The following is a 72,089-nucleotide window of genomic DNA, read 5'->3' as shown; positions in this document are numbered from 1 at the left end:
CATTTTCCTTTCTGCCCTGCGTGGATATGCTATACACCTACACCGTGACAATGGAAATGCCTGACTGTGCGACTGGCGGAAGATTCAAGCGAAGGTCACCACTTGTGCATTTGCTTTATGCCCTTTTTGCAGACGGTCAAAAGGCACTCTAGCACACATCATTGCAGAGTGCACTAAGCTCAAGAACCCCCCACCATCCCTACCCCCCACCCTCCCCTGCCACAACCCCCCCGAGCGATGGGAGACCTTGTTGTCCAGCCCCGACCTACCGACCCAGCTCGCGCTGGCGGCTAGGGGCCAGGAACTGCTGGACGCATATGGGACCTGAGAATAAGGTTCCACCCCATCTGGTGCCAGCGAGCACCAACCGTCACTAAGCGCTCAGTTCAAAAGTTGATTCTCTCTCTCTCTCTTTGCTGCACAGAGTGGGTGTAAAGCGTAATTTTATCTTTTTCTCCCTCTGTTTGCCAGCTTTTCTTGCAAAATTTGGAGCCCTGAATAGCGCTTTTGCTTCCGTCCGTGGGTTGAACATTTTATTTCTTAAATGCAACACTTTTTTATGTAAAGCGATTCAGTGCTTGTCTAACCACAGCCTTCTGACCCGCCACAGTTGTTCAGTGGCCATGACGCTGTGCCCCTGAGCACGAGGTCTGGCGCTCGATCCCCGGCCACGCCGGCCGCATTTTGCAAGGGGCGAAATTCAGAAACGGTCGTGAACCATGCGCGTTAAAGAATTCCGGATGGTCCAAACTAATTCAGGGCGGTCTCCTACGGCATCTCAAATAACCCCAGAGTCGTCTTAGAAGGGTAAATGAATCCAATGAATAAATTATTAATGCCAGTTTTCGGCGTTTCACACGCCTTTGTATGGAGAAATCAAGTTCCCCGCGAGCTCAAAGTTTCATCTTAAATAGCTACGACGCTATCATCTGTGCTGAAATTCACGTAAGACGTTTGAGAAAATCAATTAAAGTAAGCGCAGAGAGTTCGGACTAATTTTCGCATAACTTTCCTTGCGCTACCTATAAGCAGTGTCTACTAATGTTATCCACGGAGTAGCCTTGCCCCACGACCTTTATGACGTCATCTATAGCGGTTCTTTATGCGTAGGTACGATAAATGTAAATTGCAATGAACGGTTTTGCAGCAAACCTCAGTTAGGCATCAAATGTCACGACGTGCGTCACAGCACGAGTTCCAGCAGCTGCCGAATTCTGGTGAACAGAGCACAAGCCGCGCGCTCCTCGTTTTTTCTTTCTTTGAATGCGCAAGCATTTCTATGGCGACTCATCGAGGAAAATCGTCGCTGACGTGTGACTCTCAGAGGCCGAGTATCTTACCAAACGGGAAAAAAACCCACGCTTGCAGAAGACGAATATATCCGAACCCTATCAATGTGTTGTACCGCGTTGTCGTGTTGCACAGACAGATAAGCGGAGGATAAGGAGGATAAGGAGTGATGAGGGGTTATATGAGTCTGATTGCGGTTGACAATCGTTAGACGCGGATGAATAAGGTGCTAAAGAGCGACAAGGGCTTATAACGGTGGGATCAATTCTGATCAGGTTAATAAGGACTGATAAGGGTTGAAAGGGCCGAATCTAGTACGGTAAGGTTGATAAGGACCGGTAAGGGTTCATAAGAGTCTGATAATATTCGATGACGTTGATAAGGACATATAACAAAGGTCGTATTGATTCCGATAAGGTTGATAAAGACGGATGAGCGTTGATAAAAGTCCGATCGAGTCCGACAAGGTTGATAATGAATAGAAGGGTTGATAAGGGTTGGATCATGTACGTTAAGGTTGATAAGAACAGATTATTGTACATAAGGGCCAGAGTGGCTCCGATAAGTTTGATTCCGACCGATAAGGGTTGATAAGCATTGAATCGAGTCCGATAAGGTTGATCATCATCAGTCTATATTTAAGTACATTGCAGGGCGAACGCCTCTTTTTTAGATCTCCAATTACGCCTACCTTGCGCTAGCTCATTCCAACTTGTGCCTGCAAGTTTTCTCATTTCATCATACCGCGTAGTTTTCTGTCGTCTTTCACTTCTCTTCCCTTCTCTTGGCCACCATAGTGTAACTCTAATGGTCCAAACAACGCATTGCATTACCTGCCCAGCTAAAGTTGATGACGACCGGCTAAGGTTGATAACGGCTATATCGAGTCCGATCAGGTTTATAACGACCGATAAGGATTAATAAGGGTTTATACTGGTCAGATCAAGAGTCAAAACAGATTACACAGCGAATAAACCGTAGATTTAACAAACCGTGTACTGCCTCGTCAATAGCGGTAAACAACACACGTCGCGTCGTATGCCTGGAGATGAGCAAGGCGCACAACGCTTACACAGACAACTCCAGTGGAGTTTCAGCGTAATTGCTTTCTTCTACGAAGCCAAACATGTGTTATCCTGGCGGAATACAGACAAGCTGCAACTGCATTGATAGGGATGCCATTTTTCTGGCGAAATGCACTATGTAAATATTTGTTAATAGAAGCCGAAATTATGACGTATTTTTGCTTGATATAACTCCGTAGAATATGTGTGCGTACTCAGCATAGAGCGCGCGGACGCCCCCGACTAAGACGACGATGAACTGATCCACCTGCTCGGCTGTCTGCTACACTGGTCAGCGCTACAATTGCTTCTGTAATCATGTTTTCAAAGTAGTACTCAATAAAATTAGTCCTTCATTCGCGTAACAGTATTTTCAGAGAATTTCTGTAAATATTATGACGTACAGTGTGCCAGAACGTTGTATTTACAGCTTAGCAATTTCGTAGGACAACTACGAGTTATGTTTCTAACACCTGAATATATTTCAAAGTGCGGCAAATAAGATTTATCGTGCTCTAAAAACTTCAATCAGTAAATTGCTAGATTATACCATTGCAAAACTGGCTACGTAAATGTATGATTCTTTTTATGAAGTATGTACTCTTCGAGCATATTCGAGCAGTAAACAGACCTAGTTTATTAAATTTGGATAATTATTCTCCATAGTGGCATGCGAATATTCAAAATTTTACAACAGAGTCGGATATGCCCTGCTATTCGAGTCGCATAATCGAATAGCGCGAACTATTCAATTCGTACTTGATTTGCGAATTTACTATTCGAAGTTGTCGACTATTCGTTTCTTTCAAATATATGGAAGGTAAGAACACTTATTGATGTCTCGAGGGAGACAAAACTATGGGCTTTACGACTGATCCGAATTATACTGCTGTAGGATGGCTGTGGTATATAGTGGCGCAGGGCCTCCAGTCCCTTAGCAAATGCACGGGACAGATAAATGCTGCTCAGTAATTCCCACTTATTCGATAAGAACAGGTCACTTCTAGGCAGCCTACATACGAATTTGTCCCGATTAATTATTTCACCAGTCTGACAATGTTTGCAACCATTTAAAACAGTTTGCGGTGTCCTAGTATCACACTTCTCTCCTTCAACGAACGCAACACGTTATGGGTCAAGATCTCAAACCGAGCTAATTGAAGCGTAAACGTCATTAAGAGACACAGTAAGGACGAGTTGCGAACACACACACGGAGGGCTCTCTTCCAACTGAATTTATTCACATGAGATGGCCTGTCTTTAAAGCTTTACAGCCAGCTGTTCAGTCACTGCACACGCGTACAATTGCTTCAATTATATATCTTTATTTGTGCCAGTCCACATGACAGTTCTACTCGGGCGGCTTTAATCAGAACAGGAAGGTCTTTAAATTAATCTAGGATGTTGTCAAAGTAGTAGCTTGAAATAAACAATGAGTAGCTGCAAAAATAGAGTTCGTGTAAAGGATCAAATGTAACAATGATTAAATAGTTCAAAGCAAGCTAACGCCAAAGTCGAGAACCCTCCTTTACGGAGCTCTTGCCAAGGAAGTTCAGGATGGCATCGGGGGTTACGCCACTATCCGTTTTCAGACCACGGCCAGCACCTTAGCTGTTAGGTTCATCGAACTTTTATTCTCCTATCTGGCATCTACGGTCAACAATAATAGTGAGAAGTTTGTACAGAAGTCTGGTATCTTCATTCGGACCTGCCTGGACAATTATCGACAATTATGTGACGACAATTATCTGATACTTTTCCATCAGACTGCCGACAAGGCTGCGAACAAAGTAGGATAAATTTTCGTCGCTTCCTGAAAGAAAGTTCGCTTCACTAACTTTTAGACTATGGAAGTTCCTGCTAACTGGCACACCCGCTTCCTCGAACTCCCTTCTCTTTGCTGTCATCACGGGCGGGCACGTAATTGCTATGGTGCCAAGCGCGGTGCACAATATCACAAATTCTATAGCATTTCATTAATCATTTATCGAAAGCTTCGCTTCTCACAGATTGCAACATGTGGAATAAATAAGCGTAATTCTTTTTCTTGTTTTCTTTTCTTTGTCTTTTTTCCCCAAGCTAGCTTTAAAATATTGTTCCCACGATAAACTCCTGCTTCCATCCGTGGTTTAAACCGAGTTTTGTTAAGTTTTACAATTCTCATGTCAATCACTTCAGTGGTTGTCGAAATGAGATAATTTCTGCGTTTCACATATCTTTGGATGGAGAAAACCGACTTCGCCCCAAAGTTTGCCTTCGTATTAAATGCTATCACAACGCCACAGTCTGGCACTACATTCAGATCAGACTTATTTTTCAGAGAACTTATTCAGAGAACTTATTTTTTAAACATCAAAATAACATCTACTTAATTTCAGCATAAAACTCCTTACGCTTCTTCTAGGGAGCCTGTACTAATGTCATCCAAGGGCTATAACCTCGTCCAGCGACGTGATGACGTCGCCTACAGCGATTCATTCTACGAACGCAAGCTGCAGTGCACATTTTCGCCGCAGCGCTCACTCAAGCGGTAAATGTCACGACGTCCGTCACAGCACGTGTTTCATGACGAGCAAAATTCAGGTGGACAGAGCACAAGCTGCTTCTCGCTTTTCTTCTTTTTTTATTGCTTTCTACAAGCCAAACCTGCCAAATTCTTTGTCAATGCAGCAAAACCTCCCTCAAGTGACAACCGTATTGATGTGGATGAAATTATTGTGGCAGTTGAACTAAAGTCTTAATCGTGAACAGAAAGGGCTAATACTCTCGATTAGATTTTTTAATGTATTTCTGTGCGTATGCGTGCGATGCACTGTGTCCCGAAACGTTAAATTTACAGCTTAGTAGTTCTCTAAAGCGATTGTACGTTAAGCTTTTGCTGGAATTATTTAGGTTTCAGGCCGAAGAAAAATCACAAAATGCTATGAAAAATGCTCCTTTCGTTAGAAGGGCCTAGTTGGTGCCTACTTGCGAAATTTTTAAAGCGCAAAAAACACACGGCACAAAGAAAGGTAAAAGAAAACTAAGTGCCCTTCAACTCTGTGAAGAAGGATGGGCAGCGAAGCTGTGTATGTGGGCCCCTTAATGGCAAACTGCAGTTCCGCCGTAGGTCGGCCCGGCATTGCACTAACTGCGGGATTGGCCCACGTATGGGGAGTGCTTAACACCTACTTCACATCCGCAGCGGGTCGGCCCGGCATTGCACCGTCTCTGGGATCGGCCCAGGTATGGCAGTTTCTTGCTTACCACGCCTACCACACGAAAATTTCCTTGCGCAGTAGAGGTATACAGCTTCGCCGTAATACAGAACAGTCCCTGTTGCGCCTGTCTTGTGTTGGACGTTCCTTTTATGCCATGTCTTTTCGCGCTTTAACAATATTTTCCTAAAATTGAAAGGTGATGCTCCTGTCAAAAAGCAGAGCAAAAGATAAATGGGGTGGGAAAAGCAGGGATGTTAACAGGAGAATATTCTGGAAAAATAACGTGGTATACTATAATAACGAGAAAAATAACATGGTATACTTGTCTGCCGGCACTTCGTCAAATTTTCTATTACCAGAACCGAGGGAAACCAAACTGTTTATTGCATGAGAGTGGCTTAGCATATGACCAAGGCGGGTTTTCCATCCAGAAACGCTCGCTTTGTGCACACTAGAACGCCTAGTGCACAATTCATGCTGATGAAGAAAAATTCCCGATATGACCAAGCCGCACGAGTAGACTGCGCCGTCTCGTCTTTTCTATGTCGTATCCAGTATGTGAGAGCTGGAGCATTGAGGCAGCTTTTAGAAAACTTTGGTCTTTCCGGGCACAGCACGTTCCAGTGCTGTCGGGCAGCAATTTGGTCCTGCAATTGTTACAGCAAAGACTTCCTCTTCTCAACCGCGCACAAAGTTCCTAACGCATGTTCAAAGAACAGCGCTGCACTGTATTTACTGTAAAGATTCAATGACTTCCTTCTGGGGTAGGCGTAGCGGCCAGTCAGTCCAGTGAGGGCCTTGTTCACGATGTTACAACTTAGACCAACAAAGTAGGTGCCTGGAGACCTTCAACGTCTTGTAAACCAAGGCGTTGACAGTCATTTTCAGTCTTTCTGGTTGCGACGTCACCATTCATGTGTGATGAAAATAGTGAGGAGGCCAGAAGCGTCAGTGCGCAACACCACCTAGACAAGAAAATGCCTGAGTGCTCGGCGAGTGACGTCATGGCGAAGAGGCCGGCGGCGTGCTCGGGGATACGGGTTAAATGAAGAGATCGCGCCCTTATTGGCAACGTTAAACAGAGTGCAGTTATTGTTCTTTTTTAGGCGTAGTTGAACAGATGGCCCGCAGAGATCAGAGGGTGTTCCAAGATTATTTTATTCATGCAAATCTATTTTCGCGCTGCATTATTAAAAAGCCCGTCCATAAAAAATGAAATGGTTCAACCTTAGGATTGAGAACGAATTTCGGGTATATGATGACAGGGAGCATGGCTTATATTGAAAAGTCACAGTACCGCCCTCTTCTTCAAAAATGCTTCTTTGGCTTGATTTATCGTCGGCCACAAAGAGTTTGCCTTTCATGCGACCACAAAACTCCTTCAACAAAATGTTAGCACTGCACCATAACACATCTCTCATGACAACTGCACTGGTGTGCGCTTCTTCCCATTCGGGACACATGTATTTATTCCTGTCTATATTAGGCTCTAAAGGTATCATTTCGCTTTCGAGGCATTAGTACATACAGCACCGCAGTCCGCATACTTACAATAAGTTCAGTTTAGCAATGGAGATGCAAAATATTCCTGCAACTATTCACAAAGAAACGACTGCCTTATTCTACAGAATTCCAGCTTTTCTCTTCTTTGCCTTAGCATTGGCGCCCAATATTCTGTCATTGGTCTTGTGGAAAAATGAACGCATGATTTTTTCGGCCCCGATTTGTGATTGTTCCTGCAATTGGGCGCGCAGCACTTATTACGCATATCCTGGCATGAACGTAATCCACATTCCGCGGCAATGAAGGCTTGCCGGACGCACAACCGCATCACAAACGCAGAGACGACATGCACGGGTCACGTCCAGAAAAAAGTGCACTCGGAAGCATGTCGCAGCATGCCAGGACTTTTCTAACCCCGAAGCTATCCAAGGAGCGGCAGGGTTCACGGAAATAATCGAATTGTTATCGCCGTCGTCGCCCACTCGGTCTTCCGTGTCTCATTTTAAACACAGGTGCGCCGCTCGTAGCTTCGTAGCACGCTGCACGGAACTTCCACGTGGGTCTATTTTGCTTGACGTAACTCAAGGGGAGAGGGTACAACCAGAAAGCCTTAAGTGCTCTAGAGAGCGTTGTCCTGCTGCATCACCTCCGCGCAGGGTCAGTGCATGCTTTGGCACATCAATAGCTGCGTGAGCTCATAGCGCGTAGGATCATCGAGGCATTCCCTATCAGGAGGAGGAAAAAGTGATGAGTTAGCTAACGTTTATTTATTCTTTCGCACAAGAAATACGATTATTTATGCTCCACATGCAACAAGAGAATGTGACTCACTCTGTTGCTCACGCTAACCTGTATCTTTGTGGCGCGATGGTAACAGGGCATCTGACTGTACCATATATGTATTTTTTAATAAACTCGCTTTACGTCCGTGCTCGTCTGTTCTCTTCCTTACCACAACTGTGTCCCTTCATACCGAGCAATTTGTATCAATGTATTCGCAATGGCTATGAATATTTTGGTACGCCACCTCATCGTTTTGTGTGACCTGTTGGACCCGCTATGGTGCTGAGTACTATATGTAGGAGTGTCCTGAACTCGCTACAGAGCGCAAACCTTTGTTTCAGGCTTTTCAGCGTCCAGGCGCTTCGCACGCTTAGTGTGGACGTCATCGTCCTTTAGCGAGGGCAGCGAGGGCAGGTAAGTATATACCGGCTTCCCGTGGTGTCATCTGATGTGGAATGGTAACCTTTAGCAATCTCATTTGAGACGTTGTATTGGTAGAGCGGGTAGAACGGCTCGGCATCGTGCGATGGATGTGGCCGACAAGCTGAGGACTTCCGTCCTATCTCGTCTCGCTGAGCACGTCGTTTGCTCATGCGCCTCGCGTTTCGCTTCTGGATGATGACGAAGGGAACGACATACGTATAAATTTCACCTTTTTTAACTGTTATAAGAGGGGCTATCCGATAGGACAAACGGCTTGAAAATCTCGCAAGTATATATCAGCCTGCAGCCAACACCATCCTCCTCCCCATCCTTCATCGCGATACGCCAATATACCATTTAAGTAGGACGCACTTTATCCCTGCTTTTAATGAGTGTCAGCCCGCTTGCCTTATTATACCCTTTTTATCGTACCCGAAAGGAGAAACCCTGAAGTAACGGGAATCTTATTTGCTCTACTGGAAGGGTAGTTAATGAGGGTTGCCAGATGGTCCCAAGAAAAAATAGCCAAATGATCTGAAAATGTAGCCCAAAAGTAGCAAGACCCAAATTTTTTGTGAGCGAAGAGTAGGCAAAAACATAGCCAAAATGTTTGACAATGTTCTGCAATTGTCCTAAAGATGGTTTATATGGTGTCGAAATCTCACCGTATATTTTCGCTACTCTAAAATTTATTCCGCCGCATGCAGCTAGCCCAATACTGGCCCTAAGATCTGTGTAAAGAATTCCAGTGAAAGCTGCCACTACGACGTGGATTTGGACACCACTTACTGCTATAGTGAATTGAAGGATACTTCTTGTCTGATTTAGTCATGACGTTATCGGTGTTTGCTGAGCGACGTTCTTAGCTAACTTTAGTTCACATCTCGCTGTACCCAAGGCATTTTTCTATAAGAGTCGGGAAAAATATTGCCACCAACCTCGAGGATCAGCTTCGGCTGGTCACGATCGAACTCAAGCCTGAACTCAAGGCATCAGAATAGGGATGCCTTTTCCATAGGCTTTATTTATAATATAAGCGTGTGATTTCTCTCCCGCTGTCTCTCTCTTTCGCTCTCTTACTCTCTATTCACTCAAAACAGCTCGGCGCTGAGTTAGCAAATGCTTCTGCTTGGAGACACCACGGACACTGGAGAAAACTTGAAACCTTCGCACATTGTACTCGTTCGTGCGAAAAAGCGGTAGTTGTACTGCAATTTATCTTTGAATGGGGAGCTAACAGAGCGACCTGCTGACCCATAGCAGAAGAGGTGAATTAAAGTTTATAGTTTTAATTGCCACGTGGATTACGGCGCTGGCGATAGTCCATGTGGTATTAGTACCGAGAAGAGTTGAACTGCGCAATATTTAAACAGAAATTCTCTGGCAAGATTGGTGCAAGTTGAAAATGTGTACGTAAGTTTCTGTGAATGCAGGGATGAATGCGCGTGTTGCCAAGTTTCCGAGGAGGTGCTGTGTGCCTTACTTTGAGTGCGATGTTAAAAAAAGGAAAAGACAAGAAATGTAATTCCACTAGGGAACACCCAAGATCTATTTTAGGGGCGCACGGCTGTCATGAAGTACAGCTTAAACCCTTTTGTCAAACAATTTCAAGCACTATACATCATAATAGGAAGTCAGAAAAACACTATATATACGTTTGCAAAGTGGCAAGAACTCTTTACGCAACCACCACTGAGATGTGGGCAAAAAATAATCAAATATGGAGGTAACAGAACCATAACCAGATATTATGCATATCGAACGCATTTATTTATTTTTCTCATCACCGCTAGAAAATGCGCGTGAGCGAAGTACAATGTAATAAATAACAAGACCAACAAAGAGGAATTACAATGGTCATAAACTACGCGCATAGAAAAAGTAAGCCATAATCGCAATTACTCGTACGCACATAATTTAAAGAAAAAAATTTACGCAGGAGTATGGTATTAAAATCGACGAGTTATCATCCTGACGTAGGCAAGGCAATCACTTGCTGACGTGGGGTGAAAAAAATTGCCTTTCCTTCTTCACTGTGGACGAACATCCTTTTTATATATTGTAAGGAAGATAACGAACGTGCGCACAGAGTCAGCAGTCAGATGAGACGGCAAAGTGCTGGCAGACTCCTTAGTGAGGAACACCAGAGATAGCTGTCGTGCGACTTCGCGAATGAAATCCTTGATTTGAGTTATCAGGGAGGCTTGTTCTGGGCTGGTGGTCAGGCTGCAGAGTGACGCCGCATTTGGTGTGGGATGTCGCCGTGTCAGAGCTCGCTGCTTACGTAATTCATCATAGCTCTGGCACAAGCTGATGAAGTCGGCAACAGTGCGCGGGACCTTGGCCAGAAGCGTCTGGAACGCGTCATCATCGATTCCCTTCATGACGTGCTTGATCTTTTCCGCTTCCGTCATGGCAGCGTTCACGCGCCTGCACAAATCTAGAACGTCTTCTATATAGCTGGTGAATGTCTCACCCGTGTCCTGTGCGCGTGTACGCAAGCGCTGCTCGGCGCGGAGTTTCCTAACGGCGGGTCGGTCAAATACTTCTGTGATCGACGCCTTGAACGCCAACCACGTTCGGATATCGCTCTCATGATTTCTGAACCAGAGACTGGCCACGCCCGCGAGGTAGAATGATACGTAAGCCAGCTTGTCCATTTGTTGTGAACGCTCGCCCGTTCGTAGGACGACAGCCACTCTTCAACGTCATTGTCGTCGGTTCCGCTGAAGATAGGAGGCTCCCGCTGGCGAACGGTGCCAGCGCAAGGGACGGATGGCGATGTAAGAGTCTGCTGGTCGGCGTCCGGCATGGCGGAGGGTAGCGTCCTAGAACTGAGTTCCAGGATGGTAGAATGGAACGTTACCCCGCACCTCCACCACTTATAAAAGAGATTTATTGGGGTTCGTAGCGACCGTCGGTTCTAGGAGGCACCCAGCAGTTCCCGAGCTCGAGCCTCTGCTGCGTGCTTGATGCTGCCGATGCTGCTGACTCTGTGCGCACGTTCGTTATCTTCCTTACAATATTTACATAGCATTTAACAGTAACAACATGCAACGTTCAAATAGTACCACGAAACAATCGCAACATTCACATAACGCAAAGGTGTTTGACAAAAACAAAGAATGAAAAAGAAAACTGCGTAGAATCCCACTTGATACTTTTCACCTTGGGGACTAAGGCGAATAGATTAAGTATACAAGCTTGCGAAATTTGAGTTAACTCCTACTGCCACTTGTAACTAAAAACTAAAAAAAACTAAAAAAGAGTTTAAACGCGACAGAAACTGTTCATCTGGCTCATAAATCATTGCAGCAGTCCCCGCTCTCTGCCAGACCAAACTAGACGCAGTGTCTCATTCGACATGCGGTTTCTCAGACCATTCTTTGCCAACGAAACCTGGCTGAACAATACGCATGCTCGCCCATAACTTGGTGATGCTTGGTGATCCTAGAGGTGAACATTTCGTTTTGATCGACAGTCGAGAGTACCTGCGCTTCGCTTAACGTGTGCAGTGCGCGTCACCCTTGTCGCGGGAACGGGGACCGTCGGGGCCACGCCACAGCGAGCCAGCGACGTCTAGCGGCAGTGGCTGTGTCCCAGATTAGACGCGTCGGCTGCTGTGTGCCCAGGCACTTCTATCTCGAGCCCAGCAGCTACCGTTAGACGTCGCTGGCTCGCTACGGCGTGCCCCAACGGCCGCCGTTCCCACGTTCTACACAAGGGTGACGCGCAGTGCACATAAACAATCAAACCACCGACATTATCCTTTAAAGTGACTCGCGGATTTTTTTGTAATGTTGCTGGGCAAATAACTAACGCAGTGGTTTGCGGGAAAACTAAGCAATAGGCTTCGAGGAATCCTTGATAAACATTGAAGGACCACGGGTGAAAATGACGCGCCGCGATAGGCGTACGTAAACTTGAGGTGTTGTGTACGTCCACACAATAGTTTGCTGTATAGCAGCCGGCACGGAACACGTACTCGACAGCTGTCAGCCCCACTGTTTTTCTTACTGAATCGTGCGTGAACCGGTAGCAGATGGCCCCGAATACAAAACAAAAAGAAGATAGTTTAGCGCTGGAATGACATATAAACATGGCAGCCGTGATTTAACGCCATCCTCCCACCGCCGAGATTTCCTAAAATAACACAGCATTCGAGATTGCTTGCACACCTTTGTAGCAGCAATGAGCTTTGAGTTTTCGTGAACCAATGTTCCCGAATTATGTCAGTGTTGACGTGGTCATCGGCAGTGGGAAGTTCTTAAGACAAAAAAAAAATATCCCAAATATAGCTAAGTATCAACTCGCAATTTTCGACGCCAACCCGCATAAAAAGTAGCCCAATTTGGCTAATAATAGCCCAATCTGGCAACCCTGTGGCTACTACCGACTCGGGTAGCAAAGCGCACATATTGCACTGTCGTCCGCATCAGGTGCCCACGCAGCGTGCCTGTGGAAACTTTTGCCTGCTCAGATATTTTCTTTTCTCTTGGCCCTTTGTCACCGTCTGCGCCGGTTTCGCGATGGCAGACGTCAAAGACCTACGTGTTTGTCAAAGCAGGTGTGAGCAACGCGTATTAAGCTACGTCTGACGTCAAAAAGCAAGGTGTCTTTGTTGACTTGATATTTTTGATATCGCTCAGTTCGTACGTTTTAAATTGTACTGCAAAATAAGAAAGTAAGCCCACCATTATTTTTCTTTTTTTTTGTTTGAATGGTCATGCAGTTGTGTGGTGCAGTTCGTATAGACGCTTTCACTGTTTCCAAACATACGCCCTGGACGGCTTCCCGTTTTTCTCATTGACGTAACCCGCTGATGTTAGCGAGCAAGAAAGACATCGGCTGCGATATGGAGCTGCAGGAGTGCGCTAAAATCTTAGCCCGCAGATTTTCAACACTTTTCATCTGTGCATAACGGCAATCTCACAAGTGAATGTTGCCGTAGATTATACGAAAATTTTATGCATTATTCATTGGAAGTCAGGCCAGCGGCTTGTGCACCAAGACATCGCTCTTGCCCGCACAACACTCAGCGTGTGGCACTTCCCGACGAATCTTTTATTAAAATAAATTCTGCGAGTTTACGTGCCGTAAGTGCAATTTCATTATGAGGTACGCCGCACCCGGATTTACCCTGGCCACCTGTGCTCTGTTAATCTACTACTAAATAAGTACACGAGTGATTCTGCATTTCGGCCCCATCGAAATGCAGCTGCCGCGGCCAGTAACGAACCCGCGACCTCGTGCTCAGCAACACAACACCGTGGCCGCAAAACCACCGTGGCGAGTCGACTGTTAGGCCAACACTGCATTCCCCTTGTTGTATTGTTGAGGTCAAACGCACCACAGGCGCCTGGGCTGTGCTTGATTTTCCTTTTGCATCGCGTCTTATTTGCGCTCTAAAAATCCTTTCCTTAGAGTTAAAGCTGACGCTGCCGTCAACTCGCAATGTAAGTGAATGAGTATAGGCTTGAATTCTGTCCCCTACTTGCACTGCAACAGACGTAGTTTACGAAACTTCCATCTACGAAGATCTGGAGTTAATACTTATCTCTACCAATATTTTGCTTCCGGCAATCACTATAGTTTGCTCTTTCTTATACGTAACAAATTTCTTTCAGATCAATAGAGTCGTTCTCTAATAAAAGCCTTTCTGCGTTTTCAATGGATTTAACAGGAAAAATTTGAGTTCTTTAAGGGGAGCACCAGCTGTGAACACTCTTGTTCAAACATTTATAACACGTGGAAAGCCTGAACCGATTTGAACTAAATCTGTTGCATTCAAAACAGACAGTCTAGTGTAGGCGAGTATAAAGTGTGAATATGATATTCAATTTCTATTCCATAAGATCCCATCAAAACAACGATTTCTTTTATCCTAGCATTAACCATTCCATCCAAAATGGCAAGAAAACATTCCTCGTGATTGACTGCATTTCTTTCAGCTGTAAAAGTAAGCTAACATGCCCTTCACGGAAAAATGCTGCCTCTATTTCATGAGCTCTGCAAAAATTGCTATTGAGGAAGTAGCAGAATGTCTTAGATCCCCATTATTATCTCCATTTTTTTAGCTCTTGATTAGGTTTCAGGTGCGCTTTACACAACAGTACTTGCTTGCTTGTGCAGCATTGCAGAGCTGTAGCTCCACGAAAACTTTGCGTTCATTTGCAGTTTTCGTTATTTTACACCTGCTAGAAACGTCTCCCTTAATGGTTGCAAAATATAGCTTTTTCTGTGTTCATATTGAGTAACATATGCTGCTAGCTATGCTAACCTTTGCTAATATCATTAAAATTTCTCTTTCTGTCTTTTGTGTATATGCTGTACACGTACACCACAATGACAGTGCCTTCGGTAGCCGCGATACTTGACTCAATACCTTGGAGAACCAACTTGAGATAGACAAGTCACCAGCCACAGTTTCAACATGGTACGCTCCTTAAGTGCCACGAAACGACTGAAGCGCATCAACAAAGCTGTATTAACTTGTCAGAAGGTACATAAGTTCCGCAGTAATTCAGGTGTACGTGTTCACGTTTACATAAGCTGCAGTTGCTGGGAAGAGAGAGACAGAGTTTGTATTGTCGGTGTATATCAACTGACAATACAATCGACAGAACAACACCTGTGAGTACATATGTTTCAACAGATGTCCTAACGAAGGTTTTCCTTGTCGGGACATCCACTGACCCAAGTAAATGTCACCAGGTTCTTCGAAAAGCGGCACATATCCTTTGACACATAACAATTGGCCGCAGTAGCACACACTCAGTCGCACATACCCAAGTTGGCGAAGAAGAGGTTCCTTGGAGACTGGCACATACCCACTGGCACACACACAAGTTGGGGTCAAAGAGGTTCTGAAGAGGGGCACATACCCAGTGACCTCGTTGGCACATATCTCTAGGCTGTTTTTTTACATATCCCGGATCGGCCCACGACAAGGCCGGAATACACCCCAAACACTCGCTTTATTCGAAGAAGAATGATTTGCACTAAAGAGCAGACGAGCATTTTCCTCTCTCCGTTTTAAACCTAGGATGGCTCCAAACCTCGCTGCTCTGGCCTGTGCTCTGGCCCAGTAGTGTTAGATAATCTGTGCAAGTTGCCTTGACAGTTTACTTAACTTTTGTTCCCCCCTTCCTTGCCCTCTTGCGCGACTATATCCTGAAACTATGCGGGTGATTATTCATCGGCAGATTGATGGTGCATTAGTACATCCAACGTGTCGTCGCTGCCTATGCTGGCCAGGCCGCTGTCCCGCTTTCTTGGGTGTGTGCCAAGTTGGACGCTGTCGCCTTTCACTTTCGCTGGTGTACTCAGGATGCGAAACGCCATTGCATATCGGCCTTACAATAATGGTGTTGAGCCGAAAAAAAAAAAATAAGCGGGTTTGGTTCGGGTTCAGTTTCAGTGTTTTGATATCGTTCTGGTTGAACTCTGGTTCGATGGAATAAGAAGTTCTTCCAACCTACCATGGTGTGTGCATTTGTGGACCCGACTTCTTTATTGCCATTTCTCTCCAATGGTAAATTATAAATAAATTTTGGGGTTTTACTTGCCAAGACCACAAACTGGTTACGAGGCCAGTGGGGACTACGGATTAATTTTGACCACCTGATATTCTTTAACGTGCACCCAATGCACGGTACACGGGTGTTTGTGCATTTTGATCCCATTGAAATGCGACCAACGCGGCCGGGATTTGATCCCGTGACCTCGTGCTTAGCAGTGCCACACAACGAAGCTAAGCCACCACCGCGGGTTCTGCCGAGTGGTGTCGAGGAAGAAACAAAGGGCCCTTACTGAGCTTCAGATAAGTATAAACTCTTCGGCGCACACAGTATGACTTAGCATGCTGGTGCAATTCGAACCAGCGTGCTATAGGAATATCTACACACGACTGCCTTGATAACATCATAGCCATATTTTACGAAGGCACTACCATGTGCCACATTGTGTAGGCAATGGCGAAATAATAGTTATTGTTTTCTCCCAAAATTCTTGCAGCCAACAGTTACCATGTGCTCGGGCTTTCAGCCGGTGAACCAACCCTTTTTATAAAAAGCTTCTCATGGGGTTGACGGTATGCTACACATCACAATTTATTTCCGTGATTACGCCGACTCATTCAAGAGTGCACAATGCATCATCCTAACACTTTTACCTTCGTTGATTGCAATCTTCAGAGCTTTCGAATAAAATTGCATGACTGTGACGTACTCTTTGGCTGTCCACCATATTTCTTGTCAGCAGGAGACCTATAGCTGTTCACGAATTGGTTCACAGTGCCGATTTAGTTAAGCCTTTTCTATGCACAGCACGCATAGATAAATAAAATCATTCGGAGTGGAATTATCACGAGAAAAGCTGAAGGCACCACCATTGAAAAATATCTGTATAACCTTTGAAGAATACCAAACTCCCGCGCTTCAGACTACACGTATTCCTTGCTGACGTGTGAGAGCCCATGATTACCTTCCCGATCATGTGAACAAAAAAAGAAAAGAACTAGTCCTGCTGAGTTTCTACTGGCTCAAACAACTACGTGCGATTTAAATATCACCGCAAAGGTCTGGCTCACTGGCCTGGCTTTCATATTTGAAGGTCGCGCTGACCACCGAAAAATATTCGGTTTAGTCGGGTCAAGGGATCGGTGATATCCAGTTTAGAGAGCAGATGTCTTCGGAGTTGGCTAGGGGCTTATCCGCTCTTCTAGAATGAAGGAGTCGATGACATTTAAGATACATTGTTCCTATGTAAATTTTTCTATCATTAATGCCGACATTTAAGTACGTCTGCAAATGTATGACTACGATCGTATGCATGCAGCCATGACTGCAAATGTTTAGATTTAGTTCTTTTTAAATTAATACAAGGGTTTTGCGTGCCTAAACCATGATATGATTATGAGGCGAACCGTACTGGGGACTTCGGATTGATTCTGACCACGTGGGGTTCATTATAGCGCACCTAAATGCACGGTATGGAGGCGTTCTTGCATTTCGCTTCGTTGAAGTGCAGCCGCCGTTTCCGGGATTTGATCCCGCGTCCTCGCGCGTTGTCGCGCAACGCCAAAGCCGCTGCACCACCACGGCGGGTACATTGAGGTATCGCTATGGGTGCGAGATGGCAATTCATACTGCAATGCAATCTGCTAGAAGACAAGGAGTCAGTGACGCACACACGATAACGCATCTTCGTTTTTGCGTCATTAAATGGTCTTCTCGCTCATCCCCGCACAGCATGAATTACCTGATACATAAGACGCCTTCGCTTTGCAAGCTCCGCAGCCGAAGCCTACTACTGTTAACAAGATGTTTGTAAAAAAAAAGTATCACATTTAAACTGTATTATCTTTTCTGAGCCATTCAGTACCAGGCATCATACAACGTTCCTGAGCAGACCATAAGAGTGATCTCTTTGGCTGCAAACGAGGAAGGACGGAAGAGAACAAGGGGAGCGCCAAGGAACAAGAACGCCTAGGGAACAAGGGTATTCGCCTTCCGTCCTTCCTTGTTTGCGCCAAAACGTTCATTTTTATTGCCTACTCAGCAATAAGAACTGACTAGCCTAGAAACATGTACTTCTGGATAATATAGCGTGTTTCTAAGGCTTATTCGTAAGAACGCAAAAAAGTAGGTACGTTAGACATCGAATGCCCGACTTGACCTCGTATACTGGCCACCTTCAAGACCCCACCTCACCCTCAATAATAAGGGTGAGATGAGATCAGCGTGAGTTCACTCTCGGCATCTTAAAGTCGAGATGTGTACTCTGAAAGCGCCTCATCGTCTTGGCATGAGGTTCCGGTTGACTAATATCGTCAAATGTAATCGAATTTTTACGAGGTCGTTTACCCACCTTTGGTGACATAAATTCATCAAAATCGGGTGACTACATGAGTTCAAGTGAATTTGCGCTAACAGAGCACGCAGCGCCCATAAGAATGCAAAGGCGACCCCTTGTGTCGCTGTCCAGTTTAGACAGAGATGGTGATGCCGGCATCGCGACGGCATGCAGGCTCCTCCAGGTTGGTCTCTGCTTACACAGTAGTGGCGACCGTAAAGTTTGTGAAGGAGTGATAAGAGCAGGAGGGGACACTTACCATGGAGGAAGGGAATAAAGTAGGAGGGAGCATAACGCCACACAGTCAACCTTGGCAAGCCGATTCTCCTGGAGCCATTCCTTTTGCATTTTCCCTCAACATTGCGACCAAGCACATGACCTCTGCGATCTGGCGTATTGGCCCAGAATTTTTCGTTCCTGGCAATTTTTAATCGATGCACGCTTGTTCGGCTGCTCTGTCTGCACAGCTGGAGCGCTAGAAGCTACCGCGCGCTCTGAGGTGAAGAGAACATGTTCGACCGACTCAATTCACTTCTCGCTTGCGCAATTCTGCCTGCTAATTATTTCTTTCCTGCAGGGCAGTGACAGGAGGCTTCAAAGCGAACTCCTTTGCCCAGTCCAGGAAGAGAGAGTTAAGGGAAAGGCAAAGTAATGGTGGTTAACTAGACCAGAAAAATTCAGTTTGCTACCCTACACTGGTAGATGGAGTAAGGGGAGGTACAAAAATAAGACGAAAGGAATGACAGTTAGAAGGCACATGCACACGACCGCAATCGGTAAAAATCATCCCACGAAACCACAGCACGTGATCACGTGCAGCACATAAGCGCCACAGCGAACGTCAATTAAGGCTAAAACCGTTTTTGCAGGTTTGTTGTTCCGAAGAATTGTGGCCGTGCTTTCGTCGCCCGCAGCTGCGGTGGCCTACGAGGTCGGCATAATTCATAGTGGTTTGTCCCGATAATTGTCTACAAGCAACCCCGAGCTAGCGTAGCGGCGAATGATTCTCGCTACAGGGAACAGAGCCATAGTCTCAAAATGTGCATCGCTGCAAAAAGGTTTAATGTCAAAAAAAGGAAAGTGATTATATCATATCGACAAGGGCAGCCGTAGTGCAAGTTGCCGCAGGAAGAGTCTATTTAAATCAACATGCGTGACCGAGTGGCTACAGAAGATTGAAGTGAATTTCACCAGTTGTAGATTTGCTGCACAAAGTGGGCGTCAATTTTATTTATCTTTGCTCGCTCTGTTTCCCAAATATTCTTGTAAAATTCGGAGTCCTGAATCACGATTTTGCTTCCATCCGTGAGTTGAACATTTTATTTCTTAGATGCAAGACTTTTTTATGTAAAACGATTGAGGGCTTGTCTAAGGACAGCCTTCTGAACCGGCGAAGTTGTTCAGTGGCCATGACGCAGTCCTTCTGAGCCCGCGGTCTCACGCTCGATTCCCGGCAGCGCCGGCGGCATCTTGTAGTGTGCGAAATCCAAAAACACTCGTAAACCTGGCCCGTTGAAGAATTCCAGATGGTCTAACCTAATCCAAGGCGGTCCCCTACGGCGTCTCGAAGTACGGCGTAGTCGTCTAAAAAGACTAAATGAATCCAGTGAATAAATTATTAATGCCAGTTTCCGGCGTTTCACACACCTTTGTATGGAAAAATCCCAGTTCCCCCAAGCTCAAGCTTTCATCTTAAATAGCCACGACACTTTCGGTGCTGAAATTCATGTAAGACGTATGAGAAAATTAATTAAGACAAGCGCATAGAGTTCGGGCTAATTTTCGCATAACTTTTCTTGCGCTACCTATAAGTTGTCTGCACTAATGTTATCCACGGAGTGGCCTTGCCCCACGACCTTTATGACGTCATCTATAGCGGTTCTTTACACGTATGTACGATAAACGTTTTTGCAGCAGCCCTCAGTTAGGCAGCAAATGTCACGACGTGTGTCGCAGCGCGAGTTCCAGCAGCTACTAAATTCTGGAGGTCAGAGCACAAGCTGCTCCTCGCTATTGCTTTCTTTTAATGCGTAAGCATTTCTATGTGACTCATCGAAGAAAATCGTCGCTCACGTGTGAAGCTCAGAGGCCGAGTGTCTTACCAAACGGGATAAACACCCACGCTTGCAGAAGGCGAATATATCTGTACGCTATGAATCTGTCGTACCGCGTTGTCTGCGTTCTCGCGTAAAACAGTCAAAGAGGTATTATGAATGATAAGCAGTGATGAGCGGTTATTTCAGTCTGATCGCGTTTGACAATCGTTCGAAGCGGATGAATAAGGTGCTCCTTATTCGGTGAAACAGTGAAGTCGTTGCAATCGGTTCTGATAACGGTGAAATCAATTCTGATAAGGTAAATAAGGTCTGATAACGGTTGAAAGGGTCGAATCAAGTCCGATATGGTTGATAAGGACCGGTAAGGGTTGATAAGAATCTGGTCATATTCGGGAAAGTTGATAAGGACATATAATAAGGGTCGCATCGAGGCCGACCCTTATTGGTTGGATAATGGTTGGATCATCTACGTTAGGATTGATAAGAACAGATAATTCATGATAAGGGCCGGAGTGATTGCGATAAGTTTGATTCCGACCGATAAGCGCCGAATCGAGTCCAATAAGGTTGGTGACCGTCAACCTATCTTTAAGTTCAGGAATTCGAACAGAGGCGCAACTCTCATGACCAGCTCTAGAGCAACTTTCGCCGCTCTGGCTGTAGGAAAAATACAACAATCACACCCATCTGTATACTGATGGTTCAACCACCGTGGACGGTTCTGCAGGATCAGGAATTTTACCTGTGACAGTCACCACCTTGAAGTTCAAGACAACGCACCAGACGACATCGACAGCCGCGGAGCTTGCTGCTCTTCGCAGTGCACTTCGCATAATTCGAGAGGAACTACCTCAAAAATGTAGTGTATTGAGTGACTCTGAGGCTGATCTACATTCCTTGCTTTCTGCCTTAGGAAGTGGACCCTACGAAAAACTGGCTCTAGAAATCCGAGAGCTCCTTCACCGCCTCGTTGTGCAAGGACACGACGTCATATCTCAGTGAATCCCTAGCCACTGTGGCGTAATGAAGGACCTAGAGGACTAGAGAGAGAGAATCAACTTTTGAACTGAGCGCTTAGTGGCGGTTGGTGCGCGCTGGCACCAGATGGGGTGGAACCTTATTCGCAGGTCCCATATGCGTCCAGCAGTTCCTGGCCCCTAGCCGCCAGCGCGAGCTGGGTCGGTAGGTCGGGGCTGGACAACAAGGTCTCCCATCGCTCGGGGGGGTTGGGGCTGGGGAGGGTGGGGGGTAGGGATGGTGGGGGGTTCTTGAGCTTAGTGCACTCTGCAATGATGTGTGCTAGAGTGCCTTTTGACCGTCTGCAAAAAGGGCATAAAGTGTCATGCTCTGTTGGGAACATCTTGTGCAAGAGCACGGGATGCGCTAGAGGACTAAATTGGTTGTGTGATAAATGTTCTCCGCAGAATCGCAGGTACGAAGCAGGGTGGAACAACTGCATCCCTGCTTCACGTTCACTCAGCACTTGTCCGTCCCAGAATTGCTTGCTCCGCCCCTGTATTGCACAAATTGTCTGCGACGTCGCTCCACCGTCTACATGTGTTGTAGGCTCGGAGTTTACGAGTGTGCCTAGGAGTCCCCCAAGCTACGTCCAGTCACCTCACTATTGCAGAAGCGCGGGAACCGCATTTCACGGTGATTCGCAGTGTGTAGACATGCCGACACCTCTTCAGAATTTCTACCCAACATTCTGCGCACCCACTTCTCTCTCTGATAGAGAACCATCCGGGTGCACAGATACACGCCATGTTTCAAGAGCATAAATCACGATTTCCACGATCAGATTTTCGGCACTGGAACCTCTGCTACCCACCATGGCTTCTGCAGGCGCCGAAAATAGAAACGTAAATCGAAGGGATTAAAATAACAGCGACGCTTCCACATTAGCAGCAAAAGAATTAGCGTTACATTACCTATTTGACATGTGCCGGGAATCTATTGACGTCTACACGGACGGTCCTGTAATAAAAAAAAACTGCAACTGCAGCTTATGTTATACCACCCTTAAAGGTAACGTACGCTTCTCTACTAGGACGCACGTCGTCACCAACAATAGCAGAACTGGTGGCTATTCTACAAGCCACTTACTTTACCAAAACATATGAAGCACCAACAATGTAGGTAATTTGCATGGACTCCTTTCGGCTTTAGCTTCTCTTGAAAATATTGATGACAGACAACCACACGCACGAATAACATACGCAGTACTGAACAGTTTAACTCGGGCTAAGAAAAGAAAACGTGAAGTGATATTACAGTGGGCCCCGGGACACGCTGGTATAGCAGGCAATGGACTCTTAGCCGAATTAGCGGACTCGTTGGCAAAAACGGCCCATAAAGATGCAGAAACTCAATTCATCCCTTTGTCACCAATGGACATGAAACGCATATTGAGAGTAATAAAGAAAGACTTGTCTATGTCAACCTGTCCTAATGAAAATACTACGGAATCAATTCTCCACGAAGTGGACCCTCAACTCAGATGCCAGCTGGCAGTAGAACTTTAGAAAAGTACCCAGACACAACTTCATCTACTGCGCCTTAGGACAGTACACAGCAAACATTTCCTATATAGCATAAAACAGGCTTCTTCTCCGGCTAGCTCCTGTGGCCACGTCGATGAGGATGTTCACCATTTATTCCTCAAATCCCCCATATACGCGATGCAAAGACGGCAGCTAGAATAAGAGCTTCACTCCATCGACCATCACCGACCGCTCTCACTCGCAAAATTGGGGTCCATTGCCATCGCGAACAGCGCAGCGAAAAGCATTGAACGCACTCGAACATTTTTACGAAGACGCAGGAATCCTTAACAAATACTAGATATCGCAATGAATAGTCACACGATCTTACTATAACTTGCTTATTTTTGTAATTACTAGCGCTTGTATATTACGTGTTATACTTGTTTTGTATAGTGTGCGTGCATTCTTTCAGCTCTCTGTAATTCCTCATTTGTTTATATGCTCATCGCGGGATAAATCACGTCTGCTTGTGTGTGTTTGTGACTTTGTTCAGAAACTCATTGTGGTGCAACTTGCATTTGCCTTTCATATATATATGTTCAGGAGTTTACAGCACTGTGTGCTGTGGATTGTTGACCCTACGACGTGGTTTATTTACACTTCCTTATATATGTTTTTTAATTGTTTCTGCTGCGCAAAACGGAGTAGCCGTCACCATTACAAAGTGACTACGTCTCTGTTTTATTTTCACTTCAATAAAGAGAAAGCGTCCGATGAAGCTGCTCGATCTGCTCATGAAGACGGCGTGCAGGATTCAATCCCGCTGTCAAAAACAGATGCAGCAGTGAAACTTGGAGTGCTTGCAAACGACGTCATACCATCGTTGTAGAACACACCTAGTTTCCAGCACCCACGTCTTCATCGTCTTCAACTTCGTCCTCCGCCTGGACTGTCCCGTCGACTCACAATATAGAAGTATGATTATCGGCTTGAACTATGTCCGCTTGTAGCCCATCAACAGATGTAGTTTAAGAAAGTTCGATCTATCGACGATGATATCATGGTAAAACTTATCTGTATCAAATTTCTGCTTCTCGCAACCACTATAATGTGGCCTTTTCTCTTATACATAACACATTGCTTTCAGATAAATGCAATCGTTCTCTAATATAAGCATTTCTTCGTTTCCAACGAACTTGAATATTTCAGTTTTTTAAGGGAAACGTCACTTCTGAATACTTTTGTTCAAACATTTATTAAACGCAGAAATATCCTGAAGCGATATGAATGAAAACTGTTGCAGTTAAAACAGGCAGTGTAGTGTTGGCAAGCATTGAGTCTGAATATTTTATTCAATTTCCATTCCACAAGATCACATCAAAACCAGATTTCTTTATTAATCCTGGCATGAAACATTAAACTCTAATTGGCAAGAAAACATTTCCCCTGAATGACTGCATCTCAATCAGCTCTAAATGTAAACGACCATGATCTTTAAGGAAAAATGCTGCCTGTGTTTCATGATGTCCGCAAAATTGTTATTCAGGAAGTTGCAGAATGTCTTAGATCCCCATTAATATCACGACTTTGTCCGCTCTTGAATAGCTTTGAGCTTTGAGAATAGCTTTGAGCTTTGAGGTGGTTTTTTGTGCAGCAATGCAGAGCTATAGCTCCTCAAAAAGTTTCTTTTCATTTGCAGTTTTCGTAATATTTAACCTATTAGAAACGTCTGCTCTAATAGTTAAAAAATATAACTCTTCTTTTGCTTAGATATGCTAACCTTTGCTAATATAATTAAAACTTCTTTTTCTGCCCTGTGTGGATATGCTATACACCTACACCGTGACAATGAAAATGCGTGACTGAGCGACTGAAGTGAAGGTCACCAGTTGTACATTTCATGCACAAAGTGGGCGTAAAGCGTAATTTTATCTTTTTCGCCGTTTCCCAGCTCTTCTTGCAAAATTTGGAGCTCTAAATAACGCTTTTGCTTCCGGACGTGGGTTGAACATTTTATTTCTTAAATGGAACACTTTTCTTTATGTAAAGCGATTCAGTGCTTGTCTAACCACAGCCTTCTGACCCGCCACAGTTGTTCAGTGGCCATGACGCAGTGCTGCTCAGCACGAGGTCTCGCGCTTGATTCCCGGCCACGCCGGCCGCATATTGCAGGGTGCGAAATTCAGAAATGGTCGTGAACCATTCGCGTTAAAGAATTCCGGATGGTCGAGACTAATTCAGGGCGGTCCCCCACGGCGTCTCAAATAACCCCAGAGTCGTCTTAGAAGGCTAAATGAATCCAATGAATAAATTATTAATGCCAGTTTTCGGCGTTTCACACGCCTTTGTATGGAGAAGGCCTAGTTCTCTCCGAGCTCAAGGTTTCATCTTAAATAGCCACGGCGCTATCACCTGTGCCGAAATTCTCTGAGAAAATCAATTAGAGTAAGCGCAGGGAGTTCGGACTAATTTTCGCATAACTTTCCTTGCGCTACATATAAGCAGTGTCTACTAATGCTATCCACGCAGTAGCGTTTCCCGTGACCTTTATGACGTCATCTATAGCGGTTCTTTATGCGTATGTACGATAAATATGAATTGCAATAACTGTGTTTGCAGCAACCCTCAGTTAGGCTGCAAATGTCACGACGTGCGTCACAGCACGAGTTACAGCAGCTGCTAAATTCTGGTGATCAGAGCACAAGCTGCTCCTAGCTTTTTCTTTCTTTAAATGCGTAAGCGTTTCTATGTGACTCATTGAGGAAAATCGTCGCTGACGCGTGACGCTCACAGGCCGAGTGTCTTACCAAACGGAATAAGCACCCACGCTTGCTGAAGGCGAATATATCCGAACCCTATGAATGTGTTGTAGTGCGTTGTCTTCGTTGTCGCATAGCACAGGCAGATAAGCAGTCAAAGATTTATTTATTTATTTATTTATTTATTTATTTATTTATTTATTTATTTAAAGTACACCCTGCAGCGCCGGAACATTATAGCAGGGGAGTGGGTACAACATGAAGTGACTAGCACAAGAATATAATCGCACAAAAGGGAGGGATGACAAAGGAGCAATGCATCATGATAAAAAAAGTACATGAGAGAAGTACATGAAAAAAGTACATGAATAACCGTACAAAAATAACAGTACAAGAAAAAAAGTTCATTCAGCCTGCAGTCATTGGTTTGGAAAAAGATTGCAATTACAAATAATTGATTAGTCTTGAAGATGCATCCCGAGGAGCACTCACAACTTCAACTGACAACTAATTCCATTCAGAAATAGTGCGGGGAAAAAAAGAAAACTTTATATAGTTCGTTTTGCAGGAAATTTCACGTATTCTGAAACTGTGGTCTCTCCTGTTTGAGATATAGTGGGGTGCTTTAATGTATTTTAGCTTGTCAATGCCTGTCGTGTCAGTGTATATTGCGTGCAGAAGTTTCAGTCGGTGCTTCTGGCGTCTTATCTGCAGCGGCTCTAGTCCGATATGTTTCTTTATTGCTGTTATGCTTGCGTGTCTGGAGTACTGCCTTGATATAAATGTGGCAGCGCGGTTTTCTATGCCTTCTAACTTATCAATCAGGTACCGCTGGTGGGGATCCCACAATACGGTGGCATATTCTAATTGCGGCCTTACCAGTGACTTATATGCTATGTTTTTTAAGAATCTGAGGGGCAGTTCTAAGGGTTCGTATAAGTAGGCTAAGCATTCTTTCCGGCTTTCCTGACAGTAATATCAATATGGCTGCAAAAGGACAGATAAGCAGTTAGATGAACACCTAAGTATTTAATTTCGTTAATCTTCCTGAGTATGGAATCTCCCAGTTTGTAACTAGGTTCATTAGTGATTTTAGATTTAGTGAATGTTACCTGGTAACATTTATAAGTCTAAGTTCCCAGTTTTGACACCAGGAGGCTATGCTGTTGAGTTCCTGCTGGAGTACGTCTATATCATGTTGATTGCAAATGGATCTGTAAACAACGTGGTCATCTGCGAAAAGTCGACTTTGTGAAGAAATATTTGAAGCGATGTCATTGATGTAAATTAAGAATTAAGGATTAAGGATGATAAGGAGTGATGAGGGGTTATATGAGTCTGAGGCCGGCTGACAGTCGTTCGACGCGGATGAATAAGGTGCTAAAGAGCGACAAGGGTTTATAACGGGGAGATCAATTCTGATCAGGTTAATAAAGACTGATAAGGGTTGAAAGGGCTGAATGTAGTCCGGTAACTTTGATAAGGACCAGTAAGGGTTCATAAGAGTCTGATCATATTCGATAACGTTGATAAGGACATATAATAAAGGTCGGATATATTCCGATAATGTTGATAACGACGGATAAGCGTTGATTAAAGTCCGATCGAGTCCGACAAGGTTGATAATGAAAAGAAGGGTTGAGAAGGGTTGGATCATGTACGTTAAGGTTGATAAGAACAGATGATTGTACATAAGGGCCAGAGTGGCTCAGATAAATTTGATTCCGACTGATAAGGGTCGATAAGGGTTGATAAGCACTGAATGTCGTGAGTCTACATTTAAGTACATTGCAGGGCGAATGCCTCCCCTTTCGATCTCCAATAACGCCTATTTTGCGCTAGCTCATTCTAACTTGTGCCTGCAAGTTTTCTAATTTCATCATACCGCGTAGTTTTCTGTCGTCTTTCACTTCTCTTCCCTTCTCTTGGCAACCATAGTGTAACTCTAATGGTCCAAACAACGCATTGCATTACCTGCCCAGCTAAAGTTGATGACGACCGGCTAAGGTTGATAACGGTTATATCGAGTCCCATCAGCTTTATAACGACCCATAAGGATTAATAAGGGTTTATACTGGTCAGATGAAGAGCCAAAACAGATTACGCAGCGAATAAAACGTAGATTTAACAAACCGCGTACTGCCTCGTCAATCGCGGTAAACAACAACACACGTCGCGTCGTATGCCTGGAGATGAGCAAGGGGCACAACGCTTACACAGACAATTCCAGTGAAATTTCAGCGTAATTGTTTTCTTCTACGAAGCCAAACATGTGTTATCCTCGCGGAATACAGACAAGCTACAACTGCATTGATAGGGATGCCATTTTTCTGGCAAATGCACTATATAAATATTTGTTAATAGAAGCCGAAATTATGACGTATTTTTGCTTGATATAACTCCGTAGAATATGTGTGCGTACTCAGCACAGAGCGCGCGGACGCCCCCGACTAAGACGACGATGAACTGATCCACCTGCTCGGCTGTCTGCTACACTGGTCAGCGCTACAATTGCTTCTGTAATTATGTTTTCAAAGTAGTACTCAATAAAATTAGTCCTTCATTCGCGTAACAGTATTTTCAGAGAATTTCTGTAAATATTGGGACGTACAATGTGCCGGCACGTTGTATTTACAGCTTAGCAATTTAGTAGGACAACTACACATTAGGTTTCTAACAGCTGCATATATTTTTCAAAGCGCAGAAAATGACAACATTAATTGTGCTCTAAAAATTTCAATCAGTATATTGCAAGATTATACCGTTGCAAAAGTGTCAACGTAAATGTATGATTCCTTTGCATGAAACGCGTCCTCTTCGAGCACTGCAACCGACGAAGTTTATGAAATTTGGATAATTGTTATCTATAGTGGCGTGCGAATATTCGAAATTTTGCTAACAAATCGGATATGCTCTGCTATACAATTTGTATAATCAAATAGCACGAACTAATAAATTCGTACTATTCAATAAAAAGTCACATGATATATTAAACACAAGAAGTTTCATGAGTTAGATGTAGTTAACTAAACCAGCTTTAAATTGAACAGGATTACTCATGCTAACAATAAATTCTGGCAGACCGTTCTATTCGTTGCATGTTTTTGGAACAATCATTGCGAGTGTGTTAGTGTGTTAGAGGCGAGGCACGTGCACTTTATGTGTATGATCTCTATGTGAGGAGAAGATTGGTGCTGGAATAATTCATGCCGATCAAAGCGCTCCGTTCTGGTAGTAAATCTGATGAAAAAAGCATAGGCGTGATTGTTTCCTGCGGGTCAACAGGGAAGGAAGTTTTGAGTGTATTACGCTTGTCGTACGATGGTAATTAGTATAAACCGAGCGGAGCGATTCTGGACACTTTCGAGGCAGTTGATTGAGATCGCGTGATTTGGGTCCCATACTGGCGATGCATATTCCAACTATGGACGAACATATCTCGTGTACAACAATTAGTTGAGTGATAATAGTGCGAGCGAGAAGTTTCTGCAAAGATATCCAAGTGTGCGATTAGCTTTGTTCGTTATAAATCCATAACGCGTGTGTGTGTGTGTGTGTGTGTGTGTGTGTGTGTGTGTGTGTGTGTGTGTGTGTGTGTGTGTGTGTGTGTGTGTGTGTGTGTGTGTGCGCGCGCGCGCGTGGGTGCGTGCGTGCGTGCGCGCTGACATTCTGATTGCCGATTCGGCTCATTTAGAAGTGGTATATTTACTTTCTTGAACGCATCGGTTTTCCATTTTCTCTACACGTTGGTCGCTTCCTGGTCTGTTTATTTTGCTTACATTTTTTGACACGAACCTGTTTTGCAGCATGTATACACTTTCATGAAAAATAAAACGGTCATTTTAATTTGGCTTTGCTCCGAAGCAAGCTTCTGGCGCGAAATATAGCTTCGCGCGCACTTCTTCGATGCGGTGCGAGCAAAGCCGGGATGTTGAAACATTCTATGCCTATTACATTGCTTTTCGCATTTCGTGCGTGGTCAAAACGGCGCTCCAGCCGCGTTATCAAGGGGCTTTTGTTATCAATGTGATCAATCGGCCTTGAGTGACGGATATTAAGTCACCTGCTGTTGGTGCTTCTTCCGTACCATTATCAAGGTGATACGTTGTCTCTTCGGCTTTGCGACAGGCAATGCAGTTGCTTTCAATCAGCTTATTTGAGGGCGCTGCATTATGATTGCGGGTGAGAGAACACTCACGTGGTATTTTTCATAATTCGTGAGGTGTCCTTGCCAGTCGGACAAAATTGTACGCAATTACTACATCGCTGAAAACACTGCAGTTAGATGTCATATGGGGGTGCCGACAAATACCTCATTGACACTTTAAAAATTAGGACAGTGCCTCTCGAGTTAGATAATAAATTGCAATTACCGAATTAAATCTCAGTAACGAATACTGGCAGCTACTCCACTGTACTGGAAACAATATGCCTAGGTTTTCTTCGAGTAACGCAACTGCTTTTTTTAAGTCTTGGTGCATGATAGTTGGAGAACACTGCATAATTCACTCAGTAACCGAAATGAGGCCAAGCTGGATTTACTCGAAATTAGAATCAATAGCAGTCATGCGCAGCTGCGCTCATACGCGGACTCACAGAAAAAAAAAAGAGGGAGAGAAAGAGACTGCAGTTCTGCCGGAAAAGCGAAACAGTATTAGTGATAGCCAAGTATGCGACAATTACACGAAGGAAGATTACACCACCGAGAGGACTCGGACTGTGAAATTGAACTGTCTCCTACTATGAGGTCTTGTATACACTCATATAATGCCGTCGTTTCAGCAATCAATTCTTGGAGATCACACGAAGCTTCTTCAAGTATAAGAAATATATATGTGGGGCTCGGAAAGCTGGTCAGCCCCACCCCCCACTTCCTCCCCCCTGGAAAAATTAAAACTCTCCGCCTATGAAGCTTGCTGTTCTATAAAAAACTTAGTCTGTTAAATAAGATTTATACGCCTAGGAGAGTAACACAACATACATAATCCTTAATTGATATTTTCGTCACGAACATACCTTCGTGCAGGATTAAAGCTCGTGTGCTTGTCGCTGACAAGTGATCGTCTACCCATTTTTAACCCGCCGTGGTTGCTTAGTGGCTATGGTGTTAGGCTGCTGAGTACGAGGTCGCGGGATCGAATACCGGCCACGGCGGCCGCATTTTGATTGGGGCGAAATGCGAAAACACCCGCGTAGTTAGATTTCGGTACACGTTAAAGAACCCCAGGTGGTCGAAATTTCCGGAGTCCTCCACTACGGGGTGCCTCATAATCAGGAAGTGGTTTTGGCACGTAAAACCCCATATTTAAAAAAAAAAATCTACCCATTTTTGTGTGCGACAGCGGAAAGAAATCAAGAAAGAAACTACCTTCGACATACGTGGTACAACGAACTAATACTTGAAACATTTGTTTTGTGACAAACTACCACGAATGTCTTGGGAGGGAGGAGGAAAGAGAAAAGTAGAAGGCAGGGAGGTTAACCAGAATAACGTCCAGGGAATGGGAAAGGAGAAAACAAAGATCACAGGGAGAGAGAGGAGGGAAGGAAAGAAGGAAATTGCGGCAAGTTCGCTGACGCGTGTGGTTTTACAGAAATTGCATTAATAGTCACAGATGGTCGTACAAACCCGTCGTCCTTAAGAAACACAAAAGCGCCTTCACCGCTTTATGGGCCGACGGGCGATGGGGGCGGTGTTCAAGCAGCACCTGCACAGAAAGCGGCCGATTGTCCAGTTTTTGGAAAGCTTTGGCAAGTTCTTGTCTCTCTAGGGCATATCTTCGACAGTGGCACAGCAGGTGGTCGATGTTTTCTTCGGTGCCACAGACCTCGCATGCTGCACTGTCAGTCATTCCAATTAATGTAGAGTATGCCTTTGTGAAGGCAACTCCTAACCAAAGGCGACATAGAAGCGTAGCTTCACGTCAAAAACGTCTTGGGAAAGCATACGTAAATCAAGGAATGCAAATACAGCTTACGAGGAATTCATGCATATACTGAAATCAATATACGTGGCCCATTTCCCGTCTGTGCGCATGAAGCAGCGTCTGCACCGAACTTTTTATTGCGATCGCAATTATGCGAACCGGGCAGCTCGGTTCGTCGTTGGCGGGTACCCTACATGTACACAAAGTTCGCCCCCGACGCTACCAGTGTACTTCACCCCAATACACCAGATGCTTCACAGCACGACACGCCTTGCGTGCTCTTCCGTAGAACGCGACAGACGCGATTGTCCGATTGTAGATACGTGGCACCTTGCTTAGTGCGTGTGAATGAGCTAGACCCACGTGTTCTTTCTTTCACTCGCCCTTTCCCGTCCCTCGTGTAGAGAGCGTAATTTCCCTCTTCCAAATCACGAAGAAGAAGAAAGTGGACAGCCTATTTAACCATTTAATGACGACACACATAAATACCAGAAAAAATGCTTGTGTTCTATCTAAACGTGCCAGAACATATAGAATAAGCATAATCAATGAAAACGAGGAATATTATACTCCCCAATCCAAAATTTGAGCGCAGCTCAACAGTTGTTTTAATTTCGCGTATATTGGCTGGCGTGGAAAATCTTGGTGTTAACAGTGCAAAACGTAGACGAGACGAGAAGACGACACCACAAGCGCCGACTTTCAACAACTCTTGTTGAAAGTCAGCGCTTTTGGTGTAGTCTTCTCGTCTCGTCTACGTTTTGCGCTGTTAACACCAGGATGGAAAACCAACAAGCCCAAGCTACTATTCTAGCGGGCAATCTGCCTCGTGCGGCGTGACTGTCTCGCTAATCGGGAGCTCGCGAGAGGCAGCGCGTGGGCGATGCGTGGGCGTGATTTACAGCAGCCGCCGTAGACACCTCCGCTCAGGCAGCGCTTTGTTTCCATGCGTGGCAGAGGTGGCGTCAGCGGTGAAAAGACGACCAGCGCTACTCTGGCACAATCTCGTAGCCATCGTCGCCGCAGAGCCAGTCCTGCGCGGCACTACGCATTTCTTCTCAGGCTTTCGCCATACCCTCCTCCGCTTTCCTATTCGCTCTCGCCGTCTTTCATCCCCCGCTGCCCTCCGCGTTCGCTCGGTTACTCGGGACGCCGACGCAGGAACGGGGGCGTAAGAGCTGCGCTGTAATATTTTGCTGAAAAGTTTTCAGTGATTTTACCAGGCAGAAAACTGGAAGTGGGCCTCACCCCAAGCCAAGAATGGCTTTAGAATTTGCAGACCGTTCTCGTCATACGTGAACCAGAAGTATTTATTTTACAGTTGAACCCGGATATATCGAGTCTAAAGGGGATCACAAAAACAGTTCAGTATATAGGCAATCCGATATATAAAATAAAAATACAAAAATTTTCAAGGGCATTTTACAGCTGTTCGTTCTACACAATGTTATATGTGGGTTCAACATATCCAGGTTCAACTGTATTTGGTTTACATCATGCGAGTTACATCACTGCAGCCGGAGATTTTGCATTAGTCTGTCTGTGCACCCGCTTTCGAGAGAGTCGCATGCCAAATTTCCTCCTCATCCCATGTTCCTGCTCTAAACCAACAAATGACGCTTGTTGCCTGCCACCGAGTGTTGGCCAAAAGCATTTAGCCAGAAAGTTCGTACTCAGTACCGAAACTCGGCAAGAAAAATTTTTTTTTTTTGTACTGAGATAACCTCCCTTCCCTTTCCCTTGCGTGCAAACGTGGCCAACAGTACAATGCCATGTTGTTGACGTACATGCCATTGGGGAACAATGCGCACACTCACCAAGCAGTCAGCATCATGCCAGAATGAATGAATTCTATACGGAAGGAATTATTCTTGTGTAGACTTCAGAGTGCTGCAAAAAGCCTCAAAGATTAGCAAGGCAACTGACCTGCAGGTATTTGTAACTTTGTCAGATTACCTGGTCATACCCCTTTCAAATCAGTCATTTAAACGTTTTTATCCTACATTTCCACATCTCAGGTGCTTACACATTCTCTGGCATTTCCCAGTCTTACAGATTGCTATAGACAGCCTGAATAAGGAAATCAGCTGGGGCCCATAAGCCTTTTGTTTTTGTGCATGAAACTGAGAGGGTGGCAGAATTCCCTTGAGTTGGGATGCAGCATGGTGAAAGAAAACAAACGCCAACCACAAGACATTCAGTGAGGTTAACGTTTCGGCATCCACATTGGAGCCTCAGAACAATAATGTTACCACAAAGAAACATTAACCTAAATCTTTTGCAGTCTGTGTATGGCTGCTTCGTGTGCGCATTAATGCCAAATTCGCTCGCTTACCTGAAATTATAGCTATATAACTTTCAGCAGTTTAATGTAGACAGGAACAATACTTCCTAGAAAGCTTTGTAGTAAGAGCCAAAATATAATCCAAATGCAAGTTTCAAGAAGTAAAAGACCAGCAGCATAATCAGAATTCAGGATGTTCAACAAGCTCTTTCAATGAAAAAAAGAAACAAATCAATGCAAAGCTTTAAGTAGTCTTTCACATCTAATACAACACGATTCTAATTGGGACGGGAAGAAACAGCTTTTGGATGGGAGGAAGTCAGGGCGACAGACTTCGTCCCGTCCAAGCACTGTTTCTTCCTGTCCCAATGATGTACTAACCAGACCAGTACGATTCTAATGTGTCGCACCTCAATACAACAAACGTGGATACCGTATTTACTCGCGCAATGATCGCACTTATTTGTAAAAACAAAAATTGACGCGAATTCAGGGTGCGATCATTATGCGAGTATGGCGGCCGGCGGAGCAAGCCGAACGCGATATTTTCTTTTTTTCTCGTGAGTACATTGCGTGCATTGGAACAGCTTCTTCCGTATCAGTAATGAATAATATCGTTAATATCGGCAAGTTTGCGGCAATAACGTAGCCATGTCCACTTTGAGGGGAAAGAAACAGACGGGCGCGCTTCGCTTCCAGTGGCATAGGAACACATGGCGGGCATGCTGCGGAAACTGCGGCATTTGTCTTCACTACTATCCTAATACGGCACGTTTCCGCTAAGGGTCGGCGAATATCTTGGCTGTGTTACAAGCGTCGGCGTATGAATAGGGTACACTTCTAACGTATCAGTGTAAACGTGGCTGCTATCGTTGCCACTCGCGATTTGTTGCGTGCCCACGAGTGGAGAAGAGAAGAATCGAAAGGCGCGTTTTTTGTTGTTGACCACGACCATTATAAACCCTTCACATAATAAAGGCAAGTATGGTTGTAGCCTTTTTTTTTCTGTCATTGAAGTGCGGAAAGTGATGAAAGGAATGAAATGGGGCATGTGCTTAAGAATATTTGGTGCGTGCAGACCGCTTGGTTTGTCTTAGAGTCGTTCGCGCAGCATTCGACAGATGGTAAGCGCGATCATTATTAGCTAGACTTGGCACACAACATATCGCTGCGGCAAGTTTGGGGTGCGATCATTACACGGTAAATAAAAAAAAATTAATTCTGACGACAAAATTTAAGGGTGCCATCATTATTCGAGTAAATACGGCACTACAACCAATTAACAGAACAAAGCATATATATAATTCACACATCTTCCCCTGACCACATCAATATGTATCTTTAGAACAAATATTGAATTTGACAAGTTATTTTCAAGTGCCATGCAACTTCGCTATTACAAGGTTTGAATGAACAGCTTGCTCAAGAGAGAAAGGGAGCACACAGTATGCACGACATATTTATTGTTTTATACACTTAAAACCATTAAAAGCACATCAGAAATGAATGCATTTCTCATGGAAAAAGCCACGAGTAACACCGTCTTAAATAAGTGTACAGACCTCCTAAATGCTCACTTTGAACTGTAGTGATAGAATACAAAGCAAAATACAATGTCTAATGCGTATCAACATAAAAAAATAGCCAAGTGACCGTCACCAGTATATGCCTCATTTCTAAGAATTCTAGTGCTTTGCGCAGTAGCACATTGGCAGAATAAAGGAAAATGGCATGGTATGGTCAACAATGTGGAAAATGCTGGACAGGGGAACGTGTAGGGTGGTACAGTGTGCTAGAAAGCTTCAGAGGCCAAATGGGAAAATTATACCGCCATTCAGTGAGCAGCCATTAGCTAAAAACATCACGCAGCACAAACCCTCTCACATACACTCTGACAGGGCAGAGTTCTATACACAGGGCTTAAACCAAAGCAATTCCGAAGTCCCAGCATCCTTTGAAGCACAATGTGCAGTCCTTGTGGATCGGAGTTTGTTGGTAAGGGGAGGAGCAAGTAACACTTACCTAAAACAATGAGTTATGGTTTGCATTAGATGCTATATTTACACTGTGATAGTATAGGATGCACATCGGTCAAAGTTTGTTGTCAGCACCGCAATTAAGAAATGTGAAATAGCAACAAAAGTCACTTTCACCTATGTTTCGATATATGACAATAGTGAATTTTGCAGTGTTTTTCAGTTCAAAACCGTCTTCAGTCAACAGAAACAATTGAGAAGAATTGTTTGAATATGAATGGTCCTGCACCAGTGCCAAGAAATACAGGGGATGCAAGTTGCAGATGAAATGTCCACAGTTCAGTGTGAAACAATAAAATATAATGAAGCTGGCTGTCAATTTTACACACCAGTATTACAAAATGCGCCATGATGAATACTCCCACGGAGCCCCCTCCTCTCCCTCCACAAAGCCTTTCTAGTACACCTTACCTACAGATGAATGCTAAACAGGTTAGCCGCACAGAGTGGAGAAAGAAAAAAAGAACAGTACAAAGTGGAGTCGTCCTGCTCCATCTGGCAAGGGGTAATAGGTGGAATGTAACAGGACAAACGACAATGCAAAGAAATGAGAGATAAGACTGTGCAACACACCTAAAAGCAAAGGCTTAAAAATGCTTGGCGTGGGAGACAGAACAAAGAAAGTGGAGGTACAAGTCAAAGACATAATTTAAAAGTCATCTTCACTGCTGTCAGTGCCAAAGTTGTATTTGACCGGCGCCTTGGCACGGCCAGTTGTCATACGTGGTGCCACTGACCCTGCAACGTCTTTATCTGACATTTTGTCATCGTCATCCGAAGATGTGACCTTCTTTGATTTCTTTGCTGGCTTTGACTTCTTGCGTGCCCCATCGGAATCAGAGTCCGTGGCCTTCTTCTTCCGGCTTTTGGGAGCTGTTGGTTTTCGTGCAGGAGCTGCCTTTTTGGGCTTAAAATCATCGTCGTCCAGGTCAGACGCGTCGGAACCACTCATGGCTGGTTTCTTCTTTGATGCTGCGGGCTTGCGAGCTGCAGGAGCCTTCTTCGGCTTAAATTCCTCTTCATCAACATCGGATGCATCGGAGTCGCTCTGCGCCGGCGGCTTCCTCTTTGGTGGCGCCTTCTTGGGAGCAGGTGCTGATTTTGGTGCAGCACGTGGTGGTTCACTGTCTGACCCACTGCCCACACTTTTATGCGAGCCAGGAGCCTTTGAGCCGCTTGCCGAACCACTTCCACCAAAGAGAGAGTCAAACGCCGTCTCAGAGTTGTCCTTCCCACCTTGGCTGAGCCTCTTTGTCAGGGGTTCTAGGTTGCTATCACTGTCACTGTCAAATGTGCCACGGACACGGCCATTCTCTTGGCCATCCTCTGTTGATGCTGCTGGTTCTGATGGCCGAGACTCCTCCACGTCTTCGAGCACACCTTCGTTGGCCTTTGCTTCACCCATGTCATCATCGTCATCATCCTCATCGCTGTCGTCAATCTTGTACTTTGGCCGTGCCAGTGCTGCTCGCCGTGAAGTCTGTCGCTCGGGAGGTATCTTCGGCCTCTCCTCACCATCGGAGCCGAAGCTCTTTGCTGACTGGTCAGACGTGTCAGATCCTGACCAGCTTCTGCGCCGCTTCTTCGGCGTCCTTTTCTTTTCGCCCGTGCCCTTAGAAGCACGCTTGCGCACTGGCTTTGGTGCAGAACCTTCGCCATCATCTCCTCCTCCTGCCCCACTTTCACTCTTCCCTTCGTCAAACGACTTCTTTGGTTTGCGCCCAGGTCCAGTGCCTTTCTCAGATTTCTTTTTGGCCTCCCAGTCTACTTTGGGTTCAACGCGTTCTCCAAACGGTGACGGTTGCGTTTCGGTCTCCATTTTCTTGGAGCCACTCTTCGGCCGGCCACCTTTGCCGGATGCCATCTTGAGACCCACCGCTTTGGTCCCCGTGGAATTTTCATCGTCTCGCTCAACCTGCTCCACTTCGTCCAACTTCGTTGTGAATGCATTCAGGTCTTCGTCCCATAGGTTCTCGGGAGTCTTGCGGCGGAGTGTCTCCACCTCTTCTCGCTTCTGGTCTCGCTTGGCCAGCAGGTCTTCCTTGCGTTCCCGTGTCAGGCTCCACATTGGCATGCCCAGAAGGTAGTTGTAGCTCGCACTACCACCGTCCTTGTCCTCGTCTTTCTCGTCCTCCTCATCATCCTGTGAATCCTGCTTGTCCTCCTGCTGGGCCTGTTGCTTCTTCCACTCGACTATTGGATCCGGGTCATACCCACGCTCACGCAGCGTCAGGATCATCTCCTTGCGGCGCCTATTCTCTATCTTGATCTGGTTGTCGATCTTCTCGAGGATGAAGCGTGCCTGGTTCTCTAGCTTCTTGGCCTCGGCTGACAAAAGGCCCATCATGTATGCCTTACGCTTCTTGTACCTGCGGCCAATAAAAGGCAAAGAATGTCGTGAGAACAGACATGCAACACCCAATTACTGAGCTACCCAGATTAGATACGAGTCATAGCCCACAGCCCCACAAAAACAAGTCAGAGCAAAGCATGCACTGGCAATGTGCCAATTTTCGCTATGTCACCAAATCAACCTCCTTTCAATAAATTCACAAAACTGGGCCACTTCAGGAGTACAGTCATTATATTTATCACTTTTTTTCTTCATAGTAAGCATTAAGCACTAAACGTCAGAAGTTTAGAAACAATACTGAAAGCCTCAGAGTGCCCTAAATAATTATACATAATAGTTTTTCTATGGACCACATTCGGTTTCTTTTCCTTGATCATCTGGGAAAAGAAACTGAAACTGTTTTCTAAGATTAGCCACAACGTGACGTGAATGGTGGTTACATGAGGGCGGAACATTGTGATGTTTTGGCCCTTGCTAATTAGGACAAGAAATCTAGTCAAATAACTAGGCTTGTGCAAATATCAATCTTTTTTCGTTCAAAGCGAACTCAATGCAAATGGTAATTAGTATCACATAATTCCGAAGCGAATAGTTTGAATAGGCGTGGTATTTGCATAGAACCTTGACATTCAGAGCCAGATGTTCACAACTCTAAGAAAAGTTGGTTCTTTGCTAGCTTTGGTGTATCTCAGAGACATCGCGTCAATGTGCGTGTTTGTGCAGCTTCGCCATCTGTGTGATCGGCACCCGTGTTTGTGCAGCTTTGCATTTGTGTGATCGGCACCACCTCCTGTGCCTTTGCCAGAACCAAGTAGCACGAAGAAACGTGGTTCATTTGTTCGTGTGTCAGAGACATTGCCGCATCTTTGTGCATGTTTGTGCAGCCTGGCGTTTCTGTGATCAGCGTCACCTCCTGTGCCTTTGCGAGAGCCAAGTGGTGCGAAGAAACATGGCCCGTTTCTTCTATCTCCATGGTGAACTCCGTTGGTGGAGATCGCCAACGTGGTGACGCCATTGTCGACTGTGTACGAAGACGTCACTTGCGCAAATCTAAGCAAATATGATCGCCTCCACGCAATGCCCTGCCCTAGAAGGCAAGGTATTATTAGGGATTTCCTTAAGTCGCTCTAAACCTTATAAATTTCATTTTTCTGACTGTTCGATTTTTCTGATTATTTTTTGGTTCCCGCGAGTTCAGGAAAATCGGTCAGCTACAAAAGGTAGGCCAGCAGCTGTCTTAATGTTATTTTGGAATATGTTTTGCCCTAACTCAACGCAAATTAAAAAACAAAAGAACCTGAAAATTTAATTGCTGTCAATATGATAAGCGTAAACAAGCTCGAAAAATTGGGCACTTTTCAATAGAATCATAAAAGGTTGGCAGGTATACAAAGAACCTGTTCTGTCAGACTTTCCTGCAATGCCGCCCCTGTGAGCCCTCCCACTCACCCTTCAAGGCGTGTCTCGTAGAAGTCCTTGAGTATCTCCTCAGGTGTGCGGAATGTGGTTAGAACACCCTTGGAGTCGAACAGCACCATAGATGAAGTGGTGAACGAAGTTTGTAACTTGAACACCTTGTGCAGACCCTCGTCACGGGCCTTGGACAGCTTCTCTTCACTCATGGTGACAACGAAACGCACGGTGGTGTCCGTGTGGTACTCCTTGTAGTCGGTGATCAAGGGCGGCACCTTTTCGCTGCCGTGCAGCATGGCCTCGAGCACGGACTCCTTGTACGCTTGCGTCCACGTGCGGACGGGCAGCTCGGTGATCTCAATTGTGGTCGAGCTCAGGATGGCCACCTCGCCACTGATCAGGAAACGCTGGGGCTCAACCTGCGTGTGTGGCAGCACTTGCATCATCAGCACAAGGTCCTGGACCGCTCGTAGGCACAAACAACCTGTACCCCTACAGCAACACTGCCAGCCTTCACAGAATGTTATGCATGGCCTGCTGAACCACAACCATAAAGTTTCCAACAAAATCACTACAAGGAACTTAGTCATTCACAGTAGCAATTTTAACAATGCATTACAACAGTGGTTCACAGCCCTAGATGTGTCTGGGACCCCTTGTGGACCAGTGGAAGTGATGGGGGACCCTTTGCAGTGATGGCGCTAGGGGTCAAAGGTTTCTTTTCGATGTACAAAAGTGGCAACAAACATTGTGACATGTTTGTTGTTTTTTTGTTGTTGTTGTTATTATCTTGTGCGGATTGCTGCCGCAGTTCTGGAAGCAGGTTCCAGAACCGGGAATGAGTCAAAGCTAAACTGGATTCCGAACAACACAATTAAAAAAAAAATTTTTTAGGGTCTTGTGAATATCAAAATTTTCAAAATACGAATACTTAAGCTTCACATATTGAGTAATGATATGCATGTGCATTTATTAGCAAGTTGGGTTAAATGATATGTTAGAACATTGCTATTACATTGTCAATGTTAGAAAACTAAAGCAGTAAGCCATTACATAAGAACGTCATGCATTTGGCTCATTTTAACTTGGAAAATTGAGTAATTCCCCACTAGGTGTGCTCGCCAACCTGTGCATTAACTCTTTCCATACCACACCCATTGGGCATCGTTCGCCCGCTAATGATGGTTTGAAACGTCGCTTTCGACCCACTCACATTCACACTGCACTATCAGAAGTGAAGGAGAACTGTTTTTTCTCTATGCAGTTCGATTTTTTTTCTGTCAGGCGGTGATTTATGTATGTTCTTGTACACCTCAATATTCTTGCCTGCCAAGTTGAATGTCACAACTTGTGACGATCACTGTACTTAGAGCATACTGTACAATACAGGATAGTTCGAGCTGTTCTTTTTCACAAGCCCGTTTGCAGTGTTTATGTAAATTTGTGTGTTCTTAACTCTATGTACTGAAAATACAGTCGACTCTCATTATAATGGACCCTGATAATCCAACAAAAACGGTCCGTTTTATCCGAAGTCCATAATATCCAAAATGCTTCACTTCCGAAACTTTCGTCGCAATGTCTAATAACTGTATTGAAAAGAGTGAGCGACGAACGTCAAAAGTAAGAAACAAAAAAGTTGCAGTTTCGCCCGAAAGGCGATGCATCAATTGCAATAGCAAATTAAGCAAGATAAGTGCAGCAGCAGCAAGCAAATTGACCTTCGTATTGTCCACAAACTAAACGTCAAAAGCACAGTGCATACGAAGCCACAGGCACTGGGCATGCGCGCGATAATGAGCTGCGATCGTCGGCTGACCCTCACAAGTCAGTTGTCAGCCCGCGTCGAACGGCAAAAATATGTTTTATACACCCGATTTTGAAAAAAAATTGACAATAATTTCATCCGCTGTAGCCGATAGTCAGTTGTAGTGCAGTCTGTTAAAAGTGAACTTCGTTGCACTAATAAAATAGGTAGAACAAACTAAGGCTGAAATATGGTAGAATAAGAACTTGTACATTTTCCCTCCCCACTTCATTTCTAAACAATGTGATCACGAGCTGAAAGTTCTTGAAATGCGCTGTCGTACTGATGTCTACCGTAATTCATTTCTTCCGCATGCGTCCGCACACTGGAATAGGCTTCCCAAGAGCATTGGTGAATGTAAAATGTGTTCAGAGTTTCTGTCTTTATTGTCCCGCAGTCTGCCGTAGTATAATATCATCCCTGTTTACTTTATATCATTTGGCTGGCTTTGTGCTTCATGCGATAGTGTATCCTTTCCATTACTGTGTTGCAATTTTGCACCGCAGTTCCCTGAAGGCGGTTTTGCCGTCCAGATGACTCATCAATGTTACATATTTTGTTACTTTTAACACCTGTGCTTAGCTGTTTTACGTTTTTGTCACATGTTCATTTTCCTCCAATTGTCCCCCCCCCCCCTGCAATAATGCCCTTTTGGTGCTGCATGTATTTGTATAAACGTTGTATAAATGGTCAGTTATATCCGAAAGGCTGTTGTACACGGGTCCATTCTAACGAGCGTACTCTTTATACCCCTCCTGCTCAGGCCAATTGGCCTGCAGCTTCTTAAAATAATGGGTCTCACCTGGTCCACAGATCCTCGGAAGTTTTTGAACCAGGGCTTCATGGGCTTGGGTTCCTCGCCAGCGATCATCCTGCGCAGGTTGGCCACAATCTCACGTGGGTTGTAGTTGGGGATTTTGGTGCTCCAGCCAGTGCCGATACCCTCAGCGCCGTTCACTAGGACCATAGGAAGCACGGGGATGTAGTACTCTGGCTCTATGCGTTGGTTGTCGTCAAATAGATATTCCAGAACGGGGTCGTCTGATGCTGGCATGATGAGGCGTGCCAGTGGAGATAGCATTGTGAAGATGTATCGAGGGCTGGCTGCATCCTTGCCACCCTACAAAGGACACCGGCAAGGAATCGTCATGCAAACTGCAAACCCAAAGACAGCTGTGTTGCCATTCTAAAAGAAATCCTGCCCATTGGTATAGGCAGTTTCTATGACTGTGGTAACTGTAACCAACACCCTCGAGCTGCAATGTTTAGCCACAATTATAAATGTCACCTTCACATTGATTTTTTCTCAATGCACTTAAGTTTGACCTTATACTATGTTTCATACATAATAAGCCACGCTACAGAAGTTACACAAGTCCGGCCATAGAAGTCTTATCGTGCATTTCGCAGTTTGGCTACTTTTTATGTGTGATGCTTTCTACGGAAAGCTACTCTACATAATACAACTACGCTTTGTTAACATGAAGGTTACATAAAAGCGTGGGTTATTTGTGCCCCTCTGTGCTTTCTGTACATGGCATACTATGTCATTGTAGTGAGCAAGAGCGATGTGTCGTGGCCATCACAACATACCATTCTATTCGCTCAGTGGTATATACGTTCAGATTTGCGATGCCTTCCACGTAACAATTGCCATACAGTCAAATACCGGCACAACAAAGCCCACTTCAACAAAATTTTAACCACAATGAAGATTTTTTAATTCCTCATCAATGTCCCATAGAACATAATGCAGCGAAATTCTCGCCAAAACGACCTACCTCGTGGACACATTTTCACTTCAACAAAGCTTTTACGGAGCAGATGTGAGCAAAATTATTTAAACTGTAGCTCATCGAAACCCCTAAAACTGTTTTTTCATGCCTTGACAAGCCATCGACCTTGAAAGCATAAAAAACACACACAAACTGTAGTTGCTCAGGCCATGACGCAACGTTAACAAAACAGAAAGCTGCCATGCTGCATTGGTGATGGCGATGCAATGCGCTCTTATGGAGGAGCATCCAAGCTCCGAGGAGACGTTTTGGGTCACATTGGTTAGGAAAATGGTGTGCATACGAATGACATACACACAATAACTTTGTTTTTATACAGGGTGTCTACCAAATTGACATTTCCAAATTACCTGAGTTTTCCAGGTTTTCCCTGAGTGCCTTCGCAAAATTCGCTGAGTGATGCAGAACTATGTTTTATGTCAAGACGGGCTGAAATCATTATTGCCCAATGCTGTCACTCTCTAGTAAGCACATGAAAAAAATTTGAATATTAAGGAGTAGTGTTTACGTTATTCAAAAAGAGGATAAATGGAGGGGTTAGTAAAATGCACAGCAAATAAAATGTCTTTAAAAATGCAAATCGAGTCGGACATTCTCAAATACAAATAAAAAGGAGATACATATAGAAGCAAATATTTTCAAATATGAGCTATTTCTATCAACTGATAGCAAGCTCAGTGGTATGAGGCCCGAACTTTCTGACAATTGGGATTCTCTCTCAACAGTTCGTAAGTCAACCTCAACTGTTCTGACATACTCTCAGCCCGCCCACGACACCTCAGTGTTGTGTTTCACTGCTTTAAAGAGTTTATATTGGTTTGGATCAGGGACACCTGCATCTCGGCATCAGCCAACACTTTGTTTTTTGAGCTCAAGCTCCTTCAAAACGGCGGCAGCACGCTTCCTTTCCCGTTCATTCCTCAATACGTAGGTACTTTATGTTGTTGTCTTCCTTACGCCACTCGTTCGTCCCATGGACCACTTAAAGCATCTTCTTGGTTAGTTGCACAGTTCACGTCCGATTTTTTGAAATCCCTAGGGTCCGCGAAAACATCCTAAAAATCGGTAAGTTGGAAAAAATTAATGGTTGTCATTTACTGCATTTAAGGGCTCAAACCGCCACACGCACATTCGAAAACGCTCTGAAGGCCTGTCGGTACACGTATTAGGCATATCGATGCTCATACTGTGGCAAGAAATATTGGGTGCATGCGTGTATAATTAAGGAATACATACTGTGTCCCATGGCAATAGCCCCTTTCCACGCTTGTTACGCTTCACTGCAATACTTTTGCTAATTCTTCACCAAGTAACGTTTCTGTACGGAGGCGAAGTTGACGTTCGGGAACCGGCATTATGCAACGTACTGTGCTTTCCAAGCTTCTAAGCCAATCGCGAGGACCACAACGGCGGAATCCGTGCCATTGTTGAGAGTAGCGAATGCTTTCAATAAAAAACACGGCACCCAACAGCCAGAAGCTTCATAGCGAACGCCGAAGCCGCTAGGCCTAGCGTTGCCGCAGTAGTGGCTACGGCTGCCAGCGGATCTGCGTGCGAAAGCGCCAGTTCGAGGTGGCGAGGTAATGAAAATGGCAGTGGTGGTGGCTTTGATTAATGCCGTTTCGCACCTGCGGTCACGGCAAAACGTCCGGAAAATCGGACGGCAAAGAGTTCTTGCGTCCGAAATTTCAGACGTTCCGATACATTGACTCTAATGGGTACGTGATGGTGCGGCGTAGCCGTCCAAATTATCGGGAATCCGGAAAGTCAGTAGTTGACAGCGCACTGTCAACTCCTCCAGCCGATGACAGGGCGTCCAAGGCGATTCATTACGATTCCTGTCTCTTACTCACACCAGCATTACCGCGACTTTCGACCCTTTCAATAAAATTACAGCTAGTTTTCCCTGATAGAGGCACAAACTCCCTGAGTTTTCCCTGAGTTTTTCAAGACTACTCAAAATCCCTGAGAATTCCCGGTTTTCCCGGTTGGTATACACCCTATTATAGTATTTGTAGTTATTCATTTTCTACAAAGTTCCGTAAAAGTGGCTCCAGTGTACAACACCAATGACTATACGAAGTAGTGGTTGCGAGGTCGAATCCCGGTAGGGTGCTACGAGACATTTGGGCAATGCACGCTTGACAACCAATGATTGCACGCCATTTGGTCATTGTCTCTCAAAGCTGTTGGATTGTCAGTTGAAGCACGTCGCAGCTTCAACGCAAGTTTTTGTCGCTAGAAGAGAAGGCTCGAGTTAGCACCCAGGCTAAAGCTGTAAAGAAAAAAAACCAGTCATCACGGAAGAATTTGAAATTCTGGTGAGCTCTCTTTTGACAATATTGAAGAGCAAGGTTGCTATAGCCAAAGCGCTAGCTTCAGGGACGTCAGTGAAGCACAAGATAGTGACTCGGCCGGTGCACAAGGCATTGGACAAGGCAGTTTACACCTGGCTCGTGGAGACACAGGCCAGGAAAATCGCCCTTAGCAGTGATATTGTGCGGCAAAAAGCGCTGAATTATGCCTGCATGCTATTAATAGATGACTTTAAGGCCGGCGTAAGTTGGCTGAACAGATTCAAGTCATGCCACAGCATCATCGGCAAAGTTTTGTGCAGTGAAGCCGCTTCGGCGGATAGTGACAGTGCCACTGCATGGATGTCAGCCAGCCTCACAGGCATCCTCAAAGACTACGCACCATCGGATATTTATAATGCCAATGAGACTGGTCTCTTCTACGAGATGCTGCCCACCAGGACCCTGGATTTTAAGAGGCTGTGCTGCCACGGAGGTAAACACAGTAGGAAGAGAATAACGGTGCTCCGGTGCACTAATATGGGCGGTACGGAATTTTTTTTTTTTTTTTTCAGACGGTTCGGAAAAAGTGTTAAACCATGCTGCTTCAAAAAAAATAGGAGCCTTCCCGTGAAGTATCATATGTACTCAAATCTAACGCACATTTTCTTTCTAATAAAATGGGTCCAAAAATTGTGCACATTAGAATCGAGTAAGACCCTAAATCAGCATTACCATATTGCCATCGGCATTTCAATATGGCCACCTCGTACGTGCTTCGAGCCTAGCTGTCATAGCTTACTGTGCTGTAGTATGTGAGCTTAGGCAATGCTTCCTTTGGTTTAGGTTAGTGCGCCATCTGTCTTCCCGTTTTCTACGTTTACTCTATCAGCATGGAAGTGCCAGCTGCAAAGACATGCGGAGTTCATCATCAAAATTGATCACGTGTGCGGAGACGGAAGGAAATCTGGCCACATCACAGGCGTTCAAAGTTCCCGAAACTTGCGTGCGGGACTGGCGCTAAAAGGAGAGGCGTTCTACACCGGCGGCTGCTACGTACGGCGCGGCCCATATCTTGTAAGCGATCTCTGACGGAAATACGCATCTAGGCGCATCGTGCTGTGTTCTCGTCACGTAGTTGGCGCCGAAGCGAGAGGCCGCACAAAGGCCAATTCCCTCTCTCCTGCTACCACACTTCCTCATTATAGCATTTAAAGAGTTTCCGCGGTCATTGAGTGAAATGTGTTCATGTTTGCTTGTGTGCGCAGGACACCATGCTTGTTAATTTAGTTAGTAAGCAAATGTTTAAAGGTGTATACGGCCAATAATACTATTATCTTTACTTTTCGTACAGCTGTTTACTAATATGCTATCGTAATCGATGCTTCGCTTCTCGGGCGAAACTGTGACTTTTTTATTTATCGTAACTTTAGCACATTGGGAGCAAATCTTTTGTTTTCTCCAAATGAGAGAAAGTTGTATTTCTGTATGAAAGAATGAGGTGCATAGTACTGTAAAGGACTTTTCTTCCTTTAGGTCACGGCAAACGGGTGTGCATTACAATCGAGGGCAGGTTAGAATCGAGTAAATACAGTATGTGGCTAACACTCGGGCATGGATGGCCTGGGCCATTTTCGGAGAGTGGGTCGACGCCTTCGACCGGAACCTGGGCAGGCAAGGCCAATAGGTTTGTCTACTTTTAGACAATTGTTCCGCCCGCATCATAGAGGACGTCGAGCTGGAAAACATACAGTTAAAGTTCTCCCACCGAACTGCACCTCTATCATTCAACCCCTCAACCCAGGGGTCATTCAAAGCCTCAAGCGAGCCTACTGTGAGCGCCTTATTCAAAGGCTGCTTCTGAACACGCAGTAGGGCCACAAAACAAAAGTGGACCTACTGTCGCTCCAAATGATTTCAGCTTCGTGGTGCGCAACGAGAAGCGTCATAATCTGCAACTGCTTCCGCCATGCTGGATTCACTGTGCAGGCTGCTGAGACTTTGGACTCTGAGAATAAAGGTAGCAATGGAGACGGGTCACCGTCTAATGAAGCCACAGCCGCGTGGGACAGCCCTGCAGGAAAGTGGAGATGTGCCCGCCGATGTACACTCCAACGAGTACATCCAAGCCGACTCGTGTGTGGTGGTGCGCGAAGAATTGACAGACCAAGAAATCCTGAAGAGCGTCCGGGAAGACTATGTTTCGTCAGACGAAGATGAAACAGCCACAAAATGCGAGGCCGGACCACCGACTACATCGCAGGTGATGGATGCATTTGATGCAATCAGGCATTGCATCGGGTCCCAGGATGACGATAAGACAATGGCTCTGCCGGCGGCGTGCGAGAGTTGCATTGTGTCATCGCTTGGCAAAAAGCGCAAACAAGCTAAGCTGACTAATTTTTAAAATTAAAGCTTGCTTTTTGCATCAGTGAGCCATGAGTCGCTTACGTATTTGATAATATCATGACAACGAATTTCCGCGACGAAATTTTTTGCCTGCCCTGTCAATTTTGTTGTAGCAGGATTCAACTGTATTTTGTAACACAGAAGTATCAGACCTAATGCTACACCAAATTACATGATGCTTGTCTATAATCTTTCCTTCATATTGTGACATGCCCATTCTTTCTTGTCACGAATATGGGCAGTGAAAGAAATCTCTCTAGCCTACGTAGGTGCTGCTCGCTATGTATGAAATGTAGTGTAGTCAGTTACATGAGTAATTTGACTGCTGCGTTAAATTTACTCAAGCTGCAGAAAGGGACCATTTACCTGGAGGCGCGTGCCAAACTGGCCAATGGGCTGCAGCAGGTTGATGTTGTTGCTGCCCACGAAGTTCTGCGCCAGGTTGATGATTGTGGACATGAGGGACACCTCGCCGTGATGGTAGGCAGAGTGCTCGGCCACAGAACCCGCCAACTGCGCCACCTTGATTTCCCGCTTGTCGTTGCGCTTGAAGCACGTGTAGAGGACCTTACGCTGGCCCGGTTTGAGCCCGTCGACGAGCGATGGGATGGAACGCTCATTGTCCATATTGCTGAACAGGATAAGTTCCTTGTTGACAAAGTCCTCGTAGGTGATGTTACGTGTGTCCTTGCCATACAGGTAGACCTCGGGAAGGCCCAGCTCACGGCGTTGCTTGCGTTCCTCCATGCCATTGCGCAACCACTCCTTGCGCTGCTCGATCATCTTTTTACTGAAGGCCAGCTCAATGGCGCGATCGTCCTCACCACCCTGGTACTTGAACTTTATTCGGTGCCTAGCCATGTCAATGAAGTACTCTTTCGCCTCCTTGGCCGTGCTGGTGCCAAGACCCTGTCATTTCGCAAAGGAGAAACAAAATGCTTTAAAGGCAGAACACGAAACCTCTGATTACTCATCTTGTGGTTATGCCACCACAACATGCAATGATCTAGCACTATGGAAAATTATGCCAGCCTATGTGTTCTAGCATGGCTAGGTCAGTCACTTTTCCCGGACAGCATGTTCCACTGCCACTCACACTTGCGTTTCTGTGACTTCACACTTCAAAACACCAAAATGCTTCGTAACACACTTGAAAATTCAAAATAGGATTCATAAAACCAAGATCAGCATAACATCATTTGTGGTATTCATTTGCAACGAGAATGAGGATAACAACACAGTGTGACCACACCAAGACATTACATGTTCGTCTCATTGTCAGAGGCATTCCAATTCTGGTCGGCTTTTTCCTATTCTGACTGACGACTGATGCATTCAGGAATGTACCAGCAAATATGAATAGAATGCATCTAGTGTGGTTTCTATACCAGGACAACACAACACAGCATGATGTTCCATCCTCTATTCAATAACCTGTATTTCTGGCTGCTTGCCGACAATGTTTACAGACAAAAAGGACTTGTAAAATGACGACTTCTGAGTTGGGCAATCTGTATCTTTTCGTTTGCTCGCCACAATGCTTCAAGTACATACATGCAATGCATGTGGACTTATAAATATATACTGCAAAACAAAATTACATTGTTAAACCATGAAAATGCACATAGGTTTAAATTCATAGATTAATTAGAAGTAAGAACATGGAATGAAAACGATTTGTAACCTTGTGAATTTCTTTAAACTGAAGTTCATTAAATCAAGGTTCAACCTTAAGTTGCCAATCGCATGACTTCCGGAATGCCAAACAGCCAGGGTATACTTACCTATACCCAGTGCTGGTGTAGCCAGTTTAGGATTTGGAGCAATTTTTGGAACAGGAAAAATGTTGTTCTAGAGCAGTTTAGGACCAGCCATATCGGCATTTTGGAGCAGCTTCGAAGAAGACAAATTGGTCTTTTTTGAACACTACAGCAGTAATCTACAGCCATATGGCAAAGCTTGTTATTACTGTGCAATCAATCAGTAAGTGCTGCTCAACAGTGAAGCAAGACACAAAGCCAACAACAACCAATTAAGCATGCCTTCCCACAGACGGTATACCATGCACAGTATGTTGCAAACATTTTTATTTGGGTAGGCAACGGGCTTAATTTTGTAAACAATTACATAAAATTTTGTAAGATAACAAGAACAAACATATACACCTGAGGTGCAAGACAGACATAAAATTACAAATGGACTGGAACAATTTGTGTCGTCAGGCACAAGACAAAGTGATGGCAAATGCCTTATGTGCATTCCAAATGACAGATATGCTTTACCACACTGGACAAAATGTGTATTTCACCCAATAACAAAGCTAGAAGCTCAACGAGAGACTATGCATCTATGAATGGCGCCTTCGTATGATGTGTAGCAAAGATGGTGATGGCGAGGAACTATGTTCGTGCCATCTCATACACTCGCTTTCGTTGTGAGGCAATTTGTCAGCTTCCCGCGTGTCATGTGGCCTCTACAAATAGATATTGTCACGTAGCAGTTCATCGCCTAACATTTGCTAGGCAGTGAAACGTGTCACCTGATAAAGACAAACAAGTACACGTGTCAATATTGAGTCGATTTGGCGTAAAACCGCAACTTCTGTCGCCGACACCCAACCGACCTATCGAAGCACTACCTTTAATGCCCCCAAGGGCTCAAATCACCACAGGCACGTCCGAAATAGCTATGAAAGCCTGCCATTACAATTCCTAGGTGTATTGATGCTCGTAATGTGACAGAAGATGGCAGGTACACGCGTCTATAATCAAGGAATGCATACTGTGTCCAGTGACAATAGCCTCTACCCACTCTTGGTCTGCTTCACTGCAATACTTCGTGTATGCTTCACCGCACAACTGTATTGAGGCGAAGCTGACTTTTGGGAACTGGCATCATGCAACGCATTGTGCTTTCCGAGCTTCAAAGCCATTGGCGAGGATTACAAAGGTGGAGTCTGCGCCACTGCTACCAGCGGCTAATTGTTTTTATGAAAAGCACCAAACAGCAAGAAGTTTGGTAGCAAACGTCGAAGTAGCTAGGCCTAGTGTTGCCGCAGTGGTGGCTGCAGCTGCCAGCGGATCTTCTGTTGTTATTATGGAAGCCACAACTTTCTTCCTGGATGAGTATTTACTTTTGCAGAACAACAAGCTACTATTGAGCGTGCATGTATAAGCAGCTGGCACAATTTGTAGCGATGAAGTGGTTGCCGCCTCGAGTACCTGCTCGAGGCGGCAAGATAATCGAAACGGCAGCGGTGAAGGCTTCGATCAATACCGTTTCAGATCTGCGGTCATAGCAAGAAGTTGGGAGAATCAGACGACAAAGGGTTCTTGCATCCGAAATTTCACACGTTCTAATAAACTGACTCTATAGGCTGTCTGACATGGCGCGATTTTCAGTCGGCGACACAGCGAATTCTGTCGCTCAGCGACCGCTGCGACGTCGTGGGCTCTCCGCGACTGGATTCCAACAGGTTGGTCGCGCCGTCACCGAGTCGCAGCGATCGGCGCAATGTGGGAAGGGCAATGTGTGACGAAACAAAGCGCCGTCAAAACAGGCGCTTTCCTGTTTTACTGCACGGCAGTAGCTCTGGGGAGCAATGTTGCGCGCCAGTTTTAGTTATGTTTTAATAGGGCGTACCCACCAGCACCTGCGGCTTAGGAGCTTCAAAAACATTTTTATGCGTTGCATATTGCAATCACTCAGTTCAGCCCTTGGGCGCGGCCGGGCAGCCACCATTGACCTTTAGCGCAACCACGTGACGTGACGTCACGACAGCCGGAGGAAAAGCTGGGCCCCAACTCGCGCGGTCGCAGCCACCACCTGACTCCCGCTCCTCCCGCTAGGGGCGCTGCGCCGGCGCGTGACGTCACGGAGGAAAAGCTGGGCCCCAACTGGCGCGGTCACGCGCGGCCGAAGCCACCACCTGACTCCCGCTCCTCCCGCTATGCCCGATTTACTTGGATTTACTCGGCAGTATTACCGAGTAAATCCAAGTATAACCAAGTATTGCCGAGAAAATCGAGTGCCGCCAAGCAATACCTCGCCCTCAAAAAAAAAAGACCGCGCAATATGCAACGCATTCTTGGCTTAACCAAGCTAAGCCTGGCCATTTTTTTTTCTTCCGCTAACACAATTCGTTTAAAAGGAGAAGATGCAGGCTATCCAGATCGGGAGAAGGACGCCGCTTCAACATAAAACACGTACCCACTCGATCGCCACCGTTGTCAACCTCTTCATCGCTACAAATTGTGCCAGCTGCTTATACATGCACACTCAATAGTAGCTTGTTGTTCTGCAAAAGCAAATACTCATCCAGGAAGAAAGTTGTGGCTTTCATAATAACAACGAAACTAGAGTGTACTAAACGGAACCACCCCACCGACGCTGCACAAGCCGCACGCTCATACTTGCGGTGTTGTGCAGTAGCGTCTCACTCACCGCATCTGCAAGCTGTAATAATGTCTCCACACTTTTAAACATCAAAAAATGGTGTACTTATCTATTATCTTGAATGGGCAGCGTGTTCCTGCCTTCTGTCTTCATCATATTGCGCTGCCCCTTCAAGATGTTCAACCAGTACAAACTCGCCCAAATGTCGATCCTTCTACTTATCTATTATCTAATAATAATAGGGAAATTTGAATACAGTAAAACCTCGTTAAACCGTACCCGCTTAAACAGTAGTTTCGGTTTAAAAGTAGTAAAGTCAATTCCCCGACTCAGCGGCCATTGAACATAATGTATTTTGTATCCGCATAAACCGTACCAGCTTATTGCGTACGCATCGGTTAAAACGTAGCGTTTCCACTTTTCGTCGCACAAACACGGCGGTGCGTCGTCTCCATCGGGCGGCCCAGCAGAACAACGAGCCTCAGAGATTGCTACAACGGCCTCCAAGCGCCCTGTGCGTTTGCGCGTGAAGCCGCATCAACATCAACATCATTTCGACGCCGTGCCAGAGAGCGTTGTGGCGTCGTGCAAGCGAGGACTAGCTTCATGCCGAAGCTCGGATAAAAAAGACGCCGGGTGCTCAGCATTGAAGAAAAATTAGACATCGTCCGTGCTATCAAACGTGACACGAAGAAGTCGGCGCTGGCCCGCGACATGGATCTGCTGTTGACTACAGTGAGTGGCATTTGGAATGCGAAGTTGCTCGGCAGCGCTGCTGCGACCGCGAAGAGATGTCGGCTACGAGGTTAGACTTTTCGCCATCGTTGCCTCTGTTGTTGCCGAAGTGTCTACTAGCGACAGTGATGAGGACGACACGGAAAGCGACAGCACGGGCGATTCAGGCCCGACAGTGGCATAAGCTGCGTGCTACGTCAGCCTCATGAATGCAATCGTCGCAACGAGAACAGGGGCGCGATAACGTAACTATTCCAAACCAAAAGTTTTCCGAACTCCGGCACCCGGCAATGAAAAAGGCGCCCCGGGACTTATGCAGCACTACTGCGCGCGTGCACGGAGAATACGTAACGCCAACGAGGAATCTGCCGTGCGAGTGTTTGTCGAGAGGAGGGGGCTGGCTGAGAAGCTGGCACGCAGCTTCAGTAAGTTTGAGGCCACTGTCATCGTGCTAGGCCGCCGCGCCATCAAACGAAAATAACACTTATGTCGCGCGAAGTGAATAAATACTGCATGTTTTTTCCCCTTTCATCGCACTCTCTCCGAGTTCCGTTTTCGACAGGTAAGTGGGCGATCTCATGCTATTTCGGTTAAACAGTACTACCGTTTAGTACGTAGTTTTTCCAAGCTCCGGCAGACTACGGTTTAACGAGGTTTCACTGTATTTGACTAGTTTCCATGTTGTTTTTATTTAACGATGCAGGCAGCAACCTTGCACATCGCAGTGACTGAAATCGCGCTGCCGCAAACGCATGTAAAAGCTGTCAGCGAAAATCGCTTTGCGACGTACGCAGCAGAACGATTTTTTTCGCCCCAATCGCGTCATGTGAAACAGCCTTATGAGGTACCGTGGCTGTGCTGCGAAGGCATCCAAAAAAACCAATTGTTGACGGCAGCTGCATAACCCTACTGAAAGCATTGCATTGCCGTGAAAACACAAAAAAATACCGCACTTTTGCATAGTTGGCACAAATGGCACTTGAGTGGGCACAGAGAGAAGTAGGCAAGTCGCATTACAAAGGAAACAAGCTCTGATCATTACTGCTTCAGTGAGTCCCACTTAAAGGTTGACTAAGTAAACCGTGACAAAGTAGCGCACCTTATAGTACTTGACTTTCCAGCGTTGCCAGTCATCAGTGTTTGTCTTCCACTCCTCAAACTCTGGCAAAGAGTAGAACGACAGCTCAGTCTTGCCCTTGGTGGCCTTAACAATGGGAGTAATGAACTCCTCAAGGAATGGCAGTTTCAGCAGGGACGGCCAGTTGTGATGGATAAAGTTGATCAGCAGGCCCTTGATGTGCGAGCCGTCCTGATCCTGATCAGTCATGATCATCAGGCGGCCATAGCGCAGAGTCTTCAGGTCCTCCACGGACTCATACTTTTTCTTGTACTGCGCACCAGAAAAGAAAGTGGGGTAAGCGGATCTGTGCTCTTGAACAGAAAGAATGTTGCTGAATAAAGTATATTTCCACTAATTCGACAGCAGTTGATTTGTTTGTTCAGTTATTCCTGATCGGCACTTATGCATTTCTATGGGCCCAACGTTTCGTTATTTCGATCCTAAAATTGGCCTTCGTCAGATCATTTAAACTTGGCCAGTCAGCACGCATGTGTCTTACACCTATGGCAACCAAAACTGCCTTCGTAATGTTTGTATGCTTTACCACGTAACCCAAATGTACTGCAATGAAGCCAACTTAAAAAAAAAAAAAACATGAGGCCGAACACATACTTTGCAACACATATTTTTCTTGCTAAAAAATTGGGTGTGCATAAAAAGTGGGCCCTTGTTTGATTCAGGGGTGTGTTTAGAGTCTGGCAAATACTGCCAAATGAATTGGCGGTGTGTTTTGACATTATTTTTATGCATCTAGTTTAATTCGACCCACCAGATAATTCAATCCATTTCATTGGTCCCACCAGGGTCGAATTAACGGAAATCGACTGTATATAGTAATAACTCATAATTCAGATTTTGAAGAAGCAGAAATAATGTCCGAGTTAACCATATGTCGAAGTATAAATGTATCAAGAAAACAGTGAGCAAATACTCGATACATCATCATGCCTTTGTTTAATGAAAATATCCACAACCGTCGATTCCCTTCACCGTAACAATATCTTGCTCAAAATTAGCTCAGAAGCTGCAACACTTGTCTTGTGATAGATAAGCACTCACTGCAGCATGAGGCACGCTTCTTCATCCAAGTAGATGTGCTTAGCACTACCGTAGGCACATCATTCATTTGCTGCCAGTGAGCAGGTCGGCAATTGAATTTATTGCAAAGTGCTCGGCAGATTTAATCATTTTGCTTCTCATTCTCAGCGGCTTCCGTCAGGTTTCTGACATTGCAGGTTCCCCATAAACCAAAACAAAAACACTGCTCACTCCAACCACTGCAGATGAATATGTGGTCGCTATCGACATCATCACTGATGGCGACCGCACAGTTCCAAAGATACGTGGCCAATGCAGTATCATGCATGGCAATAAGTGTGAGAATGAAAAGGCACAATGTTGTTCCTGAACAGTTCCTACCGATGACTATGGCAAGACTCTGCGTTTCATTTCAGCTGAATACTAGTACCTCTATTACATCACACTTTTGTAGTTCTGGATGCACTCCGAAGACCGTCGCAATTAACTGCTGTGCAGTAAAATATGTCTCAGTTAAGGAGCGTTTGATGCCATTAAATAATGCATGCACCTGTCGTGATTAGAGAGTACGTTGAAATTACCCGACTTTCCAAATTAAGGGGAGACATCCCTCGAAAAAACATTTCTTTAATATTTGTACCAGAGATTTGAAAATACCCCCCCACTTATAGAGCATTTCAAGCAGATTTCAAATACATCATTAGGTTCTGTGTAGCTGCTACAGTTCTTGAATTAAGTCCTACACAATGGCAAAATAGAGTGATTTTACGGGCACTTTATTGTGTAAAATTTTCACAAAACGCTTTGTGCTGCAGGTTATTTAGCTCTTTGTAGACCGCAAAGTGCCGATATCTATATTCATACAGCTTGTACAATTAGTGGAACTATAAAAAAAATTTGGACATTTCAACTAATTTTTCTCACAATCACATGAAAGTAACCTCGTACACTTACAAGTGTCTTATACTAAGGAAATTTGGTATACATACTCTTGAAGATATGTACACTGCTAATATCTACTTGAAATTGCAATATCTCTAAGCAGTAAGTTGCAAAAGTACGTTGTTATATTTCAGAGAATTGAGAAAAAAGATTACTTAAAGTGTTCTAATTTTTTTTTACATAGTTTCAGTAATTGCACACACTGTTTGGCTAGATATCGGCCCTTTACGATCTACAAAGAGCTAAACAAGCTACAGTACGATGCTTGTGAAAATTTATTACATAAAAGAAGTGCCCGTAAGGATGACTATACATTGCCATTGTGCATCACATAACTCTAAAACTATAACAGCTACACAAAAGATAGTGTCATATTTGAAATCTGCATAGAAAACTCTATACTTGACTGAATTTTGAAACCTCTAATACAAGTAATAAAAATAGTTTCGAGGAATGTCTTCCCTTAAAAAGGGCTGAATCAATTACATTTCATGGCAAATTGGTACTGCTAGCACAAGTGACCTAATCAGGATTATGCAAGTGTACCTGCAGGCCCATTATCTTGATGACATTGTTGATCTCAGCATTCTCAAGGATCTGCTTGTGGGTGGCCTCGCGGACGTTGAGGATCTTGCCTTTGAGCGGAAACACACCGAACTTGTCCCGGCCGACCACTGCCAGTCCTGACACGGCCAAGCTCTTGGCCGAGTCTCCCTCAGTAAGGATGAGGGTGCAGTCGACGGAGTTGCGGGTGCCCGCGTCATTGGCATCCTCTAGTTTGGGGATGCCTTTGAGCTTGGAGTGCTTCTTGGCTGAGCACTTCTGTCCAAGCTGCTTCTGGGCCTTGAATTGGACCCACGACATGACGGCCTCCACCACACCGCACTTGAGCACCTGCAAGCCATACACAGCACCTCTGTGGTAAAGACTACTGGTGAGGCACCAGGGGCAATGGACAATGATGTCTTGTCTACGTCCTGCTCACTTACTAAGAACTATGCCAGTAAGGCCCTGGGCTGAGGGCTTCGAATTTATATTTATTTGATAAATAAAGCATCCTCTCTCTATCATAGACATAGTACAGTCGACTCTTGTTACAACGGACCCTGATAATCTGACAAAAACGCCCATTTTATCCAAAGTCCGTAATATCAGAAGCGCCTCACTTTCATTGCAATGTCTCACAGCTATATTGCAAAGAGTGAGTGATGAACATCCAAAGTAAAAAACAAACGAAAAAAGTCACAGTATCGATTGTGATAGCAAATTAAGCAAGATAAGCAAAGCAGCAACAGCGAGCGAACTGACCTTTTTGCTGTTTCTCACTTTAACGCGAACTAAATGTCGAAAGCACAGCACATACGAAGCTACAGACACTGGACGCACTTTGTACACATCGCAAATCGCTTTCAATATACGGCGCCCACATGGGTGAGCACTTCGTCCACATCACAGATCGCGCTCAAGATACAACACCGTAAGTGGCAGCCGCCGGAGTAGAACCTCCCCCTCACCGCCCCACGCGCGATAGAAGACGGCACGTTTCCACCCCACCTCCATCGCACGTGCGATATTGAGCCGCGATCGTTGGCTGACCTTCACAAGTCAGTTGTCAGCCCGTGTTGACACGGCAAAAGTATGTTTTATACGCCTGATTTTGAAAAAAATTGCCGCTATCTCATCGTTGTAGCGCGGTCCATTAAAAGTGAACTTCGTTGCATTATTAAAATAGGTATAACAAACTAAGGCTGAAATATGATCCATTATATCTGAAAGTCTGTTGTGCGCGGGTCCCTAGTAATGAGCATAGACTGTACACCTTACTGAAAATACACTTTTGCCATGTTGAGACGTTTATACTCACTGGTGTTCTTTTGTTGTGTTTGTCTAGTTCTTTTGTTTGTATGGTGAATTGAGACATTCCAGATGCTCTGCCGTAAGAACAGAACGGTGCTTCCCTCCGCCAACGGCTTCCCCATACCCCGAGACTCTCCTCAAATTTACAACTTGGGTTGGGCTTGCCGGAGGAGGATGTCTCAGCGGTCGAAGCGGGGCTGTGGGAAACTGGGAGAGCGGACGGAGGCAGAACGACTCGGAGGAGCTGGTGCGAAAGCACCTTATATGGCCGCTCTGACGAGATCTTAAGATGTTAAGGGGGGGACGCGGGTCTTTAGGATCGAGAAATCGCAAAAGAAAATCGTTTTTTTTTAATTTTGTCATATTCGTAATTGTCGGGTCCCTTCCACCCATAGCCGAAGTTTGGGGCCTTTGAGACGAGTAGTTTTAAAGAAATTATCAAATAAACGAGCGAACTCGGCGTGGTTTCTCGTGAAAACAGCGAAAAAAACGCCTATATTCGGCAGCGCTGCATTTCGTAGCCGTCCGCCATTACGCGGCCATCTTGGCCTCGTTTAAAAGAGCGATCCTTCAGCTCTTTTTTCCGCCGTAGATGAGCCTCATGCATCGCGTCAATGCAGACAAAAGAGCAAAAAAGTAAAAAAAAGAATGCGAGCCCGTCATTGGCTGCTTGTGATCATGTGGCGAAATGGAGGCTTCTCATTGGCCCGTGCGGCGCACGTGACATTCAGCCGCCCGCCTGCCCGCATATTGTTCGCGCGTGCTGCCATTTTGCAAGTAGATAAAGACGCGCGCGAACATGCGATATGCCACCGTATCGGAAGTACCGCACCATCCACAAGTTTGGGAAAAAGCGCAGGAAATGCGCTAAAAGGCTAGTGGACTCCTTCGTTTCACCAACAATAACATCGGGCAACGGCGCGCTACTGGAAGGCGAATCAGTGGAGGCGCCGACGGCCAGCTCAACGACATCGGGTGAATCCGCGATACCAGCTTTTGGCTCCCTTGGAAGTGGCGGCCAGGAACAGCGACGGAGAACTGATGCAACATTCCTCAGCCAGGACACATCGGGCAACAGTGCGCTATCGGAAAACGAATCGGCACACGAGACGACGACGTCGGGAGAGTTCGCGATGCCTGCTGCCAACTCCCTTGGAAGTGGCGGCCAGGAACAGCGACGGAGAATTGACGCAACGTTCCTCAGCAAGGACGATCGCGATCAGCTCCGACAAAAGGCAGACGAAAAATCCGTGGATTTATTGCCTCTCTCGGCCACAAGCGGAAGCTGCGGACGTCCGCACACTTTTGTCGCGCAAAGTGAATAAATACTGCATGTTTCTTTCCCCTTTCATAGCACTCTCTCTGAGTTCCGTTTTCGACAGGTAAGTGGGCGATCTCATGTTATTTTGGTTAAACAGTACTACCGTTTAGTACTTACTTTTTCCGAGCTCCGGCCAACTACGGTTTAACGAAGTCTCACTGTACCATATTTATTCTAATCTAGGCCAATAGTTTCTTTTTTTTTTTTTTTCAAATAATCATATACAGTCAAACCTTGATATATCAAACACGGATATATCGAACACTTTCTATATCACCTGGATAATTGCATGCACTTTTAATTCTTTATTTCGAACGGGTCGGACGTAAAATGGGCATATCGAACTCTGCAACCCCAGACCACATGTGCTCTGTTGACAGGCAGCAAGCTTTCCCGCAACACCCTCGAAGAGAGAGGTAAGCGCGATGAGCGTTCCCGACTGCTGCGCACTATAGCTACACACATCGATCGCGCCAAGGGCACCATTTGAACGTCGCGGCATGCGGCTGCTTGGCTAGTTTGACAATGTCAACGACGCATTGCATTTGCCACACTGACTCCTCCTCGGTGCCGCGCTCTGTGCCTGCCATGCCTTGCGAGGACTGGCGGTTTGCATCCACAAAGACGCGCGACGGCGCGCGCTGACTGTGCTCACTCACAGACGCCTTGGCAGATGCCACTTAATACTTTATTGTTGACAGTGTTTGAAAATGCCTCGATTGATGGACACGGAGATCGCAGCAGAAGTAGCGGCTAAACGGAGACGCTGCCAGGGTTGATCTCGCTAAGTGCTGATATTGCCCCGCTCTCGACCTTAACTGGGGCCGTAGCTGCTTTGGCCTTTCTACGCCACTACGGCGGCGCAAAAGGGGGCACTAGCCTATCGCTGCAGTACTTTCAGCCAACTAAATAAATACTTTGTGTGAGCTTCAAGTGAGTATTTACTGCGCCACGATTGGGGATCGTTGTTCGAAGCGCGTGTTCGGCTGCACCGCGCGCGATTGGCCTAGGCCGCGCCAACTTCATGCGGCTGACAAAGTCTGCGTGGCCTAGGTCAATAGCACGTGGCACAACCAAACGCACGCTCCAAACAATGAGCCCCGATCGCACCCGTGGTTCATTTAATGATTTGCAGAAGCTTTTTACACGTTTCTTACGTGATTTTATGTGTTGAATTCTGGCTATATAAAACTATTTCGCGATCACCATGCTGTGCGATATAGTATCGAGGTTCGACTGTACCAAACTCTAGGGTCAGCTTAGATTTGAGGATTTTAAAAAACGGGCCAGTTTGTAATTGAAAATGATAAATATGGTGCATAGCTAGCACGATCTAGAAAAGTCAGTATCGCAGCCACTACTAGCCACGTCAGCAGCCAACCGAAGTACACGAGCGACATTGCCATTTTGACCTGTGTCAATTTTGGTATGGTGGCTAAGTACCGGCGTGCGGCGCGACATTATCATAATGGCACCAAACAGGCGATACCACAAACGAAAAGTTGTGCTAGCCGCAGAGGCACTGTCAAACATTCAAGCCGGGCGCGATATCAGCATCGATGAGAAAAACGGCCGTCATATGAGGGGGCAACGGGAGACGCTTTTTGCGTGTGCCGCAGCAAGGAGATGATAGCGATAAGGAAGATAAGCGCGCGATAACAGAGAAGAGCTGATCACCGCATTTCGATGCGTACGAGCAGTGCCGCACTGTCTGTGCATGCGTGGGCACACAGACGCGAGCTTGGGCGCGACCGCAAGCATACGAGGCTAGCAGCAATGATGACATAGACTGAGCTCGGCATGTTCATATTAAATAAATACTGTTTTCATTTTGTGAGTGCTGTCCTCACTTTTTTGTTCGGCTTACATTTGAGGTAAGTTTCTTTTTTTCTTTTTTCTGGCTTCAGACATTCGGGGGTGGGCTTAGAAATCAGGGCCAGCCTAGACTCGAGTAAATATGGTAATGGCAGAATATTGTGAAATGAAGGTGCCTGGCAAGTCTTGCAACAACTGGTGGTTTCTCCCAGTGTCTACGCGCCTCCTTCCTTCGTGGTCGCCCGAAGGCAGCGAAAGTGACAAGGAGCCAGCAGCAGAGTGCTGCATGATAATTCCATGCAAGTAAAGGCGATGCACGTGCTGTGCATGGTTTCCACGTGCATCTCTGTGCACCGAATTGCTATTCATTCACTCTAATGAGCTGCCGTGACTCATCAAGGTGTAACAAAAGTGAAGAAAATGTGCACCGATAACTGCAAGGTGCTTTCATCCTCAGACCCACCTGGTTATTAAACTTGTCACTGAGATCACATTTGGAGCCAAACTTCTTGGCCTGGAGGGTCATGTTCTCCTTCGTCTGGGAGTCAAACGTGGGATTCTCGATCAGGCAGTTGACAAACACCCACAGGTGGTCCTTGATCTGCTTGTTCTGGATCTTGACACCAGCCTTGTTCTTCTTCTTGACACTCTCGAGCACCTGGACGGAGAGACAAGGCACTCTGTCACCACTGGGATACGCTGGTAACACAACTGCCATGCAGCCAAGTCCAAACAAAAGATTAAACGGATACCGTATTTACTCGCATTATCATCGCACTTTAGTGTAAAAGAATTGACGCAAATTCAGGGGTGCGGTCATTACGCGGGTTAAATTTCCCAGAAAAATATATATATTTTTTTCCAGCCCGCATTTCTTGTGGGATGAGAACAGCGCTGTAACAGTGCGGGACACCAAAACAAATATGGTGGCCGGCAGAGCAAGCTGAACGCGCCGAACGAGATTTTTGTTCTTTTTGTGAGTACATTACCCGCATTTAAACAGTTTCTTCCGCATCAGTAATGAATTATATTGTTAATATCGCCAAGTTTGCAACAATAACATAGCCATGTCCATTTTGAGGGGACAGAAACAGAGATGGGCGCGCGTAGCTGCCAGTGACATAGAGACACATGGCGGGCATGCTGCGGAAACTGTGGCATTTGTCTTCACTGCTATCCTAATATGGCACGTTTCCGCTAAGGGTGAGGGAACATCTTAGCTGTGTTACAAGCGTCGGCGTATGAATAGGGTACACTTCTAACGTATCAGTGTAAATGTGGCCACTATAGTTGCCGCTCGTGATTTGTTACGTGCCCACGAGTGCAGATGAGAAGAATCGAAAGGCACCTTTTTGTTGTTGTTGGCCAAAACTATTATAAAGCCAAGACAAGTTTCGTTGTAGCTTTTTTTTTTTTTCATGGAAGTGTGGAAAGTGATGAAAGGAATGAAATGGGGCATCTGCTTAAGAATGTTTGGTGCGTGCAGACCGCTTGGTATGTCTTCAAGAGTCGTTTCGCGTAGCATTTGACAGCCTTCGACAGATGGTAAGCTCGATCATCATTAGCTAGACCTGGCACACGACATATCGCTGCGACAAGTTCGGGGTGCGATAATTACACGGGAAAGAAAAAATCTAATTTTGGCGACAAAATTCAGGGGTACAATCATTACGTGAGAGCGATCATTATGAGAGTAAATACGGTACTAAAGAGAAAATTAATTTGAGTTGTAGCCACCGGACGCAGAGCAACAACGCTCCAAGCAAGCAGCAGCATCTTTCCAGCGTCGTCGCTTTCGCCCGTAGGCGCCAACACGTCCGGTGTCGAGCGCGAAAGTGATCATATCTCGCATACCCAAAGGCAGTCAATTGAGATACCGGCCCCTTTGCGCAAATCTATGTCCGGCACCAATCCGCATGCGATGACTGTCAGGTGGCACTAAATATAACATTCTTGAAGCAAGGAATCCGTACACATTTAAAATGGTTGCGCCCTTTGGGGTGTATATTTGTCCCACAACAATAATCGTCACCTGCCTTGCTTGTGTTTCCTTTCTTGAAAACTCGGCGCTCGCTGCTTTCCGGTTGAAAATGCTGTGTCACACTAATAACGCACAAGCCGTTCGTGACTTGGAAGTACCAGGCTCACAGTGTTAAAGAAAGAAAATGCAAGAAAGACAGATGACGACTACTGTTGTGGGACAAGATAAGCCCCAAAAAGTGTTAATATTTTTAAAAAGTATATTCCCAAATGATCGCTCAATCACGGCCTGACGCATGACCCTCCATGCTGCGACCGCCACCTCAAGCACCATAAACAATTCCACATCGATGGGATGTAAATTTCCTTGTTTTTGCTGCGTTTTTCTCCCCGAGGCGCACATTACACACTGCACTTGGTGAGTAAAAACTATCCTCACATGTCAATAACAGCACGCTGCCGCTTCAGACGGGCTAACAAGAAACAAGATGGCAGCCATGATGTGTTTCCGGCGCGATCGCTTCTGACGCTTGGTTGTTTTTGTAAACAAAAACAGCGGCACTTAAGCAAGTGTAATGTGGTGGTATTTTACGCAATTCTAGTGCAAAGCAATCGCATTTGAGCACATTTTGGAGCCTGCTAGCCTTGCTTGAGTAGGCAATACGCGGGGTTACATTCCGGACAATTTCATTGATGCGGGATTGTAGTACAGCGACATTTCATTGTCGAGAGGTACGAAATGCATGAAATCCTATGGGCATTCGCCCAGGATACGAAAATATTTCGCAGTAGCGGGATTTCGTTATTGCGGGTTTAGACTATAATTGGTACTTGTACATCATGCAAGTCATATGACCTAGATTCTGCGCTACTATCTAAGCACTCCAAGTGGTAAAGGCTAACCTTCTTGACAATCTGATCTGCCACATAGTCGACGTGGCTGCCGCCTTTTGTTGTGGCGATGCTGTTGACAAAGCTCATCTGGCGGAACTCCCCAGCCTCGCTGAGCGTGACGGCCACCTCCCAGCGGTCGTTAGCGCTCTCGTAGACCACCGTCAGCGGGTTGCCTGCCTCGTCCTCCTTGTCTTTCAGGAAGAGCTGCACATAGTCCTTGAAGCCCTTCACGGGCAGCCGCTTGCCATTCAGGTAGACCTGAACATGACCATGTCACACTGCTTATTCACTTGGGGTCATAGCTTCAGTACAATGTGCCAAAGAACTTCACTAGACAATTCTGTAATGTGTACATGCATGAGGAAATTGCGCACTCAAAGACGAGGGAAAAGCATGTAGAGCACAGGAAAACAACATGAAATACATAATACCAAATAGCCCCACTCTTTTTACACTATGGCCCTGCACTTTTTGACGTCATACAAGCCATGCCAAAACTGCAGTTGTTGCTAGTGAAAGGGGCTTAGAGGCAGTGATTTCAAATTGAAGTTTCAGGTTAAATGTGTGAAGAGAACCAGTTTTTCTTTCTTGTGTGTTTGCGTATGTGTGTGGTTAACCATAATGGCTAGTGTACTCTGCTCTCCGTTACAGTGATAAACTGAGAATGGTTTAATGACCACGTTACATCCCCTACTGACCAATTTAAGACAATTTTTGTTAAGCATTTGAAATCCTCAATCAATATTCTGCTTCCAACAGTCAGTAGAATTCAACTCGCTCAAACACAATTGTATTCAGATCAGATCAGCACTTGTGTAATGAGAGTGTTTCTTGCTTTCACATGTATTTGAATAGGAGACTTGGAGCTGGTCCGTGGTTAAGCTCTTCTTATACCAAGCAACTGGGGAGCTCATAAATGAGAAGCAACTGACTGGTGATCGTATCAGCCATAGTGTGACAATTGACAGAAATGAAACAATGGAACAGGTCACTAGATGCATGAAGAGCGAAGTGTAATAAATACAGCACCAGAAATGGTTTTAAAGGGATGCAGACATGACAAGAATGTACAAGCAATAAATTTCTTTGGCTAAATTAAGAAAACAAATACTTAGGCTGCCAAAAGGCAAGACATCCTTACTGAATGGCTGGAAATTATTGAGCACATGTTAGCTACTTTACATGTTCTCCTTTCCGAAACAATTGCAGCTCCACAAGAGCAGATTTATTCTAAATAGTCACCCCTTTCATCTGGATTTCTCCCAGTAGACTCCGAAAAGTGTTGTTATCACTTATATTCAAACCAAAATGAATATGAATCAAACAGCACAGACTATTCGATTTGCATTCGAATATTAACACTACCGTTGACTTGTGCTTACAGTGCAATAAAGAGAGAGCAACTACCTTGACCCCACGTGTGCAACCAGCCACATCATAAGCACGGCGGGAGAGAAGTGCAACTGTGTCGGCATCCAGTTTCTCCATCTTGAACTTCGCCAGATCTGGCTGGAAGGTAATCTTGGTGAAGTCATCGCCCTTTGGCTCTGTCCGGATCTTGGGATCTGTGGTCTTCTTCATGTTGTCCTCCCATACCTGCACAGAAAGGAGGCATGTAGTTGCAAATGCGTAATAAAAAATCAACTGATTAGCTTTTTCGAGGCACTTCAGACAATCATATACAGGGCACCTTACTAGAAGTGAGTAAAAAATGAAAAACTTCCGCCTGTACAAGGTAGAGAATACTAAAACATAGGCATTAACTATGCACATGCTCTGACAAATACAGCATGTGGCCCTGGGAATGAATAGCTTGAAGGAAAAAAACCTGATCTAGACTTTCAGCAAGTGAAGTTCCTTAATATTCCTAGAAAGCACAAATCAAATGTTACTAATGGTGCTACTCTTGTGCAGTTAAGCTCTTTTCCTCTAAACATAGGCTAAATTAAACGTGTGGAAGTGGTCTTATGAAGCTTTCTTTTTCAGGGTGTGTAAAAAGGAACTAGCAAAAGAACTGCTGCACAGGCTGCTACTTGGCACATGTTATTTCAATGGCAACTGTGCTAATGTTTATTTGAATCAACTACTGTTGATTAGGATAACCAACAAGCAGCAACACATTTGGCTCCTTTCATGTGGAGTCTGCCTTCAAGTGCACAGACACTAAAAAGCAACAGTAAATAAGATTCAACTGATATTCATTCAAAAATGCATATTCTTCTTTTTTTTTTTTTTTTTTTTGGGGGGGGGGTCTTTTGCTTTTACAGAATTGTAATTTACTAATATATATATATATATATATATATATATATATATATATATATATATATATATATATATATATATATATATATATACACGGAAGGACGTCAGGGGGACGAAGTCCATGTGTGTCATCCTTGTCTATCGGGAACAATGGTGATGACAAACGTATGCTGGGAGATGCAGGACACATTTCTAAACACATTTACAGGGTGTCTGCCAAGTCAACATTTCCAAATTCCCTGTGCTACCTGCACTACTTGGCACTGCATACTGACCGAATGGCAAAAAGCAAAAAAGTTTCATACACATGTTTGTACAGAACATGGTCTGCCATCATGTGCTAAACAGAAAATGCTTACAGCAGCAAAAGTCCAGTGTCAAGCCAGCCTTAGCACCAAGATGGTTTCACTAAAACGTTGCTGCCCATGACAAAAGCATTTGCAAAACTCAGCTCATCAAACCAATCATGCCTTGAACAGCAAATTTAAAGGAACAAGCTTAACATTTAAAGGAACACTTAATATTTCTTAGACATGTCAACCATGTACAGACTGGATTGTTTTCTTTCATATCCAAATCCGATCCAATGGTTTCTCGCCTTTTAAGAGTACTGGTAGCTTGCATGACCACTCACTTGTGTGCACGTACATTCAACAACACAGCGACAATGATGACTATGTATACTAGAAACTCCATACATCACACAAGGAGTGAAAGAAAACACGTCACACACCAGTGCAATGTTGCAAGTCTTACTGTTACACACTTTTGCCTTCCATAACCTCATCTCATTAGGGCCCCCTTGATCAGACGTATGGTTTCAATTTGACCTGGTTAGCAAATGCTGAATTACGTTTGAGAAAATACCGATAATACACTTTCATAGTCAGTAACACTGCAGACGATAGTATTTCTCATCCACGTAGAATGGCAAGAGTGGGGCGCTTCAGAAATAGCGTTTATCTCGTGTACGTCTTTGACATTTCGCAAAGCTGCAGGCACTTTCGTGACTACAAAGTACACAGCAACTTGCCACATGTGGTGCTGCTTACACCAAATTTTCATGGTCACATTTTATAACATATAAGCAACTATATCAATAAGTCAAAGCGCATTCTCAATTTAGCAACGCAGCTCACGCGCCAAACGAGATGCACTTGGCCATGCACTGATTTGGCTGTTTACTGCTTAAAAACGATAACATTTCTCTGCTGACACTTCCTGTAAGAGTCCATTGCACCTACAGTCATTTCTTCATTTCAGGGTTTGTTGCTTGACTGCTATTCACTTGGTGTTCTAAAACGCTTCGGTCCCACTTTCAGCTTGGCGCCCTCGTTTAATCACGGTGCTATTGGCACGTCTTAAATACCTAGCCCTCACCTGCTTGAAGGTCTTCTTTTCGCTTCGCGAGTAAGTCTCCACGGTGAACTTGGTGCTGAATATGTTGCACAGTTTGGCGCCGTAGCCGTTGCGGCCGCCGGTGACTTTTTTCTCCTCGTCGTTGTAGTTAGACGAGGTGAGCAAGTGGCCGAAGATGAGCGTCGGCACGAACATCTTCTCCACCTTGTGCTCGACGACAGGGATGCCCTTGCCGTTGTTCCACACGGAGATGCGGTTCTGATCGGCGTCGATTTCGATCTTGATACAGTCCATGGTCTTGTCCCGCTGCTTGTTGTCCGCGGCGTTCACCAGTATCTCGTCGAATATCTTGTACAGGCCGGGCACGAACGTGATGCTGCGGTTCTTCATGCCGCCGTTTTCTTCGCCATCGTAGACCCACATGTTCTGCGTCACTGGCTCGACCGAGCCGATGTAAGTGTCCGGCCGGAGCAGTATATGCTCCAGCTGACTCTTCTTCTGGTAGATGCGCTCCACCGAGAGCCTCGCCTTGGCTCCTTTGTTCGCGCCGCCGCCGGCTTCGCCATTCTGCTGGATGTCTGCCGCCGCCGGCAAACCGTCCAAGTCGTCGAGCCCGTCCGAAGACATGGCGCCGTTCCCCGCCGCCGCAGACGACGTCCGAAGGTGCGCTGAAGATGGGGAGACGAGCGGCGCAAGCCTGATCGGGGTTACAGCGTTTACCGCGCTAGCTAGCCGCTGAATGATGAAGCCCGCGCAGAGAGGCCTAACGCAACAGACATTTTTTGAGCGACGGCAACGGCGGCACGGCGGTCGGTTGCGCGCCCGCCAACGAACAGGGCCAACAGTTTTACCGAAGTTGTGAAAGCGGCGGTAGCGGCGGCGCGGCAGTCTCCGCACCGCTAAAGCTCGGAGGCTATGCTTCGTGCGAGTTGCCTGCTCCGTGTAGAAGCGGCAGTGGGATCTCAAAACTTTGACGGGAAGTCCACTAAAAATATAAGCTGTTTGTTTTGCAAAAATTTATGTGTTAGATATGTTCGTTGCTTACATTACCTAAAATTAAAGATAAAATATTTTAGCTGCGTCTAGCGCCCCTAGCAGAGAAATATGAAATCATCATGGCCACAAAGTTTTAAAGATTGTGATTGTTTTGGATTCTTTATTCTGTGGTTTGTACCGTTTGTGAATTTCTCTCTCTATGGTTTGTGGTTGAAAGCTTTGAGGGCGCGCGGTGCACGCACGTGCTTCCACAGGCCCCGCACACTCTCAAGTTCAACAAATGGCCACAGAGGGCGAAAAAATCGACCGCGCGCTGCTGCTAACAAAGCCAGCATAGTAATATCACTTCGGGATGCTTACGTTAGTTTGAACATTTTCCGCTGGAGGCGCTGTAATAAGCGCAATTTTTTTTTGCAAACTTTCTCCTACAATTACCGAAGTACGTTTATTACATGAAAAAGAGGGCGAAATTATCATTGCTAATTTGATATTGTATTCTTTGTAAGTAAGTTTATTGTTTCTTTGTCATTATAAGCGCAAATAGCGTTCAGCATCATCGATCTTTCACGTGACCTCTGGCCTGGATTTAAAATTTTTACCGGTATTTTCGAGTGCATGGCGGCACGGATTCATTCGTTCGTGCGCTCAGGCTGGTTGCTTCTTTTTCGCTAAAACTAGTTTATTGCGCTTCGATGTCACGCGTTATTTAACCTGGGGTGAAGTGACGTGTTTGCAAGCGGACATGTAAGCCTGAAAGTTGGGTATCAGTCGTGAGCCATTCGGAACACGTCTGCATCGAAACGGGAGCTGGATTCTGGTGCGGCTGACAACGGCAATAACGGTGAGTCGTTTAACACCGCTGCTTGAATCGTTATATAATATTCGTCTCATTAGCTTACAGGCGGAGACAAGTTAACAAACTAGATCCTGCACAGCATATGGCAGTCGGGATCCTCCGTTGCTGTTTCCTAAATAAACCGTTACTTGCGAGGCTGTCGTTATACACACACAATCGGGAAAGAAAGAGCGATATCGGAACGCGCGCCTCATTTTTCATCTTATTGTAGCCGTGGCCATAGGTGACTGGGTAGCCTTAACAATATACATATAAAACTTATTTTCGAGTCCGCCGGCAACTATTTTCGTCCACAAAATCGAATAATCCTTTGGTAAAATGATGTGAAAGTACAGAATTTAATGTATTAAACAGTTGCAAGCGTGATAATTCACTCATATTTCGTACTTGTTGGTTCCAAATGTTCTTGCTGTTCAGTTTGGTTTACCGTAGGGCATTTATTTTTGCAGTAGTGCAGCAGTGCATCACGTTCGTGCAGAAAAAATAATGCATCAGTTCTAATAGCTTCATGACTTTCATGTATTTGCTTGTGGAACCAGCAGTGTGATCTCTTCCAGTGTATAAATGAACGCACAAATGTTCTCATTTGTGATCTTAATAATACTTAAACTGTTTACATGCATTGTATAGTTAGGCAGGCATAAATTTATGGACAATAGCAATATTTATTTAACGTGCTGCTTAAGCGCCCTAGAACAGACAGGGTATATTTGCATGTGTTCTGTAGTCGCAAACCATTACAATATATATGTCACACCTTTTTGCATTTCATATTGCAAAATTGTGCTTTCTCAATTTCTGATTCAGTCAAAATTTCTGTTCCAGACATGCAGTAATGAGGATGGCACCAGTATAAAGCAACAGACTCCACACACTAAACGGAAGCTGCTGCCTGCTACAACAAGGCCATTGTGTGGACATTGGCTGCTACTACAAGGTAAACAACATGTGGTTCAGAAATAAGTATGCCTGATATATGCTGTATTGTCTTGCTAGTCTTGAGATACATGTCATTTGCAGCAGAAATGAATGTTTGCTCATGTTTATGGTTCAGTATAATTGGTTCGAACATAAAAGAAAACACACATGAGTTTGTCTAATCTGTGCTGTATCTCATGTGTCACCATTCTGCCCCAACAGAGTCCATGCCAAGCATACCTTGGTCATCACAGGAGCTCCTATCCACACCAACAGAAAGGGGCTGGAGCTGAATTTGCAAAGCTTTTACACCACGAACAAAGAAGTGCATGCAGAAGAATTTACATGAGATATCAAGTCTGCAGAGCACTGTGTCAAGACTGAAAAGAGCTTCAGCCACCATTTCACCAGCGCGGACAAATTGGCTGAGTCATCCAGGTAACTCAAAAAGGACTTTATGGAAATTCTTTGTCTTCAGATGCGCCTGCAACTTCTGATCAAGCACGGACGACGCTGGCCGAAAGAGTTCCATCAGTTTGCCCTTAATCAGCTTCCTGGCCATGTCAATTCCATTTGTGCCAAGTGTAATTTTTCTTCTATAAATGCAAGGTTTTTCATTGCCCATTCTCGTTAGAGATCATTCATTCTCATCCAAACATAAAGGTCAACCGATTATTCGCTGATACTTAACACCAGTCACTGTCTAGTAGCATAACATATCTGTAGCAGTACCTTTTAGTGCATGTTGTCATGCACGATTCCTCTCCTGAAATAGCTGATGCAACATCGACATGTTTCTTGCATTAACCTACGCACTGTTTGCTATGCACCATTTTACTTTTCTTGATGTTTTTGGCCTTCAATGCTTGCAGAGCAGGGTGGCTTCTCTCTTGAATGCAAGCTTTCTCATTTTCCATATTCCTAGTCTCGTTGATGGTTGCTCTTCTTCCTCGATAGCCTGGGTCTTTGCGCAAGCTACACTGAATGATAGATTGCAGAATCTGGTTTTGCTGCCCCACTTGGTTGTGGTCGCCGTGTTACATTTCTCGGATGTGGGGGCCTGCTCAGTTACATTGGTAAGCAGTCCCTCGAGGTAAGCATTTGCTCCTGCAGTCCGCACAGCGACATGGACTCCCAGTGTACACACACCATAACTGGTGCTCCCCGTTCATTTTTTCCTGCTGCAGCCATGGGCAAATTGTGCTTGTGGCCTACCTCGGCCATGATTTGCTCAAAACTGAGACCAGCATATGTGCTTACATGGTTCGAAGTGTATGAAGTTGATAGCCGTATGGGGGGAAATGCCTGCAAAAATGGCTGCCAAAGGTGATGCCCACGAAAGCGACTTGTCCATATTGAGACAAAGTGGGACACCAAATGTGAGCCACACATTAGTGGCCCTCGACAGAAAAGAAACATGCAGGTTGGAAAGGAGTTAATGCTAAAATGTCGGATAGTCCATTTCGCTGTGTTGGTTGCGGCAGCAGATGCCTGCGTCACCTGATTGCTTCGCAATGGAAGTTGCTCATCTTCAACGGCTACTGTCGTTTCAAACAGGTGCGACGCTCTGTCCAATCTGTTTGTACTGCTGTTTGTCGCTCGTTACCAGACCACCACATGTGACGAAGGCAAGCATTATGCCTGTAAGTAGGCGGCTGAATGTATCCTAAGAGACCCGTGTATGTGAATGCTCACTGTTGCCATATGGTTTGTAGCCAATGTATAATGTATTCTCTGAACACTATGTTGTGAATGATTGCCGTTTATTTTTGCTGTTATCTCACTTGGTTACGGTCGCCGTGTTATGCTTATCGGATGTGGGGGCCTGGTCAGTTGCATTGGAAAACAGTCTCTCGAGG

General features: G+C 45.3%; 1 protein-coding gene across 1 annotated transcript; it reads right to left on the bottom strand.

Annotated features, from left to right (window-relative positions):
* Positions 1-35,074: 35,074 nt before the first annotated feature.
* LOC126525549 (DNA topoisomerase 2-alpha-like) lies at positions 35,075-68,305 on the bottom strand. Its single transcript, XM_050173447.2, has 10 exons — positions 67,482-68,305; positions 65,244-65,432; positions 63,846-64,094; positions 61,426-61,620; positions 56,516-56,863; positions 53,969-54,259; positions 48,106-48,648; positions 42,043-42,360; positions 39,470-39,852; positions 35,075-38,036 (listed from the first exon to the last, which is right to left on the bottom strand). The coding sequence occupies exons 1-10, from the start codon at positions 68,085-68,087 to the stop codon at positions 36,317-36,319; spliced, it is 4,842 nt and encodes a 1,613-aa protein (XP_050029404.1). The 5' UTR covers positions 68,088-68,305; the 3' UTR covers positions 35,075-36,316.
* Between the last annotated feature and the right edge of the window lie 3,784 nt (positions 68,306-72,089).

The sequence above is a fragment of the Dermacentor andersoni genome, chromosome 8, assembly GCF_023375885.2.
Source record: "Dermacentor andersoni chromosome 8, qqDerAnde1_hic_scaffold, whole genome shotgun sequence".
Taxonomy (NCBI): domain Eukaryota; kingdom Metazoa; phylum Arthropoda; class Arachnida; order Ixodida; family Ixodidae; genus Dermacentor; species Dermacentor andersoni.
This window is presented reverse-complemented; position numbering and strand designations above follow the sequence as displayed.

Bases quoted from the DNA above. Each gene is read 5' to 3' on its own strand.
- LOC126525549 (XM_050173447.2), bottom strand. From the start codon at position 68,087: ATGTCTTCGGACGGGCTCGACGACTTGGACGGTTTGCCGGCGGCGGCA. The intron at 56,864-61,425 runs GTGGGTCTGAGG...TATGGCTTGCAG, and splicing joins GTGACAAGTTTAATAACCAG to GTGCTCAAGTGCGGTGTGGT. The intron at 48,649-53,968 runs GTGCGCTACTTT...GCGAAATGACAG, and splicing joins GGAAAGTCAAGTACTATAAG to GGTCTTGGCACCAGCACGGC.